Here is a 65,454-nt window from a genome sequence, read left to right as displayed (position 1 = left end):
GGGGTGCGGAAGGGAAGGACTGAAAGAGCAAACTAAATACCCAACTCAGGTGAGCTTCATTGCTGGTCATCATGCACCATGTCAATCAAACTATTAATCCCAAACAAGGATCTGGCACCAGTTTTTTTTTTTAATTCCCTAAACTCCTGGTTAACTAAATGCATGCATACAATTATCTTGGCTAGATGGTTGTTTATTACCTCTTTCCAGGACTTTTTTTTTGTTTGCCAATCTAGCCTACAGCCCTGGAAATTTCTGTTGGCCCAAGCCCTAATGAAGCCCAACATGGCTTAGTGTTTCAGGATCAACTAAAGCCACTTAGATGCTGCCATGTGTCATGGCTGGTTTACTCTTCCCTTCTTCCAAGATTTTTTTAAAAAATTCCCCAACTGAGCCTACAGCTCCAGGACTTCCTAGGAGTCTCCTGTCCTAATGCTACCCAGGTCTAACCCAACTTAACTTATTCAAGATCTACCATGGCTTGGTCCTTGGTAAGGATGTGTGCCTTCTCTGCTTATTTTTGCCAGGAAAAGAGCTGGGGCTTGATTCATGAAGCTCCCGTGAAAAAGCCTTTTTGGAATCAATTCCAAAAACCAGACTGGATCAAATCAAGCACCTGAATTAGATCTGACAGCTCTGAGTACTGCATGCCTCTTGTATATACCCTGTTCCAAAACAGAGTAGAGATCCTCAGTTGCTACAGTCATTCTCGTCCTGTTTGAGAGCTTCTTGGTGAGGGTGGGTGTGGGAGTGCAAACAGGATCCTAGTTTCTGATTGACCAGGCCTTTGATCCGATCTAGCAGCGGTTCTCCTATGTCCCCCAAAGCCACTCGGTCTCAGAGCTGCTTCTCAAACGGACAAGCATAACATTATCACCTTAACATACATTTTTTGGCTTGTGGGGGACCATCATAGCCTTCATACCTCCAAGAGGGACAAACCTGCTGCCAACGGCCAAGAGTGCCTCAGAGCATGTGAAGAGCTTCTTAGACCCAGGGTAGGCAACAAGCACATGGCTCGTTGGGGTGAGGGATGGCGTGAAACCAACGCTTTGGGCAACCTGGGGACCAGGCTATCACGGTTTCCTCAACCAACCATGGTTTAAAAAACGAGGGCCAAGCCTAGGGGTGCAGCCCACCTCTCCCGAAGGCCAGGAGCCGATCCCCCGTGCCCCCTTCCCCGAAAGCAACCCTCGTCCTTGAGCTTCCTTCTCTCCTCGGCGTTGCCCGCCTTCCGAAGCGCTTTCTCCGCGAGCAGGCCGGCGGGCAGGCGGGCGGGCGCGCGGGCGGGCGGGCAGGCGCCGGATCGCCGCCTCCCGCTCGGGACGGAGCGAGGCTGGGCCCGCGGCGAGCCAGGAGGGCGGGAAGGGCTGGGCGAGGAGGGGCGGGTGGGGGTCCCGCCGCTATAAAGCCGGCCCCGTCCCGGGAGCCGCAGTCTCGGCTCCTGACGCGCGGCGCGGGGAAGGAAGGAAGCCCGTCACGTGGGGACGGCAGAGCGGAGCCGAGCCGAGCCGAGCCGAGCAGAGGCGGAGGAGGCGAGCCGGCGAGCAGCCTTCCAACCGCCGCGCTTGAGCCGGCGGCGGGGGTGGGCGAGGGAGGGAGCCGGGCGGCGAGGCGAGGCGGGCCGGGCGGCGTCTTGAGGCGGCGGCGGCGAGCTCTCCATCCGCGGGGCTGCCCGGCTGCGCGGGATCCCCGGAGCTCCCGCCGGCCCTGCGCCGAGCGAGCGCCTCGCCAGAGTCCGCCGAGCGCCAACTTCGCGCCTCGCCCGCCCAGCCGGGAAAGCGCCGGGATGGGGCTCCGCGAGCTGTCCGTTGTGCTGATCCTCGCCGGAGGACTCGTGCGCGGTGAGTGGGCGGCCCCTCCGGGTGGGCTGCGCGAGGCCGGGCCGGGGGGGCTGTCCTGGACTCCGCGATCATAGCCTTGCCTTTCCCTCAAGCCTCTGGGGAGGAGGCGGAGCAGGGGAAGAGGGCCTCTGAGCATGTCCAGAGTGTCCCGTTCCCGCTTTCTCGGCCTTGGTGACCGGGGGGTTTAAGGACCCGAACCTTTCTCTTTCGGGGGATGGTCTTCGTGCAGATCTGTGCATATTCGGGTAGGATTCCCAAGGAGGCGGGTAGCCCAACCCGTTGTGAGGATCAACCCCCTAAAATTGGCTGAGGGTGGAAATAAGAAAGGAGGAACCAACAAGAGACCAAGAACAACCAAAGTGTACTTGTTGTGTGTAAATCTACTTTCTCAAGGAGAGCTTTCCTCCCCCCCCCGCGCCCCCCCCCCCAGCATTGGGGGACCCTCCAGCTGAGTTTGCACATTGCCATGATGTGGTTTGTTGGTGATCAGCTCAGGCTGCTGCATGAACTCAGCCCCTGGGTTTTGTAAAAACCCTGGCTGAAGTTGTGTGAATCCAGCTCCTTGGAATTCGTCCAACAAGCTAGGTTTAACCCAGACATGCTGTTACCGGCTGGAATACACTTCAGAGATCTGCAAGTGGGGCACAAAATCCAGGGGACTGAATTCAGCTTCGGGTTGTTTAGACAGTGGAAAAGACACAGAGCTTCCCAACTTTCAAAGGCATTGTCATCCTAATACTGTCACACCTACATGCATCCCCATGTACAAATACTGGGGAAGTAGCTCTGCCTAAAAAATGTGGGTCTAATTTCTGAGTAGGAAATACGTACAGAATTGTGCTGTGGAACTTGGCAAGTCCCTCTGATTTTCCCTGGAGAAGTTGGAAGGTTGCTAATACTTAAATTTGGTTCGATCACAAGCAAAGCTGGGGTGGGGATGGGGTAGTGGGGTGGGGAGAAATGGGTCAGTAAGAGTCTAGCTGCTGCGGTTCTGTGCATGTTTCCCCGAGATAAGTCCCTTTGAACTCATTAGGGTTTCTGAGTTCTCTTGCAAAAAAATACCACCATTAGGCTTATGGCTCTTAAGTTAATTAGAAAGAATAAAGGAATTACTTTTTTTTGAAAGTATCCCATCAAGCCAATTTTCAGAAATGATTTGCAAAGAGTTTCCAGTAAGTTTTTATGATGCAAAAGTACTGTGTGTGTGTGTGTGTGGTTTTTAAAAAAAATTCTGCTAATCTGGCTCCAGCACGGTAGCTGTTTTTTGTATCCCTGATGTGGATATTTTTTAATAAGTTTATCGAGGGTTATTATTGCAAGGCACGCTGAATTCATTTTGAAGCAAAGTTGCGAGCAGGGAGGCAGAAATTTGTAATAAATAAATACATAGTTCCACAGAGGTGGCTTAAAGGCAAAAGGGCTTTCCCCCCTATTTTGTCAAGAATTGGTATTGAAAGATAGACATAAAATCTCCTTTGTCTGTGGAGATTTTATTTCGCCATAGGGCCCAATAGGTCGTAATGAATCTACTGTTCATAGATTTCCCTGACTTCCTTCGAAATTATTTAAATTAGCATCCTTTCTCAGACCCATCAGCTGTGAATTCCATGATCGATTGGATCATGATGTGAAGAAAGGTTTTGTTATGTCTTTCTTGACCCTTCCATCGAAGAAGGACCATGGTTGCTCCAAAGAGGACCCATCTCTCTCTACTATGCTGCACTCTCTTAGGGCAGATTCCCTGGAACGTACAGTATCTACAAAGGCTTCTTCTGAGGGAAACAAGCAGAAAGAGGAATTCTAAACATGTGCAGAATGTCTTTCTGGTCTCACTGCAAAATCCTTGGCCCAGTAGCAACTGACTCTAGCAAAGAAGCTCTTCACAGGTCCTGGAGGTGCACAGGGAGAAAAGTGGGCCCTGCCTTGGTGTTAAGGTCCCAAATATTGCAGCTGGTTTACACAACACTCGCTGGGACTTTGGATTAGGGACTGTTGATCAATAGATTGAGAGCCCTGGTTCCAAGTATGGTTCTTTAAGGCCGAGGTGAATTTTCCAGGGGATGGATGGAATTATCTGTTTGTTTGTTTTTTTAAATTTAGTCACCGCCCATCTTGCTCAGGGTGACTCTGGGCGGTTTACAATAAATCAAGAAGAAATAAATAGTTAAGATACAATAAGCTCCTTTCATCAGGGCATTATCCCAGTGCTGTTTGAAGCGAAGGACACCACCAAGCAGCAGCTTGCTTCCAAGTTTGGGAGCCAGCCATCCTGCGGCTGAAGCCGAGGGGCAGGATGGACCTGTGCATGGAGGAGAAGCACATCACCTCCATGAGATGAAGCCCTTAGTGTGATGGATGGATGCCTAGGTGGATAGATCTATGGCTCATTTTGGAATGATCAGAAGGACTGATGCTTTTTCTTCAAGGCAGTAACACTCATCCATTAAAATCCAGTTTCCAAGAGTTATTAGGCTGGTCAAGTTTCCCATGAGTTCGACTTTTGGTGAGGCATTTATGGAGTACTTTTTGGTAATTGTGTGGAAGTGGCTTGCCCTTGTCTTCATTGGGACATTGGTTTGACTTCCTCGTCCTATCGGCAGCTCTGGGATTTCCTTGTGGTCTCCCATCCCAAAGCTAACCAGTCTGTTTTTGCCTTGCGTCTGATTCCAGACAAGGTTGGCCAAGTGCTGCTGAGATGAACAGTTGTCCCACATTGCACTATTTTTTGTTGTTGTTGTGGATTTTGGTTTCTCCACAGGCTCTCATTCACTTTGACTTGAAGGTACAAAAAAACTCCAGTTTAGGACAGGAGAGAACTGTGTGTGTAATGATTCAAACAACCCTCTGCACTTCTCTGCTACTTAAATGGCTTTTAAATGATTGCTTTTAGCCATAATGTAGCTTGTTTGGCTTGAATTTAGCACGCTGCCAAGCCTTCTGTGTCACTTATCTTTGGGCAATTGTTGTTGTTTTATTTGTCTTTTAACGCTGTACACTGGCCGGAGATGTCGCCGGAGACATTTTGAATTGGGCGGCCTGACAAATTCGGGTTGGATTGCTTAATGACTGCTTTGCTTAGCAACCAAACTTCTGGTCTCAGTTGTGGTCGTCAAACAAGGACTACCTGTTTTTCAGTCAGGGGAGAGCTATGCGCAGAGTGACTTTATTTATTTATTTTAAAATACTTGCCCATAAAAAACAGCACATTAAAGAGATGGTTTTGACTTCCTTTTCCACCCCAATGGGCCAGTCCCCACAAAGAGAATTTCCTTTGCGGAGAAGACCCAACATCTGTCCCCAGCTGCAGGTCTGTGATCCCATCCAATAAGACCGTTGGTGCATTTATCCCATATCTTGTACATGGGTAATGGGGACATTTGAAACAAGAAGAGAAAGCAGAGTCAGGTTTTCAAAACAGCTCATGCCTGCAGATGTTCCAGTTGTTCTGCCAGATGCTCCTCTCTTTTTCTCCAGGGAAGAGAAATAAGGCTTCTTGGTGCCTTCAAACTACTGAAAAACTTTTCATATGTCGTTATGAATCTGGGGAAACCAGTTGGATGCGTGCAGATTTATTCCCAATTTCCCCTTGATTATATGAGCATTTACTTTAAGGGGCAGTAAGGAAGGGTTAAATACATCCTCTTCATGACTTCTAGTCCGATCTCCAGAAAGGGTGTTTGGTACCCACTGAGGAGGAGAAGATTATCTCCTGATCAGCAACTGATTGTGCTATCTCCCATTCTCATCTCCTGCTTCTTACCTACTAAACTGGTTTCCATTCCTCACTCAGCCAGAGGGGCATTGCTCGACACCTTCAAGGTCTTGGATGTGGTCCTCAGGAACTCTTATTTTCCAAATGCTGGCAAGGAATTAGCTTGGGTTCACAATCCACAATGGATTAGTGAGGAAGATGATGGGTGCTAGAGGTGTTTAAACAGAGGCCATAAGTTGGGGATGCTGTAGCGGTGGATTTCTGCACAGGGCAGGAGTTGGGCTAGATGATCTCCACAGTCCCTTCCGACCTTTACATTCTCTTCCACTAGTCCATCAAGTCCAACATCTGCGCTACATTGTTTGTGAGTCACCAATGTCAACATGATCCTCCTCGTGGTCCATGACTTTACGGCCGAGTTCACCCACATCACACTAAGCACTAAGAGGCAATTGGTTTGGTTTGGCCTGGGTATGTTGTATGACCTCATGCCTTTTGGTTTCTAAACCATGGTTGATAATTTAATGCAATACCTGAACCATGGCTTAGGGCAAAGGGGGGAAATTTTCCCAGACTGAAAGCTGCAGGGGGCTGCCCTCCAAAAAAGTCACAGGTGGGGCTGGAGCAAATGCATGGCTGGCTGGGGAATTCTGGGAGTTGAAGTCCACCCATCTTAAAGTTGCCAAGGTCGAGAAATGCTCCCCCAGAGGATGCCAGTTTGGGGAAGATGCTTTAAATGAACCATGACTTACGACAGTTTTTATGATGCACCTCTCTTCTCTTCCAGTGAGCCTGCAAGGGGAATACCAGCGAAAACTCTACAGAGGGTTGCTAAAGAACTACAATCCCTTGGAAAGGCCAGTGGCTAATGATTCTCAGCCGCTCACTGTCTCTTTTGGCCTTAGTCTCCGACAAATTATGGACGTGGTAAGATTCCTTCGATTGCATAATCCCGGATGTCTTGTTTTCTTCCCCACTCAGTGGCATCATTACAAACATCGAATTTGTCCCCTTGGGAGTAGGAGAGTTGAAAATAGCTATGGCACAGCTACAGCTCATCAGATCTGTATCCTCTTCTGGGCCAGTTTGGTTGGTCCTAAGAAAGGTATTGCCAGTGTGTGCTGGACCTGGATCATACCAGCTCGCAAGAGCCGATGGTTAAGTTTTTAGGAATCTTGCAAGCTGTTGAGAGCAGAGCTGAGCCACGATGCCTAGAGGGCCAATCAGCTGTTGGGCGGCCCACGGTATGGCACCGTGGTGGCAATGGAGCATCAGTTGTTATACATTATTTAGCACACCATTGGATATTGCCCAACAATAGCTTTTGAATTCAGCCATGTCAGCTTTCTGAAGTAGGCAGGAAGTTATCTGGCCTATTTTAAAAGCTGAACCAGGAAGAGAAACTTCTGAGTATGTGAAAATTTTACTTGCAGACGAAAATCCTAAAATTACAGTGGCAACAGCAAGATTTTTAACGATGGCTACAAAAAGAAGGTTTTTGGTAACACGCCAATGAGTTGGGGATTTCAGTGTATTACGTAATATTTATTACATATCTTATTTGTTAAACTCTTTTATCTAACGCCAAGTTCAGATGATATTTGTAACTTGCTTTGGGGCCTTTTGATTATAAATAAAGTTGATTGATTGACTGATTGATTGATAGAAGTAGGCCAGGTTAGGAAACAAATCCCTCAGGATTGACTGGAACTCTACTTTGCTTGATACAGGTATAAAAACAGAATCTTGAAAGCCTTCCTGTCATGAGTACTGATGGTGAGCAGGAGGGGGCCTCTATCCAGGGGGGAAAATGCATGCGTGGTACTGAAGAATTAAGCAGCCATTCAAAGAGACACAGGTCAGACCCGCCTTAGCCTTTGGGGTTTATATGTCTGGGTTTATCTGTCTGGACATCACGCTGAGACAAGGAATAGGTCTCTAGTGTTTATTACTGCTACATAAGACAGAAAATCCTAACAAACTGAAGAAGCGTGGGAAAACCCAGACAGATAAACCCCAAAGGTTAAGGCGGGTCTGATCTGTGTCTCTTTGAATGGCTGCTTAATTCCTCAGTACCACGCATGCGTTTTCCCCCCTGGATAGAGGCCCCCTCCTGCTCACCATCAGTACTCATGACACTGACTGGGTTCTTCCCTCCCTCCCTCTTATACACCAGTGAATTAGGCTGGACCAAGTCTGAGCTTCTTTCTCCGTTTCCCAAGCCCAAAACAAGCTTTTCTTTTTGTAACTGTTTCTGCATAGTTCCTCCAAGGTCATCCCTTTGGCTCTCTACACAACCCTTTGAGGTAGGCCAGGTCAGGAAACAGATGCCATAAGAAATACTAGCACTCAACTTTATTGAATCTTATAACCAAGAGAATTTTTTTTTTCTTGTCCTGGGCTTAAATCATGGTTCTGTAACTGTTCTTGCGTGGTTTCTCAAAGGTCACCTCCAAGATTCCTTACAAGTGAGGCCAGCTGAGTGGCAGCATCAAACTGTCCTTGGATGACCTTGAGAAACCTCACTAGGGCCAGAGCTGGCGAGTACATGCATGGGGGACCCTCCATGAAATTCCAGGTCTGTAGGTTAGAAGGTTAGACTGGAAAGTAAAAACAAACAAAAAACCCCTCAAAACAAACATACAGAAGATGAAGATGATGATGATGAAGTTGATGAAGATGAAGATGATGAAGATGAAGATGATGAAGTTGATGAATTTGATGAAGATGAATTTGATGAAGATGAATAAGAAGAGGAGGAGGAGGAGGAGGAGGGGGAGGAAGACAGCAGTGGCCAGCCATTTCTGATACTGTATATTGCCAAGAAAAGAACATGGACATGCTCATGTCATCAAGAATCTTCATATTAAACCCTTTAAGACCAATAGCTTTGCTTGTGCATATAATTTTTTTTTTGTAATTTTACTGCTGACTTACCTTTAAAGTCCCACAGCACACCTTGAGATATCTTTGCTCTGGAGAATAGTAGGTAAATAGGTTAACTAGACCAATAATACAATTTCCATAGGGTTGAGCATTTTCTCTTCACAAATGGGATGAAGACCCACATTTATTTCGAGGGCAGTTTTCTTGCTGAACTTTTCATTCTGCTGCTAGCTATTTTACTCACTGTAAATGAATATATATATATATATTAAAGTTGCTACTAATTTAATGAAATATGTTCTCTCCACCCCCTCCAGGGAAACAGATCTTTACGTGACTGCTATAAATTTAAATTAATGGGACAATTTAAGCCTCCCTATACATTTCTCCTACCAGGGCTGACATAAATGCTGCCTTTAACTGATTGGGTCTCTGCATCTTTAAAAACCGACACTCCTGTCCATGCACATTTGCATGCAAATAATACAGAAAGGGTTAAAGTTGTTGCAGTTGTTGGTTTCTTGCAAGAAAAATATTCAAAAATGTTTCTCCTTTTGATACAGGCAGGGTGAGTAGATTGCAACCAGGCAAAGCACAGAGAAATATCACTAAGGGCTTGATTATCTGAAATTGGTCTTTTGGAGCTGCTTGTAAGACGGGCATTTCAGAGGCTGATGGGATGGCACACAGTTTCAGAAAGTCAAGGAGCTCCCATTGAATGAAAAAAAATATATAACTGAGATGTACTGTACATGCTTCAGAGTTGACTTTTCTACCTGGGATTTAGCTATTGGCAGGCGCAGTGTTTCCACTCCATAATGGTAAAACTCTCATGCAATTTGGGAGTAAACAAATGCAGAATTTAGCCGCAAAGCCCAGCATGTAAGAGGGGAAAAGAACCTTACCTTGACTGGCTGTAGATTTGGAAAGTATTCTGCACCTACTGAAGTTGCAGATTAACTGATGGAAATTCAGTGGCACACTTGGTGGTCCTCCTCAAGTTTAGGCAGTTTCGAAGAGGAACGAAGACAAAGGTGTAGGAGTTAAGGCCTTTTCTCACCCATTGTGAAATTGATTCTCCCTGAAGAACTACATAACTACATGGGAAAGAAATGTCTTCCTTCTAGCTGTGTTTATACAAGTTGTTGCTCCGTTTCAGTCCAGTCCATCGGCTGCATCTATTGCCCACCCCCAATTTCTGCTTGTTTTGCACCGTCGATGTTCCTCTCAAACCCATGGCTTGTCCCAAATGTCTTATTCTCTCTCTCTGTCACTCTCTGTCTCTTTTCTCCACCATCTGCCTGCTCTTACCACAACTGGGAACCTCCAGGTGTGTCAAGCCACAATGCCCAGCATTCCAGCTGTGTGTGTGGGGTGCCGAGTTGCTCTTTCCAATTCCGCCAGGCTGGCTCTGCCAGTCATCTTTGCAGATGCAAACAACGCCTGTTTAAAAAGGAGTGGAAGAAAAATTAGATTTTTTTTTAATTAAGAGGAAAAAGAATTAAACCTGGAGAAGCAAATCACAGCGTTGCTAAATCATCGGCTCATTTGGAAGTGAGAGCTGAAAGGTTGATCACCTGCCTATCAAACCCCACCAATCTCTGTTACCTTCACTCATCCCTGGAAATGTTCCAGCGGGTCTTGTCCTTTTGACTGTTTGCATTTTGAAGGTAGGAGGGTAGAAACTTTCACTTACTTTCTACTTTTTTCCGATTTAGGATTTGCTTTAGGCATTTAGAGTAAAAAAAAAAAAAAAGCTTCCAAATGCTCTGGAGGGAAGCTCCCGATATCTACTTTGTTCTTTTATTTAAAAAAAAAAAGGGCCCCCCCCCTGCAGATTATATAATAATAATCACAAAGCGTTTCACAGGAGTGTACCACTCCCTCGTCAGAAGTCAGGGAAAAGGCCTTCTTGGATTTTCAGCTCTTTGAAAATTTCTTTCAGTCCTCATTTCCACCTTTCAGTTCTGCTGCAAGCTTTCATCCGGCTCTGAAACTGTTCCAAAGCAAAAACGTTTGGGAATACATGGTCCCTAGCTACGACGCCAAGTAACGGACAGCAAAGCAATTATGAGATGATCAACATCAAGGTTCTACAAAACCTTCCCAGCCGAACGGAATCCGAAACCCAAAATTTTGTGTGAGGCCGGATGTCTGCAGGCAGGATCTCCTATTTTAGTGTGAATTTTACTAACTGGTAGCCCACAGGCTCATTTTAGAAGTGGAGAAATGCCACTTCAGCCTTTTTAACCTGTGCTCCTAATTTACTGATCTGGCCAAGTGACTGGACTGGAGGCCACAATCAGGCGATTCAGGCTGAAATTCAAGGCTTTGGACTGAGTTTAAATAACAACAATTTTTTAATTTTTTTGAGAGATTTTGAAAAGCAGCCATTGAACAATTATGGTAATTGTATTTCTCAAACAGAATAAAAGCAGTTTCAGTAGCTGGCTGGAAAAATATTTCAGCTACCCAAATAGCACAAAGAAGTGCATTAATCCAAATGGGAAAATGTAAGGAGAGCAAGATTGGGTCAGGCTAAATGCCTCTTAAGTCCAGGCTTTTCTTTCCAGATTCCAAGGGGAGACCCGGAAGCCAGACAGGAGGGCAAGGATCCCTTCCTGTCATCTTGAACAATGGCTAATTAGAGGTAAAGCCTCCAATTGATTGATTGATTGATTGGTTGGTTGGTTGTGTGCCATCAAGTCCTTGTTGGCTCTTAGCGACCACGTAGATAGATCTTCTCCATGATGGTCTGTCCCCAGCCTGGTCCTTCAGGTCTTCCAAATGATGCACCCATCGCCGCTGTAATGGAGTCCCTCCACTTTGCTGCTGGTTGTCCTTCTCTTTCCTTAATTTGTAACCATCACAGCTTAGTCTGATCGGTCCCCAATCTTTTCCTTTTCAGCTTCATTGAAGGATCGTCTTTCCGTGCACAGTTTAACACATCTCTGTGACATCTCCTACTTCCTCCCTTCTTTCCAAGAGAACAAGCGATTTCCAGATGATGCCAGAATAAGGGCAATTTGCATGAAATGAACAAACAATCAGGTCTGAACAAAACAGAAAACTAAATTGCTGGTGTTTGCATTTCTGAAGTAGGTATGGAGGCATAATGAATTCCAAAGGTATTTTTTCATTCGCATGTAAATTGGGCATTTAGTAAGGAGTCAGCTGTGATTAAGGAGACTTGGGAAGATGACTGGAATCCTAGAAGATAGATTGTATGTCATAGATTGCTGTGGATGACTAGGGCTGGAATATAAAGCTTCCTTTCGTTCCTAAAACAACAGAATCAGCAAATCCACATGTCATGGGATAGTTATGATCACCATTAAACAGTTAATGCAATAGAATTACATCCCTGCACGTAATGTTTATGCCTCAGCTGTACGTGGTTCAAGTGTCCTTGCCTTGTGTTGCTTTGAATTTTATGTAAGCACAGGGGCTAGAATAAATGTTTCCAGTTGCAGAGAGATTTGCATAGTGGACTACTAAGTGGAAGGTGGTTGCCAGTAGGCTTCTGTGTTTTTATGAATTATAGTGCATTATTTCCATGGATAAGAAGATGGGGAAAAGAGATCATGTGACAGCATCAGAAGATTCTTTTTCTTCTTTTAACTCCTTCAACTGGGGAAGTAGAGATTCCCAAAGCAAATAATTTATTTATTAATTCTTATATTCATATACAGGTAGTCCTTGCTTAACAATCACAATTGAGACTGGAATTTTGGTTGCTAAGCGAAGCGGTCATTAAGTGAATCTGACCCAATTTTATGGCCTTTTTGGCAGCGGTCATTAAGTGAATCATTGTAGTAGTTAAGCAGACCACTGGTCATTAAGCGAATCATGTGGTTCCCCATTGATTTTGCTTGCCAGAAGCCAGCTGGAAAGGTTGAAAAGGGCAATCACATGACCACGGGATGCTGCAATGGTCATAAATGTGAATGGGTTGCCAAGCGCCCAAATCGTGATCACGTGGCTGTGGGGATGCTGCAACTGTCTTAAGTGTGAGCACCAGTTGTAAGTCATTTTTTTCAGCACCATTGTAAGTCTGAACTGTTACTAAACAAATGGTCATTAAGTGAGGACTACCTGTACTGCCAACTCTATATGGACTCCTGATGGTTTACAATACCTTCATACAAAATTATGGGTATTTATGGTGACCCATCTCTTGAGAAGTCTATCGTGCTGGGAAAGGTGGAAGGGAAAAGAAGAAACGGATGACCACCAGCAAGCTGAATGGACTCAGTTATAGTGGTGATGGATGTACTGTTGGAAGACCTGAAGGACCAAGTCGGGGACAGGTCCACCTGGAGAAAATCTATGTGTTCGCTAACAGTTAATACCAACTGATAGCGTATAATCAATTAATCGAACAAACAAAGTGACCGAAGGATGGGAGGCAAATGCCAACACGTGCTTGATGATGTCACCGCACAACTACTTCAACGTTCATACTTGCATCAGGTGTCAGGATGCAAAGACATAACTGCAGTGTTGATGAGATGAAGCCACCAGGCACACATCACCATTTGGGCATCCTTGTCGTTCCCTCTGAATGCTACTGTATTAAACCATAAAACCAACAATTAAAACCATTAAAAACAAGCAAACGTCTCTTGGAGTCCAGAGCCCCAGCAGCTTTCTAGATTTAAGCCTCTGCCAAATCTGTTTTTACTGCTCTCTGTAAAGCAGCCATCTGGATCTCCAGGGCAGCCTGTTCCAAAGGGATGGACCCATACTGCAAAACGTTGTCCCCTGGCCCCTTTCTCCTTCAACTTCAAGTAGCCAGAGAGAGAACATTTAACTCCCTCCTCCTGCACAAAAAGAAGCATCCTGCTGTGTGATGAACATAATGTGCCTTGCAACCCTTCAACCCAAGTCTTCTATTTTCGACGCCGCCCAGGGCCCTGAAGTGATGCCCATTGTAGAGTCTTCTGATCATATTGCAAGCTTTAGTCAGTGTCTGTCAGTCCCTGAGGTCATCACCTCCATTTCAAAATGTTGCCTCCATCACTTGGGTGATCTGTCTCTCCAGCCTTCCACCTTGCCCAGAGAGAAAGAGCAAATTTGAAAGCAGAAGGAACACCCTGCATTGATTAGATGTTCTGGATTTCAAGGCAAGCTTATGAGAAGGCATTTCCCCCATGACTCAGGATCCATTTGTTGCGTCCTCACCGGGTTTAGTGGGTGTTCCATTGGACAACTGGATGGATCAGCCTTCTTAACCCTCTGGACCAGGCTTCTCAACCTCATTGATTTTAAGATGTGTGGACTTCAACTCCCAGAATTCCCCAGCCAGCCATGAATGGTTGTTAAGCGAGAACTACCTGTAAAGAGAAACTGAATGAGGATCAAGTCTCAAAAAGAATGTAGGAAAGAAGAGTGGATGGGTTGGGAGGAAGGGGAAGACAGAGAAAGACCTAAATGGCTGGAGCTGGCGATCCTCAAGACCGAGAAGAGAGATGTTTAGAGAACAGCAGAAGGTGGGATGAATTCATGTGTGGAAGTGATGGGATCAAGAATTGTCTGCAATAATAGGAAGGTATGGAGACGTGTAGAGAAGGGACTTGTTGAAGCACTAGCTATATCTTCTCTTCTTTTCCCTTTAATACTTGTTGTTCATAATTTTTTCCCCTGTGTTCTGCATAACATTTATTATCCCAAAAGGGAATAGTATCCTGGGTATGTACGTCAACACTTCTTTGGATCAAACCGCGCAAGTATTTGGTGTTTCGTATGCCATCCCAATTCTGAACTTCATTGGAAAGCCCTGTTTCCGTAAAGCTCCGTTACTTTCCTATCAGCACGGGCAGGGGTCCTCAGATGAGCTCCACGTCTGCAATACGCCATATAGTCTATTAACGGACCATCCCATTAAATCAAAATTACATTCTATGTTCAACCAGCCTCGACCTCTCTGAACGGAGAAGGCTAATGCATGACCATATTCCAAAAACAGCTCAAGGATGTGTTGCTGGGTTGGTTTTGCTAAGTTTTCTAACGGCATAGCTTCTAAACACCGTCTATATCCCTGCCGTTTCATCATTATTGGAAACTTTCCCCATCTGAAATGGAAGAAATACATTCACCTATTTAACAGCCTCTTCAGATTTCATTTTGGGAGAAGTGGACGTGCGGTTTCCACAGATCTGCGTTTAGACTTTTATTACTTAATAAGAAAAGTCATTTGTCTTGCATCAGTAAAAAGATCCAATTAGGATCTAGCCACAGCAGTACCTTTTATCTGATTAAATGGTATAAACTATGGACTCCAACAGAACGTGGGAGATCTTTAAATACTGAGGATGGATGGAGGCACAGGCACTGAATATGAAAAGGTTTTTTTTAATATAATCTTCTGAACAGTGAATTGAAGTGCACAAGGGGAAACTCTTCTGCAATTATGAATATTTGGTTCTGAGTTCATGTACAATTGTGTTGCCATTATTTTTCTGACTGAGATGGAACTTAACCCAGCAAATATAAGGAATTATTTTGCACCGCTTTGGGAAGATCTGTTCTTGCTTCAATTATTTTGAAAATGACATTTTCATATTTGCATTTATCATCTAGATGCTAACTAGGGGTGTGCAAAATGTTTTGAATTAAACCATTCTGAATGGGAAAGACCTCATTTTGAATTCAAAACGGACTGCTTCTAGGTCAGAAAAAGTTGTTTGGAGTGTGAAAGGGCAACTATCTTGCGAGTGTTCAAAACTCACCTGAAATGCTTGAAACAGTCTGTTTCACACTTAAAACTGGTGTTTCACATTCAGAAGGAGCCATTCCAAACTCAGAACTGGGTGTTTCAGATTCAAAAAGGGTTGAAGGAAGATGTTTCACCCACCTCTAATTATAACTTACTCTGTCTAGAAAGTAAGTTTGGATAACAGCATCTGGTTAATACCAGCCACAGAGTAACTAGTTGAAGGTCTGTTTTCAGCTGCTAGGAGGTAAATTAGGATCTAGAAGTTATCACTTACAATTTGGGTAAAAACTGATGTGGCAATGGGTTAAGCTTGTGAGAAGACCCATGTGGAGTCAGATCAAAGGTCTGTTTCTGGCTACTTTAGGATTCTGTAGCCATCATCTTCATCATCTAACAAAAATAGATCAGGTTAATTTGACATGTTACTTTTCTATGCACAAATAATTTGTTGCAATGGAGAAACACCGGATGATGTGATTTCCCAAGCTGCAGTTTTTAAATAGTACAAGATACTCTGCCCATAATGAATAGATGCTGTGAAGCTCAGCCTATTTTTTTCCCTGCAAAGCCCTCCAAACTGTCATTGGAGTTGAGGCAACTTCTAACTGGGGTTTTGGCAACTGCATCCCACATGTGGTCCATATGGGAACTTGATCTGCAGGTATGCTGTAAGGCTTGACATTTTCTGCTCATCAAAGTTCCCTAACGAAAGTTCCAGCTGGAAGAAGCAAAATTGGGAATGGAGAAACCACCTTGAAAATTCAGCTCAGGCATCGCTGCTCTTACGAACTCTCTTCAGTTTGTTTTCAGGGAGGAGAAAGATGGTGTCCCATCCACTGGAGGCCCAACCCAACCCAGCTCTGCCTTGCCTGAATTGAAGAACCAGGAGAAGCTTTGAAGAATGTCTTACTCTAATGCTCCTCCTTGCCATAAGGAAGAGAACGGGAGCTCTTAATGCAACTGTCTCTGCCTATGAAACTTAACAGCTACTGTTTTGGCTTAATGAGAAGATATCAGCCATCACTTGAGCAAATAACTGAGCCTTGCTTTGAAAAAAAAAACGGAGCTGCGGCTGGGAGATGTTTGCTTGCTTGCTGGTTTATTTTTTTAGTTTAAAACATTTCGGTGCTGCCTCTAAGGGCAGAACTCCTCCGGAGATGGCTTATACAGCCAGTAGAAGGAAAGGTGAATAAAAAACGACATTACAACAAATGGTCTGCAGAAAATTGCAGAGAGCCAGCGTGGTGCAGAGGTCAAGGCTCTGGGCTGTGTGTGGGGAAGCTCGAAATCAAACCCCTCTTCAACCAAGACCCCTCTGGGGGATTTTGTAAAACAAACTGTCATATGATCCTCTCCGGCTAATAGAAAACTTCCTGATGATGCCCCTGATTGGAAACAGGACAAGGTGCACGTAAACACCGACAGCTCCTTGGAAGGGACCCGGGAGAGAGAGAAGGGCTTTGACGGTTTGCCTTTTTCTGAATCTTCAGAGAAGACAACTCACACTGTTCTCCTCATGGACTGTTGCTCTGGAAATAGAGGATTTTGCTGGAAGAAGATGGCTTACCCTGCAGTATAATTGCAGCCAAGCCATCTGTTATCTAAACAGCTGATTCCAACAACCAAATGCCTGAATGTTGAAGTTGTGACCGAAACCCTTGCCAGATCCCACCATCTTTAAGGTTGGGCTAGGGGGTACCTTTGAAAAGATTTGTTTGGCTGGATGGTGGCCCGTTGGTCGCCCCATCTGTTAACTGCCTAGTCTTATTTCTGGGATCTTTCTGTTGGCTCCTAAGCCACTCCACTTGCTTTAAATTGGTTTAACATGGCAGATTGTTATAACAGCAGAAATATGTTGTCTTCAATACAGGTAGTCCTTACTTAACAACCACAATTGGGACCAGAATTTCAGTTGCTAAGCAAAGCGGTCATTAAGTGAATCCAACCTGATTTTATGACCTTTTTGTGGCGGTCGTTAAGTGAATCGCTGTGGGCGTTAAGCAAACCACGTGGTTGTTATGCAAATCACATGGTTCCCATTTATTTTGTTTGCCAAAAGCCAGCTGGGAAGGTCGAAAATGGGTCACATGACCATGGGATGCTGTAATGGTCATAAACGTGAACTGGTTGCCAAGTGCCAAAATCGTGATCATGTGACTGTGGGGATGCTGCGACGGTTGTAAGCGTGAGGAAAGGTTGTAAGTCGGTTTTTCCAGCACTGTTGTAAGTCCGAACTGTCACTAAATGAATGGTTGTTAAGTGAGGACTACCTGTATACCTTAAGTCATCTTAAAAATGTCCTTTTATGATAGACAGACATAATCTGACCAAACTGGAGGATTTCTTTTCATTCTATTGTTTTCAGTGGAAGAGTAATAGTTATTTAGGAACAGAGATCAAAGAAGAGAACTAGTAAATTCCTGAATATATCTCCTCAGGAATAAAATCTATTTTTGCCTTTGTGCTCAGATCTTTGAGGCTGTAAGTGATGAGGATATTGGAAGGGCTTTCATTATGAAACAGTGAATTTTTTAATTTGAGAGAAGCATTATAATTATAATCTTTTTGGTTGGTAAAATTAAAGTAGGTTATGAGAGTTGCACTGCAAAAGCCCCTCTGTTTAATGTCTAAAGACTTCTTTCCCTGCAGAGGATGGGAAGGAAGTTCATTTTATTGTTTAAAGGAGAGAAGATAATAATGTTGATGCTTCGGTGGTGTTAGACAGAAATTTAGAGCCTGGCATACTCGTTTGACCTCAGTGACAATCTCTTCATTAATTATTTGAACTTAACTTGTTACTGCAATTAAATGAACAACCATATAACCTCTGTACTAGGAGAATCATTAGCTGGTCAATAATGGATGGAGGAGAAGGGTTTGCGCGCTTCTAGCTAACGTTGGGGAAACGCAGATTTTTTTTTCTTTAACAGAGTAAATTAAAAGCTGCCCCAGTCAGCCAATAATTTCTCAGCCGCTTCCCTGTGTCCATTAATAATAATAATAATGGTAATAAAGGTAATAATGATTATAAACGGCCTTCTTGACCAGAGCAGACAACTGTCATTGGAAGAGCAAAGGAATGGAATAAAACCCAAGAAATCCTTTTCTTGACAAAAGAATGCTAATGATTCCCTCCTTCCCCCCAATGCAACCATAACCACAACTTCAAACAGACCAAGAAACAAACCACAACTTCCAGATTAGGAGGTGATCTCTGTGGCAGAGCGCTGGAAAGTCTTTGGCCCGAGAGATCAGAAGAAACACACTCCAGGCATTTCTATAAAAATAAATGTATTTACAGAAAGCACAAAACATAAGCAGGTTCCATATCCATAGGTGGATAGGCTCAAAAAGCTTCTTACATAAACATATTTACAAGCTCATGCATTCACACGCAGAGCTGGGAGAACAAGCTGCTGCTGGGCTAAAAACAGATACTAAAAACTTTCTGGTGGCAAGCTTCTCCCCAGGCAAATCAGCAGCTTTATCTTATATGGTCATTCTTTTCACACCCAACCTGAGGATACTTAAGTTTGACCTGTTCACCCTGCCAAAGTGATTTATTACCATAGTAACTTAGTGGCTTGCTGCTTGCAAACAACCAAATACCAACAATCTCTTGCAACCGACTCCTGTTTGTTTCCCATTTTTAAAATGAAGGGTTATTTTATTTTAATTTTAAGGCCCCCCCCACCAGCTAGATTCACTGCCCAGGTCCTACCGTCTTCTGTGAGATGACCCAGGAGACCATCCATAGCAAAATGCAGGCCTCAGCCACTTCAAAAATCACTTAATTCTGGTCTAATTCTTGGAGAATTCTGAACAGCAGAACTTGGAAGCTGCAGGATGGGCCTATGCATTTAGAAAAAAGCATCCTGTCCTGTGGATGCAGAATACGAATGGAGAAATCATTCACTTCAAGCTGCAGTCTAGATTTACTCATCTGAGTACAGCCAGTTTCAGCATAGATAAACATCGCATTACACGGAGAATTTTCTCTATTTCTTGCTTCATCTTGGAACCCAATTCCAGGTGCTGGAGCTGTTGCCTTTAAAACCAGAGACATCTCTATTTCAAGAAGCATCTACCGCTGCTCATTTAGTTGGGTCTTCAAGGAAAACTATGTCCCATGGTCCATCATTGGACCTTCCATGATGTGATAGCAAGTCTCCAAGCTCTAAGTTGGGCCCCTTTTTGCAGGCATTTTAGCACATATTGATTGCTATGTCTTGTATTCTGTATTTATTTTGTCGCTTCCAGTCAGTCTTGACCCCCAGTGACTACCTGGACAAGTCCATACAGTTTTCTTGGCAATGTTTTCAGGAGTGGTTTGCCCTGGCCTCCTCCTTCCTAGGGCTGAGAGAGAAGGACTGGCCACAGGGTCACCCAGCTGGCTTCCAGGCCTGAATGAAGACCAGAAGTCATGGTCTCACCGCTTCTAGTTTTTAATCTCCACACCAAATGGGGCTCTTTGCACTACCATCAACTTTGGAACGCAAGCTCCTGGGATCCCACTGCTTTTCTATCCTGCTTTGTGGAATTTCCTGGAGAACCTAGTTGAATGTTTGTGAAGTAAGAGGAGTCACCCGGTTCGCTTTGTGCCTAAGGTGGGACGAGACTCACAATCCCCAAGTTTCTAGCCTGGTGTCTTTAAGCACAACACACGACTGGCCGTCATTGTGCCTTGGGCATTCATTGGAAACTGATACCAATTTCCACCTTCCCAACCCATTTTTTTTTTAACAGCTGAGCATCTCTCTCCATATTGCATTTTTCTATTGTTGCACTGTGGCCTATCAATTTCTGAAATGGTTATTGAAGTTATTTGCTCGTCGTTGTAAAGATTGTTACTGAAAGCTGACGCGGGCCATCCCCTGGGAGTTCGAAAGCAGCAGATTTCTTGCCGTACGGTAGCTGTGGCATAAAGACACTGCACCCCAAAACATCTTGAAGTTTATTTTTAAGAACCTAGTCCATTTTCTGACTGTGCAGGAGAGGGATCTACCAGTGAGATTATGGGATGTTCCTGAAAGCCAGATTTGCTTCCAATTCTGCTGGTTCAGTATGTTATTCTAATAATGAAGCTGCCTTTACACAAAGCAATTTATTCTCAGATTTTAGCCTCCCTCCCTCCCTCCCTCCCTTGTTTTCAGATTACACTGTTTTCCCACAGGGAATTCTGAATTATGTGTCATCAGTAGAATAGTAAACTAACTCAGAATGACAATTTTTACAACAGCTTGGGGAACTGGAACTGTGTTTTTACTATGGGCTATTGCTGAGCAGTGTGAATTTAGCACTGGAGGAAGACACGGAGTGGACACAGCAAAGTTGTTCCTGTTTTTGCTTGTCGCATAGACACCCCATCTGGTTTCCTTATGGAAACTTCTTTCATATCTTCTGTTCTCCAAATCCCCTTCTTGTTAAAACCCTTCTCTAGGCCGATTATACAATGTATTGATCTGCTCATATGTTAGAAATCAGCTGCAGGTAACTCTCTCGATTTCTGGATCAATAATAATGCTTCAGGGGGAGGATTTCATCCTTTCTTTTTTTTAAGCCATCTTGTGAGGAGTCTCATCTCAGCCTTGCTGAGTCCTATTCTTCATCTACCTAGACTCTCCCAGGCAAGCAAGACGTATATAATAGCAGGTAGGACCCAGTCATCCAGCACGGTGCAATCCTTCTCAATTATTCATATCCGGCCACGTGTTGCTTCTGTCCTCAAAGACTTTTTTTGTTTTGGGTGCCTTCAAGTCAGTCTTGACTCCTGGTGACTGCCTGAATTAGCCCCTATGCTGGGGTCTTCAGGATCTAGACCCTTTCCTTTACTTCCTTTGCTTTTAAATCTGTCACTCCCCTCTGCATCTGTTTCCAGATCTTTCTTATGTTTTTTAAGAAATTCCTGCGCTTTTGAGATAGTATTCAGTTTGTATCTTCGTTGTTTAAACATAACATGAACTCCCTCCAGAATTTCCCATCTGAAGGGAATTTTATTTCTTTTTAAGACATCAGTAAGAAAGAAGTATTCTCTTCTCTTTTTAAGTATTTTCAGTGGTCTGTCCTTCAGGATCATGATTTCGTCTCCTTCAATGTTAATTTTTTTTTACCATCAGAGGCCTGGATTATCAATTCTTTTGTCCTCTTTCTTGCAAATTCCATTATTATGTCTCTTGATTTCCTGTGAAAAAAGGTAAAGGTTTCCCTTGACGTAAAGTCCAGTCGTGTCCGACTCTAGGGGGCGCTGCTCATCTCCGTTTCTAAGCCTTGGAGCCGGCGTTGTCATAGACACTTCCGGGTCATGTGGCCAGCATGACGACTCGGAACGCCGTTACCTTCCCGCCGAAGCGGTACCTATTGATCTACTCACATTTGCATGCTTTCGAACTGCTAGGTGAGCAGGAGCTGGGACGAGCAACGGGAGCTCACCCCGCCGCGCGGTTTCGAACGCCGACCTTCCGATCGACAGCTCAGCGGTTTAACCTGCAGCGCCACCGCATCCCTGATTTCCTGTGAACCTTTGCATATTTCGAGTTAACTCTATATATTTTTTCTATATTTTCTTCTAATTTTTCTTCATCCCAGTCAATTAAATTAGCAAGCATCTGAATTACTATTTCTCTGATTTCTGGCTCTTTTTTTTCTGGTACTCCTCTAAGCCTAATACAGTATTCTTTTTCTTTTAACTCTAACACAGTTAAACGGTCTAATTCAGTGTCCTTTTCCCATTTTAATTTCTCCACTCTTTCTCTTACTTCTTGGATATCTGCTTTTATTATTTTGTCCATTGTCTCTAACTTATGGTCTAATCTTTTCTCAAAGCCATCGATTTTCTCTTCCAATAAATGAGTTAAATTTTGAGTGATGTTTTGAACTGTTTTCTGTGTAGAGTCTTCAAACATGGCTTTCAACCATTCACCTTCCCCTGCTTCTGAGCCTCTCCTAATCTGTCTTCTTGTATTCATTTTGTTTTGTAAATATCCTTCTTAATTTTTTAGCTTATCTTAACTATTAATCCTAATACACTATTTGTTTATATGTTACAATATACAATATCTATTTGTACTTATACAGTACAAAATATGCTTAAGTATTTATATAAAGCTATAGTATATTACAATATGGAGAGATGAATTAATTAAATAAATCAGTTTTCCCCTTATCTCAGCAAGGACTTATAATAAAGATTTCCCCCCCCCCAATCGTAAAGTTTTTTTTTTCCCCCCTACTTAGGAAGTTTCTTCTTTTTTCTTTATTTAGTCAGTAATTATTGTTCCTTACAGGAAAAAAACCTGTAATTTATATTAAGGTAGAGAAATATTTGGCATTTTATTGTTTTATTCCTTTAAGGCATGAATGATAATCATTGTCTTTTGCTGCATGCTGTAACCCTGTTAAGAGTTCGTGTGAGTTTAATCTGTCGCAAGTGGTCTTGGCAAAATCTGATTTTGAAGTGGAGTGGATTCCTTAATAAAATGAATGACTATTTTTACAAAGAACAAGAGTAATGGGTCCCTACCGCAGACTCAAGAAGTGAACTTGTCTGCAGAGGTGAAATAGCTGCAGCTGCTTTTATGGAGTGAAACAAAAGTAAGAACAGAAAACAATCACATCCAACATGTAAGTTAACATTTAGAGAATGACTTCCCAGCCTCTCTACTTGCTAAGAAATTATGTGCAGCTGCGTCAAAAACAAAATGCTCAAATATTTTTCCTCTTCTTCTCTTCCTTTTGGCATGGATCATCTTACAAGTAGTCCTTGTTTAATGACCATTTGTTCATTGACAGTTTGGATTACAATGGTGCTGAAAAACCCAAATCATGGCCGGTCCTCACACTTATGACCTTTGCAGCATCCCTATGGTCACATAATCATGATTCGGGTGCTTGGCAACCGGTTTGCATCTATGACTGTCACAGCATCCTATGGTCATGTGATCACCATTTTTGACCTTGCCAGCTGGCTTCTGGCAAGTAAAATCAATGGGGAAAAGTATGATTTGCTTAACGACCATGTGGTTCACTTTATGCCTGTGGTGATTCACTTAATGACCATTGCAAAAAAGGTTGTAAAATCAGGTCAGATTTGTTTAATGACTGCTTCACTTAGCAACCAAAATTCTGGTCCCAATTGTGGTGGTCATTAAGTGAGGACTACCTGTACTTGTTGGAAATACAGCGGGCTGATCTTTTGCAAAATGGACCATCATTTTCAATGTTGCTGAGATATTCATCGCTTGCAGCCGGTCCTTTGGTTTCCAAACGGAACTGCTTGAAATATAGTAGCCAAAATGTCTTGTGAAAAAGCCTGTGGGATAATTTGGTCTTCAGCAGAAATACCCCTGGCTGAGCCTCAGAATGCTAGCTTACTTTTATAGCTGGCTAACAGTTGTCTGGAACAGGAATTCAGAGTCAAGACTCTTCAGTGTGATAATCGAAAGGGAAGCTATTGCATCGAAAAATGCTCTCGCATGCATTCTGAATTCTTAAAGTAAGGAAACATTCCACGGGAAGAGCTCTTAATAGAAATTTGCTTTTTCTTTGCTTACTCTCAACTAAGTGCTCAGCCAAACTTTGCAAATTAACAGTGCAGGAACAAGAACATGGTGTATGATTCTCCACTTCCTTTTTTTCTCTTGCAAGGCGGCTCTTGACATTTGATTAGACCGGCTGTTAAAACCTAGGCAAACTTAGGCATCACTCTGGGAGCTGAATTTTTTAAAAAAAGAGAATCTTGACATTTGGGTATTCACTTGTTCATTCCATTATGTCAGTAATTAGATTTGTATCCTACTCTTCAGCTGGAACTCTCTTGTAATAACAGTAAAATATAGACCTGACTAATACTGTAAATCTTGTACTTAAAAAGTAATTATTAAGGGACCCAAATGAAATGGAAACAAGAGAGACCTTTGGGAGGTGGAAAACAGAAGGACGAGGAGAGATCTTCATAAAAACAGGATGTCAACACAGGAGGGAAATGGAGATAAAAAACAAAGCAAAGCCTTTTGCATCAAGAAAATCTTTCCTGCTCCTAAGTACTGGCAGAACAGGGGAACAGACACGTTCGCATTTGGGGAGGACTTCAAATAATTCTCCCCCCACCCACAGAGAGGCTGTGTGTGTGTGTGGTTGAATTCTGCAGCTAAACGTAAATTCAAGGCTTAATAATGGATTTATGGCCACCGAAAGCTGAATTTTCATTGCTTTGGAGTTTTTAATAGGCTGCTGTGTGTCTGATGCATTTCCCAAATGTTTGTATGGCTTGGAAGCGATTATGTTGCCCATTAACGCTGATGAGGCATTGCTGAGAATGGCTGGGATAACTAGTAACACCTTATGAAGCCATTATTAATGAAGACTCCCAGGAAGCTGCACTGATAATGGCCAACAAATTATTTCTCCATGGCAGTGATGTGGAGGTTTGTGGCCAAGCAAGTCCATCTCCATCAGGGGCCTCAATAACCGTTCGGCTGAAAGGCAGTTTTACTGGGCTGGGGGTCTGTTTCCCATTTGCTAACAACAGAGGTTAGCGAAGGTACAGGACCCACAAATCAAGCTGAGAAGAACCAGAACAACAACTGTGTTCAGCTGCAGTGGCACACCTCTTATTTTCTAGCACCCTCCTTCCTCACTGCTGAGACCCAGTCTGGCATGGCGGTTAAGGGCTCAGACTAGAAACCGGGAGACCGGGAGTTCTAGTCCCACCATAGGCACAAAGCCCTCTGGATGACCTTGGGCCAGTTCCTCTCTCTCAGCCTCAGGAAGGAGTCAATGGCAAACCACTTCGGAAAATCTCGCCCAGAAAACTGTAAGGACTAGACCAGGCAGTTGTCAAGAGTCAGTGTTGACTCAAAGGTGCGCATGGGTATCCACACACATAGAAAGAGGCGCTACATGACTGGCTTCATCCTTATTCTTCCTTGCACTGTTGGTTCAAATCCCATTAAAGGGTTGAATTTAGAACATTTCGTATGGATGATACCTACCCCAGAGGAGACCCAGTAAGGATGGAACTGGTTGAGTAGTGCCTCCAATTGGTCAGTAGGTAATATAACATTTGAAGCTGCATAAGGCCCCCTCCCTTAAGGGGTGGTGGTCTTGAGGCCTGTAGCGTGAGGCCCAAGGCCACAAAACTAAGAAAACTTCCTAGTATGAAAGCATATAGAAAACACAAAGTTGTACTTGCATAGCTTCCTGTGTTGTTGTTATCATTTTTTTTACAGGCAAAAGATCTCCACCCTACTGTAGGGGAACCAGAAGGTTGGACTCCTTCTTCTGATGGGCCAACACTTTCCAAATTTGGCTAATGTAACTTATTATATTGATTCTATACATCTGTTCTGGAGAAGCTCTTTATTTTGAGCTGGTGTTTTTTGGAAAGACCAAGTGGGAAGAAAAGCAGGAAAGGTTTTCAGTCTGAACTTTATAATTCAAAAAATATCTGACTGGGTGCATTTCTTTCCTTGTCTTTGCAGGATGAAAGGAATCAAGTATTAACCACCAACATTTGGCTACACATGGTAGGTTTTAAAGAGCAGATTTCCTTTGGAAAGGGTGATTGTATCATAGTTTCTTGCAGCAAAAGAGGAGAAGGAGAAGGTGGGGCTGTTGAACGGGTTTAAACGGATTTTGGTTTAAAAGCTAGCTCAATCTTCGCCCACTGTGACGGAGTTAATGAATGAGTTCGGTGAATGAAAAGTAGAGAAAATTCCATTGGAAACCCTGTATGAGGCCCTGTCAAATATTAACTGCTGTTGTGCATCAGCTGTCAAGTAGACAAGAGTCTTGAAGGTGTCTGTCACATCAGGCAGGGTTTTAACAATGCTTGGTTTTAGGCCATGCCAGCTGTCCCTTGCTGGAAGTATCAAAAAACTTCTTTAGAATATAAAATATCAAGGAATTAGCTAGGAATACCCATGTGTTAGGAAGCTACGTTAGTTTTTATTTATTGTTAAGTCAAATGACCACATTACATCATGATAGGGTATCAGCATACTCACATAGAGTAAAATTGAGGCAATATGTTGAGATAGACAAAAAGTGTGCAGTCACCTATTCAAATAAATCCATCTCCTTGGCAATTGACCCCAATCTCTTCTAGGTAGGATGGCTTGAATGGTGTTTAGTTCTAAACTTGGCAATCTTTTGGTTTGCCCATGTGTTTCTTCCTTGAAGGAAGTTGATGGGGGTCCCAATGGGCTGTCTTGTCAATTAGTGGCTCCATAAAGTTGGCAATCAAAGAGGATATGTGTGATGTCTTCTACACATGAGACACTACATATACATTTCCTTTGAACTGATGGGATTTGCCTGTGTTTTAGCATAGAATCCAGGAGCTCAGAGCTTGCTGTGGCTAAGGCTCTCCTTTGGCCCTGTGTCAGACCCACTGGTAGGTATTTTCCTGGTTGGAAAATCTTGTTATTTCCATCTAAATTCATGGCAGAGAAATCTGGAGACGGGGGCATTTGTAGGAGGAAGGGGTTCAAAAAAGTCAAGATGTCAGCCACCACCACAGAAAGCCCACCCTTTTGATGTGCATCATGAGACCCAAAGAAAGGGGTGGAGTTTTGATCATGACATCATGGCTGCCCTCTCGACTTCTTTGACCCTTCCCTGTGGATGCCCTTGTCTGGTTTTTTTTGTTGTTTATTCGTTCAGTCGCTTCCGACTCTGCGTGACTTCATGGACCAGCCCACACCAGGGCTTCCTGTCGGTCGTCAACACCCCCAGCTCCCCCAGGGACGAGTCCCTCACCTCTAGAGTATCATCCATCCATCTTGCCCTTGGTCGGCCCCTCTTCCTTTTGCCCTCCACTCTCCCCAGCATCAGCATCTTCTCCAGGGTGTCCTGTCTTCTCATTATGTGGCCAAAGTATTTCAGTTTTGCCTTTAATACCATTCCCTCAAGTGAGCAGTCTGGCTTTATTTCCTGGAGTACGGACTGGTTTGATCTTCTTGCAGTCCAAGGCACTCTCAGGATTTGAATTCATTTTGGGTGCATTCTAGCATCCTTTGGGGGGTGTCCCAAGGACCCTTTTTGGAAGAAGCAGATTCCTGACTTCTAGAAAGCAGATTCTCTGCAGAGGCTGCCCCTTGACTAGAGATAGGGAGAAATGGGTTTAAGGGTGCAGTTTTTTGCTCCATTAAAGGAATATAAACATTCTGGCTGGGGCTTGTGAAACTGGTAGTACAATCCATGTGACTGCTGGATGGGTTGGCAGATATGAGGGAGACTCCCAGGACTGGCATTTCTTAGAGAAATTAATTTGAGGAATCTCCATTCTGCTTTCCAATTTTCCAGCAGCCTTATTCAAAATCCAATTCAAAACCCTGGTTCAAAGTTTGTTCCCTTGTTAGGGAATTGAGGCCTGAGGACAAAAGAGTAAAATGAATCCATTTGTAGATAAAATGACCCATTCATAGATAAAATGATATTTGTCCAGCAATCCTTGCACTGCCTTTTGGCTCCTTGGATGGGAAGGAGTGGGCTTGAAAACGAAGTGCTTCCCACCATGGTCTTCAAGCCTTAATCCAGAAGGCGACCCTTTTAGAGAGAAGCTTTATTGTAAGGGAGCAGTTTCTTCTTACACCTGTGGTCTGTCGCCATTCTTTTGAACGGTGGGTACCAATCTCAACGTGACAGCTGCAATCACAGGCTCTGCAAAAAAGAGAGAGAGAGAAACTCACAGAGAAGGGATGCTAATTCAATTTGTCATGCGTGCTGTCATTGGCAAAACCACCAGAATTTCTTTTCTTTTTTCTAAGTACTGCAAGTCCAGAAATCACGGAGAACATTGGAGATGGGGGAGGGATAAGGGGGAGATTGGACAAGGTTGATTTCCAAGAGTGAAAATGAAAGTGTCTACAAAAAGGTCTCATTAAAGAAGATGTGCCTCAGGATTAATGATCTTCCACGTTGGCCCGGGACCAAAGTTTTCCATGCAAAACACACTTTGCCCTTTTTTGGCGATTGATTCCTGTGACCGTTTTTGTCCATCTGCCAAATGAACTTTTAAGCTGCCTTTGGCTTTCAGTGCTGAGGCGTGGCTGTTCCTGAGTGTTCAAATCCTTGCTTTGCTTTGAAGACAGATTAATTCCCAGTGCAGACATTTCAGGAGGGGAGAGAAAGAACTCTGTTGGTCAATGTCAGAAACTCTGCAGCAGGTTTAAAATTCCATGGATTCTAAACTGGTGGACATGTTTTTTGAATTGTGGTTCAAAATATCCCCCAAATTATGAGTTACCTGCCCTTGGTTACACAGTGACCTCTCCAAGGGTGAGTGGGGGCAAGTAAGGGCAGAAAATGATGTCTTTGTTGACATGGGGTAGGGGGAAAAATAAGGAAGAATGCTTCAGCTCTATCCAAGGAGTTCAGAAGGAAGGAAAGAAACATGTAGATTCAGTTCAACCTTATTGAGGGTGAGTGAGGGCAAGCAAGGGCAATGGAAAGTGAAGTTTCCACAAGGTGAGGAAGCAAAACCTACAAGGCTTCAGGGATAATATATTTCTCATTCATTCATCAACATCATGAATAGGTATTTCTTTCTCAGGGGTTGGGTTGCCATCATGCAGCCGCTCAAGAAGGAAAATATGAAAAAGTATAGCAAGATGATAGAATGAACAAGATGCTGGAGTAGAACTGGGAAGGCAGGATATACATCTCATAAAGAAAAGAAATAAAAATAAACAGAGAGGCACAAGTTCTTTAGAAAACTAAGAAACGAAGAAAATAATTCATCAACATGTAAAAAAGACATCTGAAGAGTTTTGCCAGCACTGGAAAAGGTAAGAATTCAGATTTAACCCTGCCTCCAGCATCGTACATCTGTCCACTTAGAGGGAACGCAGGAACTCTGGGCTGATCATCGACCTGATTGATGGATTGTAAAGAGGAAAGCTAATGATCAGCTCCACAGCAGGTCAGCGTAACCAGGAGCACAGCTTGCGGAGTGCAGAACAATTATTTGGTGGGAAGTGTGTGACTTTGAGAAGGCAAAACAAATGACCAGAGCATGCTGCAAATTTAAAAGGCACCCACCTGAGGCATTCTCTATTTGACATTGTGCAGAAATCTTGCTGATGGGTTCAAGTCAAAGAGCGATATTTAGTGCTCTTTGGTTCTTCAGCCTTTTCTCTTAGAACTGGCTAAGACTGTTGGCAATACACGAAGTTAATACAAAGGGGAGATTCACTTTGGAAGAGTTTAGGGGCAAACTCCATGTTCTTTGCTGTATCCTTTAGAAGGAGAAAGGCAAAGTTTGGATCTGGGTTGATCCAGTCAGAGCAGAGCCACTGAAAACATCGTGAATGTGTGGGCCTACTTTAATTTAGGAAAATGTAGAGCTGTCTAATTCAGTCTTCCCTAACTCAAGGAACCTCCAGATGTTTCAGTTGGAAGAGAAATGAAATCAGCATCCTGGAAGGTTCCCAAGTTGGGGGGGGGGGCAAACTGGTCTAATTTATATAGTAGTTGGTTGTTATTTTTTTCAGTGCTATAGAACCTGCAGTGGTTGTGTTGCACTTGTATTTCATGCCCACGCATCACATGCAGATTTTATCACATGTGGATTTTGTATGCAGCTATGAGCAATATATTCCCCCCCCCCTTTTTTTCTTTTTTTTAATCCCATTTTTCTAGGTAACTTTCCACAATAATACACTGTTTGGGGAGATGTATCTTGAGGTGGACGCTATCTGATGTGGGGAATTAAGTTCCTGTGGTGGATTCCGTTCTGACGTACCCATTGTTAAACTGGAAATTCAGAAGGGTGCGTTGCAACCCACCACAAAATTGTTTGGATAAAGTGTGGTCTATAAATAGCTATATAAATAGGTGAATAAATAAAACAAGCTGAACGAAAGATGTTTGTGCAGCAAGGTATCCTGAGAGTTTGGAAGTCACGCTCCTGCTTGGACCGATGTTGCCAGCATCTCTTTCCTGAGATTTCAGATTTGGATTCCTTTGATTTCTGCAGCTTCCTTGGACACATCTCCTTTCAGAGCTTCTGGTTCATTGTGGGAAGGTTGCAGATCAGAAGAAAAGTGGGTGGACTTCCTTCCTAAGCAGACATCTGCATGCTTGAAAAAAGCGTCCACTTGCCATCTCCGAGTGAACTAACCACCAAAAGACTTTTAAAGGATTAGTTTTTAACAAAAGGAAAACACGGGAAGAATTTCTTTATAATCAGGCAGTTTCTCCATCAACAGTCTTTTGAGCGGAAGCAGCTTTCTCAACAGCATCAACAGGGAGATTTTTAGCAGTCCCTCTAACGGGCTTCTAACTGGTTATTTCAGTCGACTCTTTTTCAGCCATAAAGACCTATACAACTTACCCCTCTAAAGAGAACTGTAATTGGGATGTACGAAGAGTGTGTGTGTGTGTGTGTGTGCGCGCGCACATAATATTCCAATTTTCTGCTTGAGATGGCTTGCTGTATGGCACAAACATCCTGTGCTGAAGTTTCTTTTATAGGCAGTTATGTGCAATTGGGTGACCTAAAACACAAGTTTGTATTTACCATCAAAACATTGTTTTTTAGGATCTGGGCAGGACGTCAACATGGGGGACATTGAATTCCATGGACTGGCATCTGATATAAGCCAAGGTGATGTCTCATACTCCATGGCATCATCACGTAATTTGTGTCCGTTGCACATAAAAACGTGACAGGTGCAAATTACATGGTTTGTATTACGTTTGCACAGACACTGTGGCACTTTTGACATCCCTTGCCCCTGCAGACATCTGGGTTCTAAAGCAGCAAGTTGGTGCTAACAGAAAAGCAGATTAGCCTCTGGCTGGTTGCTCATCTTTGGCTTTTTCTGTTTCTTTTTCAAGTATTGGACAGATTATTACCTCCAGTGGAACATGTCTGAGTACCCTGGGGTGAAGAATGTTCGCTTTCCTGCTGGGCAGATATGGAAGCCAGACATCCTTCTGTATAACAGGTAGGTCTACTCGATGCTAAAGCAACTGATGTCATTTGCAGGTAAAGGAGATGGGTCCCTTTGTTTTTTTAACGTCCCCTTCCAGAGCTGCATCCTTTGATGCTTCTCTTCCTTTTATAAGCACTTGTCCATTTTACTTTTACTGTTTCAAAAATGTAAATGGTTTTGGTTTTACATTTTTGGTTTTATGTTTATTTTTTGTCTGATGTCCCCCCAACCCTCCCACCCTGCTCCAAGAACCACTCTTGATTCATGAATTTTGCCTTTTAATAGTTTCAATAACTGTATCTCTCTCTCTCTCTCCCTCCATATCTACAGTATCTCTCTATCTCTCCATCCATCCATCCATCCATCCATCCATCCATCCATCCATCCATCTCTCTCTCTCCTCATCTCTCTCTCTCTCTCTCTTCTACATTCCACCTTCCTCTTTGGAATGTACCTTCAGGACAGCAACGAAATACAGAATACACGATAATTATAAATAATTGTATTTATGTATTTATAAACAATATAACACAACATAAGAATATAGCTATTGAACCTTGAAGGTCTGCCTAAAGAGGTATGTCTTTAAAGGTTTCCTGAAGGAACAGAATATGCAGACTAAATGCCACTCACAAGGACTTGTCTTACACAGCCTGGGAGTGAACCACATCAATGTGACTCTGAGAGCAACTCTCATTTATTTGGCTGGACGGGTTGGTAACTGTCCTTTAAGAGTCAGGCCCCATTACCCCTCCACAGCATCAGATTGATCAAGTTCTAGCCGCAGTTAGGGAGGCTGGAAAAGGAGCCATTGAAAAAGGAAGAGGATCCCACCTCAAGGATAATGGAGACGGGATGCTTATGTCAACAGGCCTCTCCAAAGTCTTGGGACTATCCTTAACTGGGTGGGTTTGGGGGCATTATTCATGAAATAGAGGGAGACAACTGGAAGCATCTTAGATCACTGCTTCCACAAGCAAGAACAATGGGCTGTCACCTTGCCGCTCATCTCGTTCCCATTTATAGGTCATCTCAAGAACCAGTGTGCATCTCCTTAGGCTTCGGCAGAAATGGCTTCCAAGTTACAGTATTTCCACCCAGATGTATGAGTTGTGGAGAACCTAAAATTAGTTTGGGGAGCTCAGAGAGGATGGCCCCCTTTGGCCAACTGATATCTGCCAATATGGAGTGGCACATGGTCCAAAAGCAGGTTGGAGTAGAGATGCAGGGTGTTCTATATGCGCATAAATGTCTCAGCCACTAGGAATGGCATCTTCTGTGAGATGATCAGCTGAAGCTCCTAGCCTAAGAAATCAGATTTCAGAGGAAGACTGAAAGAGTTTTCTGAAAAATGCCTGGATTGCGGCGGAAATTGCTGAGGTTATAAATAATACCTTGTAGCAGTCTGGGAAGAAGGCATTTCTTAAGATGCCTTTGTATAAATGCATACATTAACAGTGACACTGGCAAATTGCACAGAGTTGTCACTTAGCTGCACAATATTGTTGCTGCTATAATTATGCTTTCATCACCGGCTTAATTACCAAGTCGTATTTCATTATGGAGACAGAGGAAGAGAACACGAGAGCGGTAAATTTTTATTCAACACCATCCAGTAGAATTCAGGCATTCTCAGCTCCCTTAGCACAACATCAGCAGAGGCTTATGGCTGAATAATAAACACGTCCCTCATTTGGGAACGAGAAAATCACACAAGAACTTAACAATGCTCCTAGCCCAACCTTTCCACAGCACTGGCTATATGGTATAAGAGCAAACCTAAGTTGTGGGAGAGGGTCATAGGTCCACGCAGAGCACCTCCTTCACATCACAGGCATCTGAAGTTTGATCCCCGTCATCTCTGTTTCCGGGGATCAAGTTGCTAGTGACCTCAGCGGACTGAGATCAAGAAAAATAGCTGCCAGTCAGAATATGTAAATCTGAACAAGAGGAACCAGGGCCATAGCTTAGTGGTTTAGCAGACATTTTACAAGTGAAACTTCTCAGATTCATTTTCCAGCTTCTCCAGGTAGAGCTGAAGAAACATCTACCTGAAACCTTGTGGGGTTTTTGCTTAAGACTACGATACCTTGGTTGCAAAAATTCGAATAGCCAAGAGCTAGGAGTTTTCGGTCTTCAGGCCTGGGCTGAGTTCATAATCCTGGAGCGCTAAGGGTTTTAGATGTTCCTACTAGTCTCACCATTACTGCAAGGACATGTTTAAGGTCCATCCTGGTAAATAACTGAGCCGTTCTTCACATGCTGGGCTTTTGTGAATATTGGGAGGGACCTAAGAATATTGAGAGGAATCTAATGCAATCTAAGGCTTGGGGTTCAGCATAAAACCCTTTGCTCTCTCTTAAGCATTCTTCCTTGGTGGTTTAGGCGACAGAAATATGATCTTAAAATTCTCTTCTCTGGCTGTTTTGCTCACAAATTGCCCTTTCAAACCACTTTGACGGCTGTCCGTGCCCATTCATCCTGCTAAGCTTGCTTCTCTATGTGTGGTGAGTGATATTTATGCACCAGATAGAAAAGCTTCATTGGTGAATGCCAGCGAGAGAAGGGATTAAGTCGGAGGGCAGATTTAAACGTTTCCAGGGAGTTTGTCATATTACGTGTTTTGGTTTGCCTGCTTCTGCTCAGCCCTCACTGACTGCCTCACTGGTCTTTCAAAACGGTGAAACCAAATTCTTGGCTGAATACGCCGATGGGTGTCACCAAAACTTAAAGGCCCTTCAGCGTTATTCCTGCAATGAAAATAGGAACGGCTTTCCAGACCCGCAGCACCCAAAGCTGAAAGATACACATCTATGCAGATTTCCAAGGAGATCCTTTGCTTCCGGAAAGAATTGAGCCAAACTGTCTTGTAAGATGCTTTGTGAAGGACAGGTTTTCCTGGATTCTAACAGTGAAGCAAAGGGTCCACATATCTCCATTCTACTTGCCTTCTCTGATGTTTGCAAAAGCCATGAATTGAAAGCCTCTTTCAGGTTTTGCAAATGCTGGGAGAAGCTGCAAAGAGGCTGATAGCTTGTTTGAAGCCAATCAAAGCTGCCTTGAGTAGGCCAGATGTGAGCAGCAATCTTGTGAAGGGTTTTTGAAATTAGGCCAAAGACCTCCTGCAGCTTGGTAAATTGCCCCACGCTGCCCTCACCTGTTTCTTTTGGTGTGCATTTGATCACCAGCCAAACGCTGAATATTTTAAAGTGGACTTTCCTTGCCAGCATTTTCATCTAAAGGGCACATTTTTTTGATGCGGCCAGACTCAAGGTCAGCCACTCACAGATGCCGATCTGAAGTCCGTTACACCCAAGTCGCTGTTGCTGTGGTGAGATGGAAAATGGGTGGGAGTGAAATATGTGAGATAAAGCCCTTTAGGCTTAATCCAGGATGCTTACTAAGGATTGTATTTCTGGTAGTCTTTAGAGCAGTCTTTCTCAACCTTAGCCACTTCAACTCCCAGAATTCCCCAGCCAGCATGGAAGATTTAAAACAAAAGCAAACAAAGACTGGTTTTGAATGGCGGGAGATCAACTATTTCACGTGCCGTGGCAAAAATTGACGTTGTACACAATGGTGGCTTTACAACCAGCAGTTAAAGACTTCAGCCTCCCTTAACTGAAAAGGAAGAGTGAACACACCCGAACGCTGTAGAGGGGTTAAAAATACGTGCACTGATGAGAGAGTGTAAAGTGGCCGAAGTGAGTTATCTAGGCTCAAGGCCCTAGTCATGGAAGTCGAAATCCCACACATTTAGAAGGCAACAGATAGAGGAAGGCTGTGTTTGGTCACTTTTATTAGGTCTGGGCAGGCTTTGAAAATAATCTGGTAGAAGAGCTTTGGACCTGGGACCTCAAACATGCAGGAAGTCTGCAGAACTTCTTCCAGAATGTTTTTGAAGAACACTTGCCCTAGTGTTTAGCTCCCTCCTGAGTGAACTTGACCACTTGGAGGGGTGGAGTTGGATTAGCTGGGAATTCTCAGTATTGTTGTCCAAAAAGCATTTGGTGGACCCCCAGGGTTAGAAGCCTTCTTAGATACTTTTCCATCCTCCTGAGTGAAGTAATACATTGGAAGGACGGGGATTCACAAACTGGGAGTTTGGGATTACCGGAGTGAGGAAGGCTGTGCTGGGCCTTGCAACTTCCCCCTCCAGACCCTTCCCCCCAGCATTTAGGCAGAGCACAGCAAATCTCTTCCAGGCTCCATTAAAACTTATCAGTGGAGAACAGACGGACTGTGTCCCCAGAAGATGCTTCACTGAGTCTTCACTAGCGTTTGCCTTATGTGTTAAGCTTAATTAATTTTAATCTTGGTTATTACTTTATTGGCAGCTTAACTGCTGTGCAAACCCAGGTCTTTGGCTTAGGCTGTGGACTCAGAAAACAGGTTAATTCAGTATCTGGGTTTCTTCCTGAGTGCTCTGGCCCTGACACCACATCGGCTCCATCACTTTTACAGCAAGTGCTGGACTTCTTAATCTTTTTTGGTCTCCAAGACCAGAGCAGTGCTGTTGGACCCTCCACCTCCAAGCTCACAATTGAAATGGGACCTCCTCAATTCCCATCTCCAGTGGAATCCATGAGTTTCAGCATATATCAGAGCAGTCAGATCTGGGCTGGACAACTCCAGAGGACCACAGGATGCCGCAAAAGTTAGAGTTTTCTGTATCCCTTTGCTGCCATTCCACGTTTTTCAAGATGACTTGGTCATCCTAGCACACGCGTCTCATCTTAAAGGGCTAAACAAATAGAGCATCTGGATCATCTTTGGAATGATGGTGTTCTCCAGGTAGCATGTGTAATGGAGTAAGTCCTTTCTTCTGTCATTTTTAACCCATGTTAGTGCCTTAACGTGCTTATCACCCACTGATGAATAGAGGGTTCTGTTTTTTGGCCATACGCCTATGGATTGGCCACAGGCCTTCTATGTACCAAGAACGTGCTTGTCTTCTTTCTCAGACAGCTTCCATGCTTGATTGATTTCACTCCAACTTGGAGCTGCCATTGTCAATCACGGTGCTGCTCCTCCCTGCCGGCCCACTTGAGGATTAGCGTTGCAATTGCTAGTGTCAACTCATGATACCATTTTAGTTCAGTGGTCTGTGGAGAAGACACTTTCCTTTCCCCCTGTCAATCACCCAAGGACCTCTTTCAGACCTGACAAACTCATTTTGTTTACTTCAGGATCCCAGAGAGTCTTTTTGTCATGCATCTCTTTCCTGTTAAATGATCTTGGATGAACCTTGCTCCAGAATGTGCTCTACCATCTCCATCTGTTAGGACTTATAATTGGTTTTGGCTCTGATGTTTAAGCAAGACCTGGAGTTGAGCATATGTTAGCCTTGGAGAGGAAGGGAAAATAGTAAAAGGCTTATGAAGACTTCCGCATGGAAGAGAGGTCAATACACGCTCAGAACAGGCATTTTTGTTCAACATTCATTTTGTGGCAATGTATTTTTCCCCTTCTTGGAAATTTGCTTTCCTTAAGCACTGGAGAAAATTCAGAAATGATATACAGATTTGGCTGTTGGTTCTGTTGAATTTGGCCAAAGACCCTGGTCCAACCTCAGATTTTCCAAAATGTCCTGCACTGATAATGTTCCCTAGTTGGGTAATAAAACATCTGCAAACCAACCACCAAGCTCAGAGAGCATCAAGGACTCCACAGTTCAACCCTGAGTTACATATATTCTTTTCTATTGTCCAGCCAAAGGAAAATGAAGCAATCTGTTTATTCTTTTTAGCTGGATACTTAGCTTAGGTACATCCTTTGTACCTGGAGCTCCAGTTTAGGTCTGTGTGGTCAATCATATTAATAGACCAAATTTGAGAATGGTCTTGCTGGATTGGATCAATTCAGCATCCTTGTTTTCCCAGGGCCAACCAGATGCCTCTTTGAACCTCCAGGAGGGGTTCTGAGAATGGGGAGCCTGTCTTCTGATGCTTGGCTCCTTAGCAACTGTTCTCCAATAATAGATCATGTTTCTGAACATGGATTTTCCATTTCAAGCTGGCAAAGTGTGGGGAAAAGACTTGTTTTGTAGAAAAACAAGTTAATGCTTAATTCATAGCAGCTAAAACACATCTTGTGGGTGGCCTGCAAAAGAGCATGGGTGGATTCTGGCTAAACATACGCTCAGGCCACTTCTCTTTGGCAGGCTTCATTTTTCCTCAGTAACTGCTAACATGTTCAGTTGCCAATTTATCAAGTTTGTTAGGTGGTGTTGCAGGAAAGCGGAGGCATTGAATCTTCTGATCCAGGCTGTGATGGATCTCCTTTCAGAAGGCAATGACAAGGTTCCTAATCCACTGGGAGATGGTGTGATGAACCAACATCCATTCCCCCACATTCTTGGACCTATTTATGTGATACCCAGGCACAGCACATGGAAGAGACTACTGGAGACTACTGACTACTGATGGGGCCATCAAGATCAACCCCATGCTGGAATCCAAAGGAATGCATCAACCACATATGGGTGTCTAGTCCCTAGATGAACACGTCCAGTGAATGGGATGCACCTTGGGACACCTTTTCCTGCTTTCCCAACTTTTCAGCTGGGATGTCCCTTCCTGTAACTGAAATCTGTTATTCAGTGTCCTGCTCTCTATGAGGACTGAGAACAAGTCTTGGTATCTTCTGCGTAATGTCCTTTCAAGGATTTGGAAGACTGCTGTCATATTCCCCACTCAGTCTTTGGATCTGTTCTGCTCAACATTGGCTCAGTCTCACATGGGAATGTGCACCCTGATCTATGTGTGTGTGCATAAAACATACCAAGACTCTATTGTGGAGTGTCTACTTGCTTCTTGTAAGTACAAGGAAGGCCCGAGGAAGAGGAGCTAAACAAAAAATGAGGAGGCATTTTCTGCCTGTGGGTTCCAGCTGCTGTATGCAGTCCTAGATTACATTCGCAGATGGAGCTGGATTGCCTGGTGGCTGCTGTCAGTCCCAACCATGCTGAGAGATTGGTGGATATATTAAAGGAAGACCTGCCAACTTTCTGGAGAGCAACAGCTGAAGACTTTATTCCTTTGGAGTTTAAAGCTTCACTTTGTTTGCAAATTACAAATTGCTCAATCACAGTAGAATTTCTCCAAAATATTGGGGCAAGTGTAGGATGACCTAGTGTTTTTCTTACAAGGAGGTTGGTAGAAGACCGCCTCTTCCCTTGGATGAATGAAAATCTATCTGGGTTTGATTTCCCTGAATATTGGTTCTGTTCCAGATTTCTCATTTACATGGTTAGATTGGTTGGGGATGAGGGTCAGATCTTAATAATACCATCTCTGCTGTCTTCTGAATGAAATCTAGCAACTCCATTTTTCCTTTTGAGTTTGTCTGGCGTTGGAGGTGATGGGAGAAGATAGCATAGAAAGGAGTTGTAGGACACATTGATCTCTATCCTCCATTGCAGGAGAATAGCAAAAGAGTTAGCTAGCATCTTCTTGAAGGGGTTGTTTTCAAGTAGGGCTGGCATGGCTAAAATTACAGCTGCTTCATTAAGAACTGCCTTTCATGTTATACCCCAGTCAAAGCAGAGAAATGGTCTTTTGGTGGTCACCTGAGTCCAGCTATGCTACACACTGCATACATCCAGATATATTTCTGGCCTTTCCCATTGGTTTCAACATTACTAGAGCCAAATGCTATTCTAGAAATGCAGGAGAAGAGAAGAGAACATCTATAAGCAGGTTTGTAGAAAATTGGCCTCCAACGTGGAGGGGGAAAGATTTAGTCTGGAAAGTAGAAGCCAAGATACTTGATATTTTGACCAAACATGGTTCTTTTTTTAGTTGGTTTTAATTCTAATAAAATCCTTTCTCTTTTCTTTGTTGATTTCCCTAGTGCTGATGAGCGTTTTGATGCTACTTTCCAGACAAATGTTTTGGTCAACTCTTCTGGATACTGTCAGTATCTCCCTCCAGGTATGAATTATTGGGATCCTGGGAAAATTAACAATAGTCTCAGGACTCTGGGCATGCGTCCAGCAATGAGATGGGATGCTTGGGAGTTAGATAACCTCTCTCTTGATTTTCGGCTGCTATCCCAGCTGTTGTTTCAGTAAGATAATGGGGATATATAGAAACACATTTTCAGGTCAGCTGTCCTTCAAACTTACAGAAATGCTGAGATAGCCATGGCAGGATTAATTTTTAGAAATATTTACAGACAAGGAATTGGGACATATGAAGTCATTCTCCTGGAGCAAAAATACCAGGAACAATCTTGTTGGAAAGATGTAAAACCAGCAAACAAACAAAATCACAGAAATAAAATAAAATAAAAAAGTTATAAGAAGGGGAAAAACCCCAAAAGGAATCAATGTGATACTAGCAATGTTGATAGTTTGTGTTATTTTGCAGGGAACACACAGTAACAGTAGTTTTAAATAAATCAGTTGTTGTAAATTTGGAAGGGCAGAAGTTTCTCATTCTTTTTTAAGTGAATGGTTGACTTCCTTCCTTCCTTCCACCTCAACCTAGGGATTTTCAAAAGCTCTTGCTCCATTGATGTCCGCTGGTTTCCTTTTGATGTCCAGAAGTGTAAATTGAAGTTTGGATCATGGACTTATGGAGGCTGGTCTCTTGATCTGCAAATGCAAGAAGCAGAAATCTCTGGGTACATTTCGAATGGAGAGTGGGATTTAGTTGGTAAGCTAAATCTGTGGTCTTCTTCAGAAACATGATTTTTTTCCCAGTTTAATAGTGGGTGGCTCACAATGATATAAAACCAACATCATGCAGAAAATTAAAGAAAAAATGAAAACAGAAACAAAGAAACAAAAATGCACAGACGTAGCCCCTGCCACCAGGAAATCTGAGGGCTGAAGATGAGAAGCAATAGAAAAACTACTTGGGTATGGTTGCCAAGAAAACTACGTATCCATAAACTCACCAAGCTCTGAAGACTTTCCCTTTAAGGCTATTCAGGGATCTATAGCTCCATGGTGTACCAAGAGAAGGGTGGTGGGAGTGATCCATCCTGGGTGCAGACAATAAGGGGATGCATTATTTGAGGAGGCTATCCAGAGGGTCTGCAGTGGGTGTGGATTCAGGTTGCTGCAACTGGTGCATGGATCAGCTATTTGGTAGTCAGTGGCACAGCACAGCAATGGAGATGGAGCAAAGTGGGCTGCTTGTGGTGTGGTGGGGCCCGCCTGCAACCTGCAGCTGCTACTCAGCCCCCTGATCTACTGCAGGTGTCAAATATGCTTTGAAAGGCCCTCAAAAAAAATGTCTAAGTATTGAGAATTTCCAGGGCTGGAACAATAAACCCAAAAAAACTCAGTAGTGTGGTCCTACCTGGGGAATCATTATGGCAGGGAGGAAGTCCAGCAGATGCTGCTTTACTGCACCCTATATGGAAAGTTGTGTTTTTATTGCCCCATTATAAAAGCACGACAGATGGGGGGTGGGCTGCTACCTTGATTTGATATTTCTTTATTGTCCATATTACTGATAGTTCATTAAGAGCAGCCCAAGTTTTGTGTGGCTGCCAACTTGAACAGGAAGTATTTAATTATTTCATTGGAGGCCTCTCTGATTCCTATATAAAGTTGTAAATTAGTAAGTTGGAAGATGAAAAGTATGCCACTGTCGGTCTTTCTGATGAGAGTTAATAACAAAATACGAGGAAGTCATTCTGCAATCTCTAGCTGATTTATGAAAGACAGCTCGAGTGATACGATTGTTTTATAAAAACAGTGATTTTTTTTTTCATCTTCCCTTTGCTCTGTTCTTTGCTGAATGTGCTGGTCATAATGCATTGATTCATTTTGACTGTTGGCAGCTAAAGCCTTTCCCCCCCCCCCCCTTATTTTTCAAAATAAGTTGGAATGAAACTATAGTCTGGTTAAAATATGACCGCAGCTTGGCAACCAAGACCAAAGATGTACAGATAACAGCAAAATGCAGTTGAAGCTTGGAAAATAAACTGCTTGCTAATAAAGAAATAACAGCTATGCAACAACTATAATAATAATAATGACAATAATATAATTTGCATTGCACTTAAAAATTCAACATGGAACAGTAAGAAAGGGACGCGGTGGCGCTGCGGGTTAAACCGCTGAGCTGTCGATTGGAAGGTCGGCGGTTCGAAACCGCGCGGCGGGGTGAGCTCCCGTTGCTAGTCCCAGCTCCTGCTCACCTAGCAGTTCGAAAACATGCAAATGTGAGTAGATCAATAGGTACTGCTTCGGCGGGAAGGTAACGGCGTTCCGTGTTGTCATGCCGGCCACATGTCCACGGACGGGTCTACGGACAACGCCGGCTCCAAGGCTTAGAAACGGAGATGAGCACCGCCCCCTAGAGTCGGACACGACTGGACTTTATGTCAAGGGAAACCTTTACCTTTACCTTTACCTACAGTAAGAAAGAAGCATCAGTTAAACAAGAATACACAAAAATATAAAGTAGATACACTAGAGAGCCAGCATGGTGTAGTGGCTGGGGTGATCTTGGGCCAGTCACTCCCTCTTGGCCCGAAACAGCATCAGGCTCTGGGACAGGCCAGCTGATGAAGAAAAGTCCTGGTCACATCATGCATTGGTGGCTTGACTGTGTGCACTACGCAAGTGCAATGCAAAAGCAAGTGTGACAAACACTAAGAAAAATAAGAACAACAATGTAGACATATTAAAAACCTAGGCAACTCCAATTCTAAGGGAGTAGTGGAATACCACTTAGGTGACTACTTTGCAATAGAAAGAATAGATAAATTTGATTGGTTGATTGATTATGTGCCATCAAGTCATTGTTGACTCTAGCGACCACACAGATAGAATTTCTCCATGATGATCTGTCCCCAACATGGTCCTTCAGGTCTCCCAACAGTGACCCACTGCCCCCGTAACTGAGTCCCTCCACCTTGCTGCTGGTTGTCCTCTTCTTCTCTTTCTGTCCACCTTTCCTAAAATTAGAGCCTTCTCCAGAGAGCTGCCGGGTCTTTGTACAATGTATCTGAAGTAGAATAATTTGAGCCTGGTCTTTTGTGCCTTGAGTGAGAGCTCAATGATCCATTTATTCATTTCTTGATAGACAGAGTAGACCTCATGAAACCTACTAGCAATATAACTAATTAAGTGAATTAAAATTAAGAAGCAGACAACATAAAAACCAAAGAACCCTGTAGCTGGGGCCAGTCTAGAAGTCACAAGTCCTGAATCAGAGGAAGCCTCTTCTCTCCAGATTCCAACAAGAAGGTTTTAAGCCCAGGTTTAAAGGCTGAGAAGCCACCCATCGTCTGAAGTGGGAGCCAGTTCCAAAGCTGAATTGTGACTCGGGTTCAGAGCAGTAAACGTGGTTTTCTTCCCCCTTCTCTGGGTTATTCTTCCAACAGCCCTCTGGGGAATCCATGACTGTTCCAAATGTATCTCAGGGAGCTTCCACTACTGAGGGTTGCATGACATGAAGGCTCAGCTTTCAGTCCCAGGACTATTTGATTAGGACTGATCTAGGTGGACTACAACAGCTGGCCCATCTTCATTTTTGCTCTTCCCACACAGGAGTTCCTGCCAAGAGGACCGAATCCTTCTATGAGTGTTGCAAAGAGCCATATCCAGATGTGACCTTTACAGTCATAATGCGACGGAGAACGTTGTATTATGGGCTTAATCTTCTCATCCCATGTGTTCTGATCTCAGCTCTTGCCCTTCTGGTTTTTCTGCTTCCAGCTGACTCTGGAGAGAAAATTTCGCTTGGTGAGCAGATGACTCTGTTTTGAAGCCAGTGTCTTTCCCCTCTGTTTTTCACTCTGAAGGCCACCTTCAGCTTTTAGCATCTGGAAAACAGGTAGAAAGAAACCTTCATGAAATCATAGAAGAATTGGATCAGGATTGGGAAGTGAAGAAAGTTAAACCAACAGCTGAGGAAATTGTAGCCCTTATAACTTTTATAATCTTGGACCTTTAAAAAAATGCAGTTTTTATTTTTATGTTGGCCACCTGATCGGCTTCATTTGCTGACTGGCAACGAAGAGACCGGAGTTTTTGCTTCCACTTCTTAGAATTGCTACCTGCAGATGGCAAAAATCTAGGTGAACACTAGGTGGCAGCAAAGAGTTTCCCTTAATTATTTGCTGCCATTCAATGGTCATCTGGATTTTTGGAGCCAGATATGGTGATCTAATCCCACTCTTGCCATTAGCAGAAGGAATTCCGCAGCTCTAAGCTGGGGCAGTGGAGCTAAAAATTCTGATTCCCACAATGCTGTGGGCAGGTATGAGCAGGAGAGAACCACTTTGCTAAAGATGCTGCTATGTCCGCAGCAGAAGTGAGATTCAGACCAGGCATTTCCAAATGTGCAGTTCCTTTGCAGTCCCATGTGTAACCTACTCATAAGCAAGTCCCGTTCTGCTCAATGAGAATGACTCCCAAGTAAATGCATATAGGATTGCAACTGCCTCCTTGTTAGAGTTTCACCTATTAAGGGTGCAGACATATCCCTGGTTTTATACCCTTAGCTCATAAGGTATATAAAACCTTGAGTTAATGTATGTGTGCAGCAATTGTTTGGAAAAAAAAAAAAGACTGTAAGGAAGATTCATTTTGGCACTCCAGTTTCGCACGCTTCTCTGTCCAACAGATGGGCAACACGGAATCAAGTGCCAAAGGTCACTATTTGCTTATCATCATCATCATCATGGATGGGCTTTTTTCCAAGCCCATATTACATAGAGTGTGGTGGCTTTTCTCTATTTCTCACTCTCCTCCCGCCCCATGTTTTCAGCAACATGTGCAAGATTCAAATGATGGCTGCTGAATATTTTATATTTTGTTACTCAGCAGTGCCGCATAGCCAGAATGATGGAAAATGTGCATAGTAATTTCCCTGCTATGTATGAGTAAGGTTGGTATTGCCAGGTGCCTACAAGGATTACCCTCTGTGAGGGGGGGTGGTATTGTTCCTCCTGACAGCATTCTTGCAAGGGAATTAAGATTTCACCAGCCTTATATTCACCCTGTGGGCAGTTGTGCTGAGTGGACACAGCATGAAAAGCCGAGTGTGTAAAAAGTGGTAGAAAGAACACAGATGGTGGGCTGCCACAGAGTCCCCCAGCTGGAACTATCTTTCCACAAAGTCCTTTATCATTCAGGGGTCCCACCCTCCAAAATCTACCAGTACCATAAGCCCCTTCTCCTTCTTTTCTTTGGGACATTGGTGAAGAACCTCAACTGTTCCAGACTCCATCTGTATCTTCCCTCTGTCTTCTCTTGTCCAATGGAACACTTCCAGTCTCACCAACTTTCCTCTTATCAGTTCCTTGGCATCCCTTTGGGTACTTGCCAACAGTTTTGCACCAGGCATCTTTTAGATGTGTTTGGACTGCCAGCAGGAACATCTGAAGAGCATGAGAGGTAGGTAAAGCTGGGTTCCATTCAGCAGAGAGAGCAGTTTTCCAAGATTTCTCGTGATATCTTTAGTCACTTCTGTTCAACCTCAAGAATGTCCTTTCTTGGCCCTGGTTCCAAACCCAATCATTTGTTTTTCAGGAATAACTGTTCTGCTGTCCCTCACTGTTTTCATGCTCCTGGTGGCAGAAATCATGCCAGCAACGTCGGATTCTGTGCCATTAATTGGTAAGCCCCTTTCAAAGGATTAATATCTCTTCAATTGTGCGACATGGCTTCAAAGATCCAATTTAGGAAGAATATGTCTTATGTAGTTCTAGCTTCACGTAATTTTAGATTAAATAATTCAGAAATCTGGCTTTTGGATTGGAAGTAGGGAAGCTTAATCTCTTCTTTCATTGGCATAAAAGTTGTGGCAAGAGGGCGGGGCAGGGGGGGGGAGCAGAATGCAGTTTCAAAGCACAGAAGCTCCTGGACTCACGTTTTCTGGCATTTTCACTTTCAGTCTGTTTTTACCTATCTTCCGTGATCTATCTCAAAACCCAAGGCTGATTGGCTATGCCTTGTTTTGATATCATCCTGTTGGGTATGGGATTCCTGATAGGGTGGCTTTATCCATCTGACCCAGCAAAAAGAGACGAATCAATGAAAAAATAAGAGGTAGCAGTAGCTAGGGAAAGCTGCCAAGAGTCACACCTGGTAATATTGGGAGAAAGGGTGAATATTCACAAAATCGAACTGTCTTTAAAGAAACACTTCTACTTCTTGGAAATGGCAAGGTTTATACCCCCATAAGACGAAACATATCCCATGGAGCAATCAGTAGATCTGTAACATCAGTCATGCGGCATCGCTCTATTTTTTTAACATGTATGCCTTGTTTCCTTCCACAGCCCAGTATTTTGCCAGCACCATGATTATTGTTGGGCTTTCGGTGGTTGTAACAGTCATTGTCCTACAATATCATCACCATGATCCTGAAGGTGGCAAAATGCCTAAGTGGGTAAGTCCCTTTTTTGTGGAATCTTATTTCTCCCCCATTCAAAACACCCAACCAGCCACAGGGGCAGGTGGGTGTCTCCCTTACAACAAATATGAGATCCTCCAGGCAGGGGAGATGCATAGCAATTTCTGCTACCTGAAGATCAACCGACTGTAGGTCCGTCTCTATTCCACGCTGCAGCAGCAATGTATATTTTATGTATTCAGATACGATGCTCTGCCTCTTCATCTGTGTAGACCATTCAGGCAGCCAACAAATCATAAATAACTAAAGAACACTGAAAACAAAGGAATATGTATCTTTTTCCCCCAGCAGGCAGAAATTTCTTCTGCTGCATGGGCTAATTTTTTAAACTTTCAGGAGGCATCTGGAATACCACCCAGGATGGGTCCAAGATCTTGTCCTCTCTGTACAGTTTTGCACAATTTTTGCAACCACAGCATAATATGGTTATTCCCCCCCCACTCAACACAGAAACCCCACCAGTAAACCTCACATCTGGTCTGCCTGCAAAAGGAAAGTCCAGTGCTTTGAAGGTGAGCTATAAGATGAAAAGACATCTATTTTGTTCATTTAGTGCAATTCTTTGAAGGCCAGAAGATGATTACACTCACACTTTGGCTTTGGTGAATCAAGGGAAGTGAGTGGCAGGTTGATAACAGAGTGAGTGTCAGCCTTGTAGATGGATCCTACATTAAGAAGCACCAGTTCAGGTTGAGCAGAACACCCTTGAACATCACTGGGTGACGTACCTTAGAGGTAGAACATCAGAACAGAGGTAGATCCTGGATTTATCTGCTAGCTTCTTCAGGTTGGGCTGAGATGGACCAGATGGACCAAGAGTTCTAGCTTGGGACAAGGCAGTTCCTTCCTATATCCTCAACGTCCTGGTTGAAGTGGGGCATGAAATGGAGATTGAAGCCCCCCCCCCCAATATTTCTGTGAAATAGGGTGGAGTGGAGATTGAAAGATGAATAATGGTGGGTGTGAAGTTAATCCCCGCTAGATCTCCTTCTAGTGACTTCTGATTAGTAGCCATCATCTGCTACCCTGTATCCCTCTCCCTTTCAAAGCTCCAGAACATTGCTCTTACTCAAAATCATCCAAGATTTAACCCCCATGGTTGAACTCATCCCAGGAAATGAGCCAGTTGGATTTCTTTGAGTTGACACCCACACTCCTGCAGGAAAGTCCACTGAGCTGCTGAAGTGGATTTGCAGGTAGCCCCTTTGATTTGACCCACTGAGCACTTCGATTCGCAGGGCTGATCCAACTGAGTCAACTTTGCCTTGAAGCTTTGCACAGGCCTAACTGACATGTGAGGACGCAAAGTCATTCAGAGGGTAACTTTGTGTCGGTGGTAACAGGAACACTTTGTGGGGAAAAAGCAATACTGTTGAGCAATGGATACTAAGTAAGGCGAGTTTTGTCTCCAGCCCTAAATATTGGCTGCTCTCCATGCAGATCCCTGATTTCTGAGCAGCTTGCAAAGGTGGCTACCCTTTTCATCTTACTGGGCCTCAAACATCCAGCACAAAAGCTGACAAATCCATACCAAAGTCCTTCAGTCTGGGGACCCTCTTTCCCCAAGACATCAAAAGCCCAAACTGAACCCAAGACATGGTAGAAAAACATTTATACTTCTGACAACGACAGAAGAGAACTTCCTAGGAAAAAGAGTTTAATGTCCCCCAAGGATGCAGTAAGCTCAGGGTTAATTTTCCTAATGAAATGGAATATACGTGCATTTTGATACTTGCTAGATAGATATTAGCTACAGGTAGTCCTTGCTTAATGACCATTTGCTTAGTGATGGTTCGGACTTATGACGGTGATGAAAAAACTGACTTATGACTGGTCCTCACACTTACAACTGTTGCAGTGTCCCCGCGGTCACATGATCATGACTTGGGCACTTAGCAACCAGTTTGTATTTATGACTGTCACAGCATCCCATGGTCATGTGATCTCCATTTTCAACCTTCCTAACTGGCTTCTGGCAAGCCAAGTCAATGGGGAACTGCATGATTCACTTAACAACCATGTGGTTTGCTTAATGCCCATGGTGATTTGCTTAACGACTGCCTCAAAAAAGGGTGTAAAATTGGGTCAGATTTGCTTAATGACCGCTTCACTTAGCAACTGAAATTCCAGTCCAATTGTAGTTGTTAAGCGAGGACTACCTGTATCTATTATGGAAGGAGTGTGCAAACTAATCCATTCCACCATGGAATCCACACTGCTACGTTGGGGCAGCAAATCACTGGGAAACGTGATTTTCTCTGCTTTTGTGCAAAAAAAATAAGTAAGAACAGACACGCCAACATTTCCCATCTGTCTTTTTAATTTGAGGAGGGTGTCTTCTCCTACCGTTACCCACCTCAAAGGTTCATTTGTAAACATTTTTTTTAAAAAAAAATTGCATCAAACAATTTGAATTTTTAAAAAGAAACATTATACGTGGAAACAGAGTAAACCTAATGATATCATGATTGAAAGAAAAAGGGTAGGAAAACCGACCCCAGAGAGGAAGAAGACTTGGAAATTAGGAACAAAAGAGCTCTCCCACATTGATGCGCTTGCTTGGAAGACCTGTCACTTGTCCCTCTGTACCTAAAACAGAGGTAATTCAAAAGTTGTCTAGTCATGCTTCTCAATTGCTGCAAGACAAGGGGAGATTTGTCCTTCCCATGTTGCATAATAATTCTTCTCACCATCCCCAGGCAAAAAAGGAGACCCACCGTTCTTCAAGCTTTGATAGATTCAGAAGGTGGCATGCAGACAAGCAGAACTGAAGCATCTTTAAACAGCAAGGATGGATCAACATCATGTTGACAGTCCTGGGCTTTTAGCCCTTCCCCAGCTTCAAGTTAAGCCTGTGCAAAGTGGCTTTGACCTGCTGCATGGAGGCAATGCAGTTCAGGCCACATCAAAGCCTCAGGTGGTTCCTGAAGTAGGCTCAGCAACTGGAGTTGGCAGAATAAAACATCACACCTGCTTCTCTTTGATCTCAAAAGCGAGAGTCCCCAAGACTTTGTGAAGGAGCTTCCTTGAGCCTTCTTCAAGGGGCAGTATCTCCTTGATGGTCTACACAATCCTTGTGAAGTCCATCTTCAGCTTCTTGCAACGCCTGCTCCCAGAGGGAAGAGCTCAGAACTTAGATTAGAACAGCCTTTCTCAACTTTTTGACCCTGGAGGAACCCTTGAAATATTTTTCAGGCCTGGGGGAACCCGTGCACATTCAGGCTCCAATACAGGCCAGAAGTTGCAAAATTATTATATCTGTTTCATGGGTAGGCCTGTATAGATGCATTAACAGTGTTCTTAAACTGAAAATAAAGAATGGAATTAATGTGAAGTTGCCCACATTTGAAATAATTTTTTAAATAAATGGCGATCTCCCAGTGAACCCTTAGTGACCTCTCATGGAACTCTAGGGTTCCATGGAACCCTGGTTTAGAAACCCTGGATCCTTCTCAAATTTGGTCACAGTGAAGATCTGTAGCGCCAGCCACTTCTGGAAGGTGCTACTATGGATAAGGAAAGGCTCCGTGTATCAAAACATATGCTTCTGTGTGTTTTCCAGACCAGAATTATCCTTCTCAACTGGTGTGCCTGGTTCCTGAGGATGAAAAGGCCTGGAGAAGGCAGAGTACGCCCGGCTTGCCAGCACAAACAAAGGTGCTGTAGCATGTCAAGTATGGAGATAAATACAGTCAGTGGTCAACAAGCCAGTAATGGGAATATGTTATATATTGGATTCAGAGGCCTAGAGGCTGTCCACTGCACCCCAACTACTGATTCTGGGGTGATCTGTGGAAGAATGACTTGTTCCCCCACGGATGATGACAACCTCCTTCACAATGGCCACCCTTCTGAAACTGACTCGGATCTAGCGAAGATCCTTGAGGAGATCCGATACGTTGCCAACCGATTCAGAGACCAGGATGAGGCTCAGGCCATTTGCAACGAGTGGAAATTTGCCGCATCCGTCGTGGACCGCCTCTGTTTGATGGCGTTCTCAGTCTTCACCATCATCTGCACCATTGGCATTCTGATGTCGGCGCCCAATTTTGTGGAGGCTGTTTCAAAAGATTTTGCTTGACCAGTGCTTGGGGATGACCCCCAACCCCAAAGTTGGCCATTTCTCAAAATCTGTTATGTAGCAGTAATGTATTCAGGGCACTTGATTATATTGGATATGTGGATGCAAACTTTGTTTTCTGGGGGGTGGGGGTGGGGGGTGAAGGTTCAGGCTAAAAAAGACAGTCTCATTATTAAGAACCTCAGTGAGGTATCGTAAGTGCTCCTCCATCACGACCTGACCTCACCAGCTTTGGTGTCTGGAATAAACTCTTTAAATAAACTCAGCTTGCATCTCCTTTGCATTATTTGCTCAGCTTCTAGTGTTTTTGTGTTCAAAAAATTTAGAATAATGTTATTGTTTGTTTGGTTTGATTTGGTGCCACCCGACTCCAAACTATTCTTCTAGCAATGACTTTGCTGGTACAGTAAAAAGGTAAAAACAAAGAGAAGAAATCTGAGTCTAGTCTCCACTCCCCTTCCTTCCCCTCTCCTCCCCATCTCTCCCTTTCCTGCAGGATCTCAAATATAGATCCTTCTCTCTTCCAATTTTCTCTTCACCATAAGCCTATGAAGATTGATGGGCTCAAAATTATCCAGTAAGCCTTCATGGCTGAGGTGGGATTGAACCTCAGTTCAAGTCCAACATTTCAACCACTACATGAAAGAATAGAATAGAATAGAATAGAATAGAATAGAATAGAATAGAATAGAATAGAATAGAATAGCTTTATTGGCCAAGTATGATTAGACATACAAGGAATTTGACTTCGGTGCAAGGGCTCTCAATATATTTACATAACATCAAAAATAAACCATAGTAAAGTAATAATGTTATTTACTAAAACTATACCATCAAGAAAGAAAGAAAAATTGAAGGAAATAATACTACAGCTATTAACTAACACACACTCATATTTAAAGGGAGAATTAAGAGACAATATGCTGCATCTGTTGTCTAACCTACGTTCACATTTAACAAAGCATTACCGGTCACATCCCAGCAGTCGTGTCTTACCATACATTGTCAATCATTATATCAGGCTACATTAATTAGGAGTTCAACAGAGCAATGGCACGAGGAAAAAAACTGTTTCGATGTCTAGATGTTTTAACAGACAGTACTCTGTAGTGCCGTCCTGATGGTAGAAGTTGAAACAGTGTGTGTCCAGGATGCGAAGGGTCTGCAGATGTCTTCTTCCAGATTTGCCTTTTGTATCTCCCCACTATTAAACCCTGAGGTGTCTAATGGTAGAATTGAGGCAGAACGTTCACTTTGGACGTAGCTGATTCCCCTGACTCTGATCTGCAGCATCTCCAGGTAGAATCTGGAACAACGATGAAGACATCTTGGAAGGTTGCTCTCAATATCAACAAACCTTCCAATTTTATTGGGCGTCTGCTCTTGTTTGTCTTCCGGATACTCCTTTTGCGTCCTGTGAAATCCTTCTGGAATTCAGATCCATGATATGGAAGTTGGAATCCCTCAGATTCAGTTGTGACTCTGTCTCAATGTTCTGAGTTCAGGACTGAAGGGACAATTCCTTTTAACAATCAGGAATTGTACCGATCGCTAGCGAAGAAGGTGAGCAGGGGCTATTTCAGTACGGTTCCTTGCCCTCTCTCCCAAAAAGCTGATCAATACTACCACGGATGTTCTGACATTCAGCCTGGTATGTGTCAGCCCTACCAGGTTGGCCAGATCAGGCAACTGGCTCCAGAGAAAGACTAGAACTCTACTGAGATAGGGGATAGTAACAACCTTGCAAGTGTACCTGTGTTTTCCCTTCCCTCCCTCATATACCCAAGGGAGTTGGAGGGAGCCAATCTGAGTCTTTTTCTAATACTTTCCCACCTCCCTGAGTAAAACACACAGTTCTTCTGCACCGGTTGTCCTAATGGCTTCTGGATGCCTTCTTCAAGGCCATCTCCATAGTAGGATTCAAAGTGTTGGCTTTAAATTTTGAAGATCTAAATGGCTTGGCTCCTGGGTTCTTGCAGGACTGCCTCCTCCAGGTAGAACCAGCCCATCCAGTTGGCTCATCCCAGTTGGAGGCATGGAGTCTATCTATGGGAACGTTGCTTTCCTGCAATGGCTCCCACTCTATGGAATAGCCACTTGCTGCACATCGGATGACACCCACGGTAGCACCCTTTCAAAAAGCTGCTGAGAAGGAGTTGTCCCACCAGACTTCTGAGCGCTGATTGGTGCCGTCATCTCCTAAAGTTTACCATGGTTTCTTTTTGCTTTGCAACGCCGAAGTTGTACGCCAGTGTTTTAAAACTTGCTTGGGTACTGTTTTTATGATTGCAAGCCTGACTTACATCCATATGCAAATTAAACAAATAATATTTGCATCAAGAAATAAAAAATCTCAGTAAATGAAAGGAGAGGGAGACAACCCTAATGAGAAGCTTCCTTTCCTGGTTGCCTGGATGTCTTCTGCTGCATCCCCCTGAGCTGGATGGAAAGGATGGCTTTGGTTTCTTTATAAAACTTTGGATTATTAATGCCGCAGGCACTCTGAATTTTCCTTCAAAGAGAAAGCAGCATCTGAGTGTGCTGTGTACTATTTGACGCCCCAAGGAGTCTTACTGATGGGCAGAAATAAGCCATTAATTCAGGGATGGGGGCATCCTTTGATCAACTGGCTTTTGGCTGGATTTCAACCGCATCTCTGGCAAAGGTTTTCGTTCAGTCCCTGAGCCACTGCCATGTCATACCGATGTGTGGATAGTGTTACTAATGTGTTACTCCACTCGCTGTTTTGTTAGTTAATCCATTCTTTCCTCATTACAGGGAATTTCGTGGACTCCCAGGAAGTAAAAAGGAGAGAAGAATCTAAGCTAACCCTATTGCTCAGAGAAACTCCCCCCCCATCTGTTCCTGTCTTTGCTGCAGTTAAAAGTCATTAGTGGGTCAGTCTTGTACTGCTCTCAGGGTGCAGAGTTCAGACTGTGCTTTGGTTTGTAGGGAGAACAAATGTTCATTACTTTCCCACCAAACCAGGTTGATCACCCCATAGGAGACAGAGTAGAAAGGTCTTAAAGCTTATTATTAATCCAAACACCCAGGTATTTTTTTATTTACTTATTTATTGTATTGTATTTTATTTTCTATCCCACCTTTATTATTTTTATAAATAACTCAAGGTGGTGAACATACCTGATACTCCTTCCTCCTCCTATTCTCCCCACAACAGCAACCCTGTGAGGTAGGTTGGGCTGAGAGAGAGGGACTGGCCCAAGGTCACCCAGCCAGCTTTCATGCCTAAGGCGGGACTAGAACTCTCCTTCCACGCCTGATTGGCTCTTGGGCTGAGAGAGAGGGACCCGCCCAAGGTCACCCAGCCGGCTTTCATGCCTGAGGCGGGACTAGAACTCACAGTCACCTGGTTTCTAGCCCTGTTGCCTTAACCACCAGACCAAACTGGCTCTATTTTAAACATTTTAATTATATTTCTATATAATTTAATTTTGTAAGCCACCCGGAGTCACTGTGTGTGCGTTGGGCGGCCATATAAATTTGAATCATCATCATCATCATCATCTCAGGGCTATTTCAGACCCATCATCTGCTCCTTTCCCCTGTAAACTCTCTTGATCATCCAGAGCTGTATGTGGCCTGGAGTTGCAAATCTGCTGGCTGAGCTGCAAATCTCCAGGCTATGCAGAAGCTCCAAATTGAATTAATTTCCAATCATTACACAGTAGGGGCCATGTGGAAAATGTAGCCCCCCAAATAGACTTAACAGAGTTGAAGAAACAGCCATCATCCCATACTCTAAAATTCCTTTAAAAAGCCCAGGAAAAATAAAAATAAAAATTCAGGCTCTACCCTGTAAGTGATCTTGCTTCATCCAAGCCAGGTTAGATATAGCTGTGCCGATGAAAAACTCACCCATCCTAACCTCAAAGAGATGTCTTAAAAACATTTGACCTGCCAAAACTTTCCAGTGGTCTCCTATCCATCTGGTCTGATTTGGTTTAGCTTCTTCATGAACAGCCAAGGTCTGCTAGCTATGATTTCTTGGGATCTCAGAATCGGAGAATAGTGGATGTGAAGCCTCACCTGTTTTTTCATCTTTTTATTTTGGTATGTTTTGGGGTGGGGATGGAATTGGCTGGCTACAGCAATTGCAGCCTCTATGGCTAATGTGGGGCTGTTATTTGTTTTTATTGCTTTTTTTTCTCTTCCTCCTGGTCTCCTGCTGGCTGGGGAATTCTGGGAGTTGAAGCACACCCATCTTCAACTTTCCCAGTTTGAGAAACACTGCTTCTAGCTCCTTCTGAAATGCCCCCAGAGTTACTTACCCATTTGTAGCTTTCAGTGTGACAGACAGAAATTAACTACCTTCATGCAAAGTAAACTTATCTGTAAGAAAAGCCACATCTCCCTTGAAAGAATCTTTTCTTCTGGAGGTCTGATGGGGGGGGCATCCATTTGGGTGTCCATATGGACATGATGTGCACAAGGGTTTTCTTGGTGGGATCAGGTTGGGTTTATATGTGGACGGGATGTCCCTAGGAAATCCCCAGATGGCAGACCAGACAGGAAAGTCTCCCTGTGGTCTCCCATCCATATACTAGAATCATAGAATCATAGAATCATAGAATCATAGAATCATAGAATCATAGAATCATAGAATCATAGAATCATAGAATCATAGAATCATAGGGTTGGGAGGGACCTTGAAGGTCTTCTAGTCCATCCCCCTGCCCAGGCAGGAATCCTCATACTAGCCAGACCTGATCCCACCAAGAAAACTATCTTAATTTTTGGGAGCCCCAGTGGATGCCCTGGCCTGTAGGTTTATTTTATTGATCATATTTGTACAGCCGCCCATCTCACAAGAAAGTGACTCTGGGCAGAGAACAAAGCTCAGTTGTTTCCAGTATAAATTACGGCATGGCTAGAATATCAGCTTGGTGCTGCCTTCCAAAATATTCCTCTCCCAGTGTTGCAGAATCACAAAAAAGCACAACCGATTGGCCAAAGGACATCTGTCAAGAGATGCCACGTGTTTCCCACAAAATCTATCGCTCTTCTCCGCAGAGCATTGTGTGACATTCATTTCTCTTCCCGCAGAGAGGAACAATGGAGGCACCGGAACAACCATTTAAGAAATATTTCCCTTCTTAAATAACGGGCATGTCAAATATGCCCCTCTGAAAAATACTCTGGTAACGGGGACAAAGGGAATCCATCACGGGGATGGGACATCAGGCCTGAATTGAAGCTGGGCAAAACTTTGAAAATTCCTGGGCTCCCCCCTTGGCTGTAATAATTCACCGTCTGGCTGGCAATCCTGTTTGTGCATGCCCAGGGGGAAGCTTGGATCTGTTGGCTCATCGTAATGCTTCCCGCCTCCCTTGCCAAATTGAAACTCTTCCCATCTATAAATTCATGTTTTAGCTCCGAAAGGCTTGCCCCACGTTAGGGAGATGACAATGCTTCTGAAAGTCTCTTTGAGAATCTAATAAATACCTTCCTACCCAGGAAGACAGGCAGAATAGTAAATGAAATAATAAATGAATAAACCATCTTGTGTACAGCAGGTCCCTGGTTTAAGAACTAGGATGACTCCTGCTTAAGAACGGACTGCCATTATATTAAAAATCTGAGTTAAGTACAATGTTTTGGGTTAAATACACAATACTGCTTGGTGTATTATTATTTTTAAGATGTTTTAGTGTATTTGGAAGTGTTTCTTAAGTGTTTTATATACATAGAAAGGTAAAATACTGTATATACTATACACTAAGACAAACATTTGACTAACTGATGCTAAATAACTGTTCTGACCTATATACAGATTCAACTTAAGGACAGACTTAGGAACGGAACTCGTTCTTAAAGCGGGGACCTGCTGTAGCTAAGAGTTTGTGCCTGAATCTGCCTTTTTTCCTCCTCCCTCCCCATCTTAATTTCCTTCGGAGTCTTGTCTGTCAGCTGCTAAACCTGCAAGCAGAGATTGTCACATATTACTAGTCTGTGCAAGCCAATTTCTTGCCTTGTGCCCTTGAAACCATATTATGTTTGATGTTCATTAGATTGTTCCTCTTCACAGTTGAAATTCCTACTATTTGCCCAGTAAACTTGCTTCGAATCTGTTTTGGTCATTGGCTTCTCCTGAAGCAGGGAGCAGAGATATATGGCTTGAACAAGGACATCCAGCATCCATAAAAAAAGAAAAAAGGGGTGGGGGGGAGAGAGAGAGAGAGAGAAAGAGAAGGTTATTGAATTGGGCAAAGGCAGAATTTAAAACAACCTGGTAAAAGAACTGTTAAAGCAAATGTATCCGCGTGTGCCCCATAAATTGGTCCATGGGTTGAAGCATTGATGTTCCAAATGAAACCAAGCATTCCTTGGGGAGACATATTTCTGATAGGCCTTTCCTTCCATGGATTCTCTCTCTTTTTTTTATGAACAGCTGGTGGCCCTTGAACTTTGCATTGATCCTTCCTTTGATGTCAGTCTAGTGGGGGCCGGGTGGTGGTGGAGGAGAAGGGGTTGCTGGTCTCTTTTCCCTTGTGTAAACGACCTTTCAGTCACAAAGAAGCAGGAAGGCAGAGCCAGGCTCTGGTCTCCCAGCAGGCTTAGCAATGTGCATTTTCAAAGATATAATATAGACTGCGTAATCCAGTGGAATTGGGTGGGGAAAAAGTGGATGAAGATCAGTCATTTCTTAAAATCTGCTAGGCTCATGCTGGTCAGGGTAGAAAATAGAGAAAATCCTTCCTTCCTTCCTTCCTTCCTTCCTTCCTTCCTTCCTTCCTTCCTTCCTTCCTTCCTTCCTTCCTTCCTTCCTTCCTTCCTCTGTTCATTCTTCTGCCCCAGCACTCTCTTAATAGTCATCCTCTAATGCTATTGGACAAACAGCAGCACAATAACCACAGTATTACAGTAGAGTTTTTTGCAGTTGCAAGCAAAGGAAAGAGTGATTTAGCTCAATCGGCATTCCTTCTGAAATTACTGTAGGAATTACAAAGTATTCTCCCTCTTACTTCTGCAATATTGTTTTGCTTCTTGAGAAAAGAGTGAGAAAGTTTCCAAAGACATTCTTGGGGTGTGTGTGTGTGTGTGTGTGTGTGTGTGTGTGTATAGGGAAAAGGGCTATATGGGATAGTAATTAGATTGGCTAAGTGGTGGGGGGGTGTCTTCCATTTATATGTTTTAGCTTTTAAAATGTCCTGTGTATTCTGACTGTTTGCAGAAAGGTTGTCTCTCTGATGACAGCACTTCCTGGACGGCTCATGCGAAAAGCTGGCAGATATGCCCAGCTAGCAGGAGGATGCTGAATTTTAATGATTAAATCTGGGTGTGACTCACCCTTCATCCATCCTATTTTATTCTGTTGAGTGAGAGATGCTACTCCCCCGCCCCCAGAAGATTCTTCTTTAACAGTTAGCATTAAGCTGGACATTTCTATCAAACTGTCTTCGAACTGCACCTCCAAATTTGAACAGTCACATAACCTTACTCTAAGTGTTCGTTTTTGGAGTGAATTCATTCTCCGTTAATGACTTAGCAAAGAAGCAACACGCTTTAAGATTCAACTGAAGCTGAGAATAGTGACTTCCATTCCATTCCATTCCATTCTATATTCTAATAACGTGTACTTGGAGTTTTCTTTACCAAACCTGCAGTGGATTCTCAGACTCCCACCAGGCACTTTTCTCGAAAGAAACTTACTGCTTTGCCTGTACTGTAGGGTATTTTGGACAACAGTTGTTTTCCAATGATTTTTTTCTTCAGCTGATCTCACTGAATTGCATTAGTTGTTTCAGTAGCAGTGAAAAGGCTGGACATCATGCTAGCAACCCAACCCTGTAAAATGTTTTATTTTACTGCCGCTGAAACAATGAATGCTTGAAAGAAAGCACTTCACTTATTCCTGGTTGTTATTGCCCACTAGCTACATATGAGTTGGAAACAGGCTGCAATTCAGTTTTTCTTCAGCTGGGAAGCCTTAAGCTGCTTGGTGGCTTCATCAATACTATATATATGCCCTGAGTCGTTCTCCTTCTCTGTTACTTGAGAAAGAATAAGAGAGATAGGATTTTGAAAAGAAGTCTCAAGCAATTATACTAATTGTACTTTTTTCTCCTTTTCCCTGCAGGCCAAGAGGAAAAAGGAAAGAAGAAGAATATTGTAAGTTCATGTGGCTCCTGGTGGGCCATCAAACACAGCTGGTGGTCTGTGTTGCAAGAGAACTCGGTTTGGCAGAGAGGATGAGTCCAATCCATCACTTTCGCCTTTTTGATCTCTTGATTGGACTCTGTTATCATCTGATTTCCCAAAGCTTCAGAGGTTGCTCCAACCTTCTTCCTCTTTACTGTACAAGGAGATGGTCTATCCTGGTATTGATGGGTACCCACCTAGAACTTTTCTGAAAGAAGGAAGAAAGGAAGGAAGGAAGGAAGGAAGTAGGAAGGAAGGAAGGAAGGAAGGAAGGAAGACTTCATGAAGAGTCAAAAATTATATGTTTCAGCTGAGTAAAGAACTTTGGTGTCAAGAGGTCTATGCAGTCAGAAGAAAGCACTTGCCTATTCTAATGTACATCAGACTCATAAGCAGGGTTTCAAAGATATCTGATTTATTGAAGAATAGTATGCAGGATCACGGAGAAAGCTGAGAATGATGAAAGCGCGGTAAATTCAAACTAAAAACCCTCGGTGCAAACGAAATCCCTCCCCCTGTAGAGTCTTCTCAAGTCCACAATCCCAGGTGCTCCTAACGGTTCCTGATGGTCTGTGGGAAAAGTCCTTGAGCAGAGAAAATAACCCAAACACATTCCATTGTAATGAATTCAGATACAGAGCTTGGTACAAGGTTTCACAGCAGCTCCCTCCTCCCAAACAGAAACGCGCGTCAGCGCCATGGCATGGGAAACGTTACGATGTATGAACTACATTGAAATAGTGAACATGACAGTACTAACTCATCTGGTCTGAAAAACAAAGGTACTTTCCTCAGCTAGCTTCTCTCCGATGACCACACTAATTGGGAATGACTAGAGTTTTAGCCTTCACATTCACTGGTACCAAGTTGAGGAAAACTACATTAACAGTGACAGTGCAACAAATTCTTCCCATTCAATTAAGTTTATGGGTCCATAAAATGCTCCCTCTCTTTGAGGGAGTTAAACACCTCCAGTTAAATTCCTGCAATTTTTAGAATAAAGTTGAGAAGAAGAAATGAATGGAGAACCTCCCTCACATTTAAAAAAATGCCTAGATCCATCTCAAATATCTTGGGGGCCCTGCTGAAAGAGAACTTACTGCAAATGCAATGAGATCTTAAGGACAGATCTGACAACTTGTGCTCTGCAAAGCAATGACAGGATTAAGCAGCTCTGTATTTCAACCGTAGTCAGGGAAATTGTTCCAAAATATATTTACATTTCAGATGAAGCACAAAACTGTTTCCATGTCATGTCCTTCCGTATGGCTTAGCTCGTCAATAGCAGGCATGTGAAGCGGAGTAAATAGAGAAATAAATTGCAAGAACAAATCACTTATTTTAAAGCCAATGTGCCCAAGCAAAGCTTTCCTTCTGCTACCTTTGCATTTGGCCTGCCTAAATTGGTTTCTGTCCAGATTTTTAGTTTTTGGCCTCCTTTAGATAAGAAACCAAGGATCAGCTGAAACTGATCTCATGCTGCCACCAGGAAATTATGCAACACATCACACTTCCTCATTATATCCGCTGTTATGTCTTTGGGTAACGCTGTGTGTGTGTTTAAGATTATGGCTTAGTTATTATATTAAGGTGGCAATCCAGTATGCATTTATTTGGGAGAGGCACCCTTCGAATTCTGAGCAAACGTGCAAGGTTGGATTAAGTGTGATAGGATCACAGAAGAGAGACCGAGCCTTTATCAGACATCTCATCCAATCTTCTTCTCAAGGCAGCTGAAATGTACCCACCTCCAACTGTCCAGCCTTTGCTTGAAGACATCCAATGAGGGAGAGGGCATCACTTCTATACAGGTAGTCCTCGCTTAATGACCACAATCGGGACCAGAATTTCCATTGCTAAGCAAAGCGGTCATTAAGCAAATCCAACCCATTTTTATGACCTTTTTTGTGGTGGTCATTAAGCAAAACACTGTGGTTGTTAAGCAAGCCACATGGCCGTTAAGTGAATCACACATTTCCCATTGATTTTCCTTGCCAGAAGCTGGCCGGAAAGGTAGAAAATGGTGATCATGTGACCACAGGATGCTGTGACGGTCATAAATATGAACTGGTTGCCAAGCACCCAAATCATGATCACATGACCACAGTGACACTGTGATGGTCATAAGTGTGAGTTCTGGTCATAAGTCTTTTTTTCAGCACCGTTGTAAGTCGGAACCATCACTAAACGAGTGGTTGTTAAGTGAGGACTATCTGTAAGTAATAGAAAACTTTTTCTATTATTACTTTATCCTAAAGTTCAGCTGAAATGTACTGTAGTTTCCTAGAACTTCAGTCCTTTTGGTCTAGGTTGCTCTCTTATAGCAGAAACCAAATCTTGGACCTTTTCTGCATCTCAGACCTTGGAATATTTCATCACATCCCCTTCAACCCTCTTCCCTAGCAGATATATTGCCTGTTCTTTCATCCTGTTCTGCGATGAACTGGGTTTTTTTTATACCAATGGACAGCAATCCCAATCCATTCAAACACTATCAAGGACAGGAACCCTGGCTTCTGAGTAGAACACTGCAGGCTGAGGGTCTTAGCTTCCTTCCCAAACATAAGCACTGAAAGTAGGAGCGAGTGGCTTCCATGGGTTTGAGGGCTGCAGGAAGGTCTGGTGCCTCTGGAAAGTGGGCGGGGTCTGAGTCACTTCTGAGGGGGTTTCAAGAAGTGAAAGAGGGTCAAGGAAAGGTTATGGAGGTGACTTGCCTTGCTGGGTGCCTCTTTTCTCTTGCTGCTGTCTTCGCTTGAGCCTCTGTCATTCACTGGGAAGTGTGTGGACAATGAGATGGAGATAACCATGTGTCTACTGTGTCCTTCGATGGTCACATGCATAGCCTCCTGGCTTTAATTACTCCTGTCAATTCTTCGTGGTTCATTAATTTCACTTTGGGTTTTGTCTACTCAAACAGTGGGAATGAATCGTCCCCCCCAGTGTTCTTGGAAATGCAATTGGATCACTCTCTCTCCCTCTCTCTCCTGTATCTATCATCTTTCTATCTCTATCTATCTATCTATCTATCTATCTATCTATCTCTTATCTCTCTCTCTATCATCTCTCTATATCTGTCTGTCTGTCTAAAAGTTTTTAAAAGAAAGATTAAAAACTAACAAAACTACAGAATAAAGATAAGAGAGAAAAAAAGGAACAGAAAAGAAAGTCAAAGCCAAAAGTGCAGGAAAAAGAAAAGAAAAATAACACGAAGTAGCTTCCGATTTTCCTCACAGCAGTCATAAGTAGAAATATAAATTTACCTCTTACTCTGCGATTACAGTATAACTCACTTTTTTCTATAATCTATTTTTTCTATTCATTAAAACCATAACTCATAAGTTCGGTTTTTTCTGTTTCATGCCAAAAGTCTATAAAGAGTTTCCAGTCAGCAATAAATGTAGATAATGTCTTTTCTGGAATCAAAAAAGTCACTTTGGCCATCTCAGCAAACTCCATCATCTTCACCAACCATTCCTCCATGGAGGATAGTATTGAAACTTTCCACTTTTGTGAGTATAATAATCTCGCTGCAGTTATCATGTATAAAAACACAATAACTTTTTTCCAATTGTTTGTCCATCAGTCCCAAAAGAAAAGCCTTCAGTGTCAATTGTATATTAATCTTTAAAATCTTCTGAATTAATGTACTGTATGTATTTGAATCCAAAACTTTCTGGCTGTTTACATGTCCACCAAGCATGATAAAATGTCGCTTCTCGTTGTTCACATTTCCAACATACATTTGAATTACCTTTATACATTCTAGACAATTTCTCCAGTGACATATACCAGCGGTACATTAAATTCTCTTTAATGTAAATTTCAGTCCTTTCAACCACATATTCTCCCAATGTTCTACAGTATTTGTATATTGTAACCAAACATTTTTTATGATGAAGGTGAAAGAAGAAAGTGCAAAAGCTGGCTTGCAGCTAAACCTGAAAAAAAACCAAGATTATGGCAACCAGCTTGATTGATAACTGGCAAATGGAGAAAATGTAGAAGCAGTGAAAGACTTTGTATTCCTAGGTGCAAAGATTACTGCAGATGCTGACTGCAGTCAGGAAATCAGAAGACGCTTAATCCTTGGGAGAAGAGCAATGACAAATCTCGATAAAATAGTTAAGGGCAGAGACCTCACACTGACAACAAAGGTCCGCATCGTTAAAGCAATGGTGTTCCCGGTAGTAACATATGGCTGCGAGAGCTGGACCATAAGGAAGGCTGAGCGAAGGAAGATCGATGCTTTTGAACTGTGGTGTTGGAGGAAAATTCTGAGAGTGCCTTGGACTGCAAGAAGATCCAACCAGTCCATCCTCCAGGAAATAAAGCCAGACTGCTCACTTGAGGGAATGGTATTAAAGGCAAAACTGAAATACTTTGGCCACGTAATGAGAAGACAGGACACCCTGGAGAAGATGCTGATGCTCGGGAGAGTGGAGGGCAAAAGGAAGAGGGGCCGACCAAGGGCAAGGTGGATGGATGATATTCTAGAGGTGACGGACTCGTCCCTGGGGGAGCTGGGGGTGTTGACGACCGACAGGAGGCTCTGGCGTGGGCTGGTCCATGAAGTCACGAAGAGTCGGAAGCGAATGAACGAATAAACAACAACCACCAAATATTTTAGCCCCTTTATCATACATTCTTTCACTTGTTTTTCTGTTTCAAATTCCAGTAAAAGTTCATAAATTTTAGCAGTGCCATGGTCATCATTTGTACACAGTTCTGTTTCAAACCCAATTTTACAGTGATCAAAACCAACAATTATTCTCTCTACTTTGAATATTTCTAATAATTGTATATATTATAGTCCCCCCATTGGGGGAGAGGGGCGGTAATATAAATCTAATAAATAAAAAAATAAAAATAAATATAGGAAAACCATTGACAAATACATCCCTCTGTCATCAGATCTTCTCTCGGTTTTATTTTACATTCTCCTTGACAAAATTCTAATAACTTACAATAAATTAGCCATTTGGGTTTCCTCATTTCTCATCTATAAAATGCTTCTTGTGAAAACACAGAGGTGTTTTCAGGAATAACCTGGGTTAGTCTCTATTCCATATTCTCAGTATGGCATGCCTAACAAAATGCGTTTTTAAAATCTACATTAATCTTACTTTTTCGTACCATAAACAACCATGCCACCCAAATCCCACCATATCCTTCTAACTGCAAAAGCCTTCTATTTCTCAGCCGTTCTTTCAGGCAGACTAAAAAACGGGCTGCAATCTTTTTTTTTTTAATGATCAGCCTCTTCTCATAATTGAGGAGGCTGATCATAACAAAGTCCATACGAAACCCTAAATTACTGATTTTCTGCTTTTCAGACAAAAAGGAGGGGTTTTGTTGAGTGCTGAGTCATATTGAGGGAATGAGCCTCGCACATCCCTGGTGGGAAATAATTATATAAACTTTTCTCATTAATACGAAGTTCTCTACATTTTCTGAGCTGGACTGACAGATATTTTTTTTTGGAAAAGCGGGGAATGACAATTCAATAGACTGCTTGGTGTCAAAGCAGATTTGATTGTGATTATTGGGGGACAAACCACAACTCTCAAAAGCCATAAGCAGCATTTAATATCTGGGTGAGTAGCTGTGAAAGCTGGAAGCTAAGCAATATTTTCTTAGTTGTAACCCAAGGACAAAAATGTATTTATTGTTCTTGGGTAAAGATACTTTAGTTCTACTACACCCTGGCAATGAGTAGATGTATGACTTGGCTAGCCTGATCAGATATTTGTAGAGATGAACTCAAAGAACTCAGATCTGTTGGTTGGTTGAGGATCTGGAGGACAAAGCCACGCCATTAGAATTTCAATGCAAATTCACCTCATTTTGTGCTTTCAAAACAATAAATTCCACCCAAAGCACAGTTGACCTTTGAAACTTGCACTTCTCCTGATTCTCCAATGCAGTTTTCAAGGAGCAAAAGGCAAATTAGAAACTCAGAGGATCTGGGGAAATGCGTATATTATAGTACGAACAACATAAATGGGCAGTTGGGGAAGGATGGTGGAAGAAACCTATACACAATTACATTACCCCTATATACAGGCCATGCTTTTGGGAAAAGAGTATTATGGGTTGGTTCTGTCTTATGGAACCTAACATTCCTTTAATAAAAACCAGAACAGCTTATAAACTGTTCTGTGGTTTTAAGTTGTTGGAGATCCCTCTCCATCACAGAGGAATAATGTAATCCTTCCTTCAAAACAGGGGGAAAAAATTCCTATTTTTAAGGTGTAACTAAGCATGCAATCATTTGCCATATTGCTTCTACTTGTTATAATTTCTGCTGATTGCATTCATCATAGATCAGTTCAGTTATTGTCACTGTTAATTACTCTTTAAGAAGATTAGAAGGCACTGGTAACATCCTTCTGGAGAGAAGCTGCTATATTAACTGTGTTAATACATCTTTCCATTACGGTAAGTAACTGCACTGGAATGTATTTGGATTATACCAATAATAGGTTTGCCTTGCGTTAGAATCCTAGACACCAGCCAACGTGTGCTTGTTTCAAACAAGTGCTTTTGGTTTTTGAACCCATGTTCAAAGAAATCAGTGGAACTTATGGATGCTTAATGTTGTCTAGATTCCTTTCATTTACAGTAGATATCCTAATTAGTTCAAGTATGTTGATCTTCTAGCTAGAGAGTCATTAAAAATAGAGACAAACAGCTCTTCAAGTTGAACTTTACTCCTGATGACACATCCATACTTTCCTGGCAATAATATGGAAATGATTTGCATTGCCTTCTCTGAGGTCCTTTTTTGACTTCCCGGTCTAGCCTACTGTCCTAAGATTTCCTAATTGTGCCTTATCTAATTACTAGCCAGGTCCATCCAATGGTAATTAATATTTCCATTCCAGAAGTGATGCTCAAGAGCAATTCTGATTGAATTTGGAGTGGCCAATTTAATCCCAGGCAAGTAAATCTATGCTTGTAGGCTTAAGCAGGTGTTGTTAATGTAACCTTGGATGTCGCTGTGGTTCACGCTAATGGTGCCAATAAAATTGGCCCAACAGTGACTCATATTCTGCAGCCCTTTTTCCAGTAAATAGAAAAGCAAAGAGGGAAAATAGAACCTGGATTATGCTATGAAAAGCTCAGTTATTTTTGGTTTTCCTCCTTTAACCAGGCAACAGCCATTCCAACAATCTTAGTGAGCATTATCTCATTCTTGGTTGTAGAACCGTAATTCTAAAATGGTACTTGAAGTTGTCTCCTCCTCCTCCATTTGTAAACCACCCACCTCCCAACAATCCTGGGCACTTTATCCCTTTTACTTTGTGTGTTAAATTCTGTAGTAGTTAATCCCTCTCAAGACAAAGAGTGACATACTAGACTAATAATCTTCAAAAGCTTTTCTGCTAGACTTTGGGTGACTACAGCAATACTTGCAGCAGTATTTCCAACAAATACTCCAGCAGTATGCACACAATACTCCCAGTAAATACTCCAGCAATATGCGCACAATACTTCCAGTAAATACCCTGGCAATACTCCCAATAAATACTCCAGCGACATGCACAGCAATGCTTCCAATAAATACTCCAGCAATACTCCCAACAAATACTCCAGCAATACTCACAGCAATACTCCCAATAAATACTCCAGCAATACTTGCAGCAATACTTCCAACAAAATTAATAAAAATGATCTAAACCAATTGCTATCCTATTATTAGCCACTCCCAGCACAGGTTCCTTT

At 43.0% G+C, this 65,454-nt stretch overlaps 1 protein-coding gene across 1 annotated transcript; it reads left to right on the top strand.

Moving 5' to 3' along the window:
* Window positions 1–5,939: 5,939 nt before the first annotated feature.
* Window positions 5,940–49,799, top strand: LOC134504879 (neuronal acetylcholine receptor subunit alpha-7). The gene is made up of 10 exons (XM_063314313.1): window positions 5,940–6,027; window positions 6,344–6,483; window positions 25,639–25,683; window positions 31,001–31,110; window positions 38,953–39,032; window positions 39,591–39,758; window positions 42,614–42,808; window positions 44,600–44,686; window positions 45,352–45,461; window positions 49,048–49,799. The coding sequence occupies exons 1-10, from the start codon at window positions 5,940–5,942 to the stop codon at window positions 49,564–49,566; spliced, it is 1,542 nt and encodes a 513-aa protein (XP_063170383.1). The 3' UTR covers window positions 49,567–49,799.
* The last annotated feature ends 15,655 nt before the right edge of the window (window positions 49,800–65,454 follow it).

Source organism: Candoia aspera, chromosome 13 (assembly GCF_035149785.1).
Source record: "Candoia aspera isolate rCanAsp1 chromosome 13, rCanAsp1.hap2, whole genome shotgun sequence".
Taxonomy (NCBI): domain Eukaryota; kingdom Metazoa; phylum Chordata; class Lepidosauria; order Squamata; family Boidae; genus Candoia; species Candoia aspera.
The sequence above is the reverse complement of the archived record's forward strand: the minus strand, read 5'-3'. Positions and strand labels throughout refer to the sequence as shown.

Excerpts from the sequence above, each read along its gene's own strand:
- LOC134504879 (XM_063314313.1), top strand. The coding sequence starts at position 5,940 with ATGATCCTCCTCGTGGTCCATGACTTTACGGCCGAGTTCACCCACATC. Across the intron at positions 6,484-25,638 it reads TCCGACAAATTATGGACGTG|GATGAAAGGAATCAAGTATT; the intron begins GTAAGATTCCTT and ends TTGTCTTTGCAG. Across the intron at positions 45,462-49,047 it reads GTGGCAAAATGCCTAAGTGG|ACCAGAATTATCCTTCTCAA; the intron begins GTAAGTCCCTTT and ends TGTGTTTTCCAG.